We start from the raw sequence: 65,932 nt of genomic DNA, 5'->3' as shown, positions 1-65,932 counted from the left end.
GCCCTTAGGCTTTGGGAGCCCCAGGCTTGGTGCGCCCCAGCTATTAGGCTTTGGAACCCCAGGCCTGGGGCGCCCCACCCCTTAGGCGTAGGGAGCCCCAGGCCTGGTAGGACCCAGCCCTTAGGCTTAAGGAGCCCCAGGTCTAGGGCGCCCCAGCCCTTAGGCTTTGGGAGCCCCAGGCCTGGGTCACTCCAGCCCTTAGGCTTTGGGAGGCCCAGGCCTGGGGCGCCCCAGCCCTTAGGCTTAGGGAGCCCATGGCCTGGGGTGCCCCAGCCCTTAGGCTTTGGGAGCCCCAGGCTTGGTGCGCCCCAGCTATTAGGCTTTGGAAGTACCAGGCCTGGGCGCCCCAGCCCTTAGGTGTAGGGAGCCCCAGGCCTGGTAGGACCCAGCCCTTAGGCTTAGGGAGCCCCAGGCCTAGAGCGCCACAGCCCATAGGCATTGGGAGCCCCAGGCCTGGGTCACTCCAGCCCTTAGGCTTTGGGAGGCCCAGGCCTGGGGAGCCCCAGCCCTTATGCTTAGGGAGCCCCAGGCCTGGGGCGCCCCAGTCATTAGGCTTTGGTACCCCAGGCCTGGGACGCCCCAGCCATTAGGTTTTGGTAGCCCCAGGCCTGGGAGGACCCAGCCCTTAGGCTTTGGGAGCCCCAGGCCTGGGGCGCTCCAGCCCTTAGGCTTAAGGAGGCCCAGGCCTGGGGCCCCTACTCTTGGGCTTTGGGAGCCCCGGGCCTGTGGCACCCCAGTCCTTAGGCTTAGGGAGCCCATGGCCTGGGGCGCCCCAGCCCTAAGGCTTTGGGAGGCACAGGCCTGGGGGCCCCCAGCCCTTAGGCTTTGGGAGACCAAGGGCTGGGGCGCCCCAGCCCTTAGGATTTGGGAGCCCCAGGCCTAGGGGTCCCCAGCCCTTTGGCTTTGGGAGCTCCAGTCCTGGGGCGCGAATACAATTAAGCTTTGGGAGCTCCAGGCCTGTGGTGCATCAGTCCTTAGCATTTGGATGCCCCGGCCTGGGGCGCCCTAGGCCTTAGTGTTTGGGAGCCCCAGCCCTTAGGCTTTTGGAGCCCCAGGCCTATGGCGCCCAAGCCCTTAGGTAAGGGAGACCCAGGCCTGGGAAGTTCCAGCCCTTAGGCTTAGGGAGCCCCAGGCCTGGGGCGCGACAACCCTTATGCTTAGGTAGCCCTAGCCCTGGGGCACCCAGCACTTAGGTTTGGGAGCACAAGTCTTGGGGTGCCCCAGCCCTTCGGCTTTTGGAGCCCCTTGCCTGGGGTGCCCCAGCCCTTCGGCTTAGGGAGCCCCTGGCCAGGGGCGTCCCAGCCTTAGGCTTTGGGAGCCCCAGGCCTGGGCCCCCTTCCCTTTGGCTTTGGGAGACCAAGGCCTGGGGCGCGCCAGCCCTTAGGATTTTGGAGGCCCAGGCCTGGGGCGCCCCAGCCCTTAGGCTTAGGAAGCCCCAGGCCTGGGGCGCACCAACTCTTAGGCTTAGGGAGTCCATGGCCTGGGACGCCCCATCCCTTCGGCTTAGTACGCGCCAGGCCTAGGGCTCCCCAGCCCTTAGGCTTTGGGTGCCTCAGGCCTGGGGCGCCCAGCCCTTAGGCTTTGGTAGCACCAGGCCTGGGACGCCTCAGCCCTTAGACTTAGGGTGCCCCAGGCCTGGGGGGACACAGCCCTTCGGCTTAGGGAGCCCCAGACCTGGGTCGTCCCAGCCCTTAGGCTTAGGGAGCCCCAGGCCTGGGGCGCCCCAGGCCTTAGGCTTAGGAAGCCCATGGCCTGGGACGCCCCAGCACTTCGGCTTAGGGCGCGCGAGGCCTACGGCGCCCTAGCCCTTAGGCTTTGGGATCCCCAGGCCTGGGCCGCCGCAGCCCTAAGGCTTAGGCTGCCCCAGGTCTGGGGTGCCACAGCCCTTAGGCTTAGAGAACCCCAGGACTGGGGGCCCCAGCTCTTAGGCTTAGGGAGCTCCTGGCCTTGGGCGCCCCAGCCCTTAAGCTTTGGGTGCCCCAGGCCTGGGGCCCCCCAGCCCTTTGGCTTTGGGAGACCAAGGTCTGGGACGTGCCAGCCCTTAGGATTTGGGAGACCCTGGCCTGGGGCGCTCCAGCCCTTAGGCTTAGGGAGCCCCAGGCCTGGGGCGCACCAGCCCTTAGGCTTAGGGAGCCCATGGCCTGGGACGCCCCAGCCCTTAGACTTAGGACGCGCCAGGCCTAGGGCTCCCCAGCCCTTAGGCTTTGGGTTCCTCAGGCCTGGGGCGCCCAGCCCTTAGGCTTTGGTAGCCCCAGGCCTGGGGCGCCTCAGCCCTTAGACTTAGGCAGCCCCAGGCCGGGGGGACACAGCCCTTCGGCTTAGGGAGCCCATGGCCTGGGACGCCCCAGCACTTCGGCATAGGGCGCGCCAGACCTGGGGCCCTCCATCCCTTAGGCTTAGGGAGCCCCAGGCCTGGGGCGCCCCAGCCCTTAGGCATTGGGAGCCCCAGGCCTGGGACGCCCCCGCCCTTCGGCTTAGGGCGCGCCAGGCCTAGGGCGCCCCAGCCCTTCGGCTTTGGGAGCCCTAGACCTGTGCCGCCCCAGCCCTTAGGCTTTGGGAGCCCTAGACCTGGGCCGCCCCAGCCCTTAGGCTTTGGGAGCCCCAGGCATGGGGCGCTCCAGGCATTAGGCTTAGGGAGACCCAGGCCTGGGGCGACCCAGCCCTTAGGCTTTGGGAGCCCCAGGCCTGGGGCGCCCCAGCCCTTAGGCTTAGGGAGCCCTAGACCTGGGCCGCCCCAGCCCTTAGGCTTTGGGAGCCCCAGGCATGGGGCGCTCCAGGCATTAGGCTTAGGGAGACCCAGGCCTGGGGCGACCCAGCCCTTAGGCTTTGGGAGCCCCAGGCCTGGGGCGCCCCAGCCCTTAGGCTTAGAGAGCCCAAAGGCTACGACGCCCCAGCCCTTAGGTTTAGGGAGACCCAGGCCTTGGGCGCCCCAGCCCTTAGGCTTTGGGAGCCCCTTAGGCTTAGGGAGCCCCAGGCCTGGGGCGCCCCAGCCCTTAGGCTTAGGGAGCCCAAGGGCTGCGACGCCCCTGCCCTTAGGCTTTGGGAGCCCCAGGCCAGATGCACACCAGCCCTTAGGCCTAGGGAGCCCCAGGCCAGGGGGGACCCAGCCCTTCGGCTTAGGGAGCCCCAGGGCTGCGGCGTCCCAGCCCTTAAGCTTTTGGAGCCCCAGGCCTATGGCGCCCAAGCATTTCTGCTTAGGGAGCCCCAGGCCTGGGGCGCCCCAGACCTTAGGCTTAGGGATCCCTTGCCTGGGGCGCCCCAGCCCTTAGGCTTTTGGAGACCCAGGCCTATGGCGCCCAAGCCCTTAGGCTTAGGGAGACACAGGCCTGGGAAGCTCCAGCCCTTAGGCTTAGGGAGCCGCAGGCCTGGGGCGTCACAGCCCTTAGGCTTAGGTAGCCCTAGCCCTGGGGCACCCAGCACTTAGGCTTTGGGAGCCCCAGGCCTGGGGCGCCTCCGCCCTTAGATTTAGGGAGCTGCAGGCCTGGGGGGACACAGCCCTTCAGCTTAGGGAGCCCCAGGCCTGGGTCGTCCTAGCCCTTAGGCTTAGGGAGCCCCAGGCCTGGGGCGCCCCAGCCCTTAAGCTTAGGGAGCCCATGGCCTGGGACGCCCCAGCACTTCGGCTTAGGTCGCGCCAGGCCTAGGGCGCCCTAGCCCTTAGGATTTGGGACCCCAGGCCTGGGGCGCCGCATCCCTTAGGCTTAGGGTGCCCCAGGTGTTGTGCGTCCCAGCCCTTAGGCTTTGGGAGCCCCAGGCCTGGGTCGCCCCAGCCCTTAGGCTTTTGGAGTCCCAGGCCTATGGCGCCCAAGCCCTTAGGCTTAGGGAGACCCTGGACTGGGAATTCCAGCCCTTAGGCTTAGGGAGCCCCAGGCATGGGGCGCCACAGCCCTTAGGTTTAGAGAACCCCAAAACTGGGTGCCCCAGCTCTTAGGCTTAGGGAGCCTCAGACCTGTGGTGCCCCAGCCTTAGGCTTTGGGAGCCCCAGGCCTGGGGCTCCCCAACCCTTAGGCTTTGGGAGCTCCTGGCCTGGGGCGCCACAGCCCTTAGGCTTAGGGAGCCCCAGGCCTGGGGCGCCACAGCCCTTAGGCTTAGGGAGCCCCAGGCCTGGGCGCCACAGCCCTTAGGCTTTGGGAGCTCCAGGCCTGGGGCGCCCCAGCCTTAAGGCTTAGGAAGCCCCAGTCCTGTGGCCCCCCAGCCCTTAGGCTTAGTTAGCCCCAGGACTGGGTCGCCCCAGGCTTTAGGCTTTTCGAGCTCCAGCCCTGGGGCACCCCTGCCCTTAGGCTTTGGGAGCCCCAGGCCTGGGGCGCCCCAGCCCTTAGTCTTTGGAGCCCCCACCTGGGGCGCCCCAGCCCTTCGGCTTAGGGAGCCCCTGGCCAGGGGCGTCCCAGCCTTATGCTATGGGAACCCCAGGCAGGGGCGCCCCAGCCCTTAGGATTTGGGAGCCCCAGGCCTGGGGCGCTCCAGCCCTTAGGCTTAGGGAGTCCAAGGCCTGGGGCGCACCAGCCCTTAGGCTTAGGGAGTCCATGGCCTGGGACGCCCCAGCACTTCGGCTTAGGGCGCGCCAGGCCTAGGACTCCCCAGCCCTTAGGCTTTGGGTGCCACAGGCCTGGGGCGTCCAGCCCTTAGGTTTTGGGTGCCCCAGGCCTGGGTCGTCCAGCCCTTAGGCTTTGGTAGCCCCAGGCCTGGGGGGACCCAGTCCTTCGGCTTAGGGAGCCCCAGGCCTGCGGCGACCCAGCTCTTAGGCTTAGGGAGCCCATGGCCTGGGACGCCCCAGCACTTCGGCTTAGGGCGCGCCAGGCCTATGGCGCCATAGCCCTTAGGCTTTGGGATCCCCAGGTCTGGGGCGCCCCAGCCCTTAGGCTTTTGGAGCCCCAGGCCTATGGCGCCCAAGCCCTTAGGCTTAGGGAGACCCAGGCCTGGGAAGCTCCAGCCCTTAGGTTTAGGGAGCCCCAGGACTGGGACACCACAGCCCTTAGGCTTTGGGAGCTCAGTCCTGGGGTGCCCCATACCTTAGGCTTAGAGAACCCCAGGCCTGGGACGCCATAGCTCTTAGGCTTAGGGAGCCCCAGACCTGTGGCGCCCCAACCTTAGGCTTTGGGAGCTCCAAGCCTGGGGCGCCCCAGTCCTTAGGCTTTGGGAGCCCCAGGCCTGGGGCGCTCCGGCCCTTTGGCTTAGGTAGCCCGAGCCCTAGGGCACCCAGCACTTAGGCTTTGGGAGACCCAGTCTTGGGGCACCCCAACCCTTAGGCTTAGGGAGCTCCTGGCCTGGGGCGCCACAGCCCTTAGGCTTAGGGAGCCCCAGGCCTGGGGCGCCCCAGCCCTTAGGCTTTGGGAGCTCCAGGCCTGGGGCGCCCCAGCCTTTAGGATTAGAAAGCCCCAGGCCTGTGGTCCCCCAGCCCTTAGGCTTAGTTAGCCCCAGGACTGGGTCGCCTCAGCCTTTAGGCTTTTCGAGCTCCAGCCCTCGGTCGCCCCAGCCTTTAGGCTTTTCGAGCTCCAGCCCTGGGGCACCCCAGCCCTTAGGCTTTGGGAGCCTCAGGCCTGGGGCGCCCCAGCCCTTAGTCTTTGGGAGCCGCTGGCCTGGGGCGCCCCAGCCCTTCGGGTTATGGAGCCCCTGGCCAGGGGCGTCCCAGCCTTAGGCTTTGGGAGCCCCAGGCAGGGGCGCCCCAGCCCTTAGGCTTAGGGAGCTCCTGGCCTGGGGCGCCACAGCCCTTAGGCTTAGGGAGCCCATGGCCTGGAACGCCCCAGCACTTCGGCTTAGGGCGCGCCAGGCCTAGGGCGTCCTAGCCCTTAGGCTTTGGGATCCCCAGGCCTGGAGTGCCCCAGCCCTTAGGCTTAGGGTGCCCCAGGTCTGGTGAGCCCCAGCCTTAGACTTTTGGAGCCCCAGGCCTATGGTGCCCAAGCCCTTAGGCTTAGGGAGACCAAGGCCTGGGAAGCTCCAGCCCTTAGGTTTAGGGAGCCCCAGGCCTGGGGCACCACAGCCCTTAGGCTTTGGGAGCTCAGTCCTGGGGCGTCCCATACGTTAGGCTTAGAGAACCCCAGGCCTGGGGCGCCACAGCACTTAGGCTTAGGGAGCCCCAGACCTGTGGCGCCCCAGACTTAGGCTTTGGGAGCTCCAGGCCTGGGGCGCCTGAGCCCTTAGGATGTGGGAGCCCCAAGCCTGGGGCGCTCCGGCTCTTTCGCTTAGGTAGCCCCAGCCCTGGGGCACCCAGCACTTAGGCTTTGGGAGCCCCAGTCTTGGGGTGCCCCAGGCCTTAGGCTTTTGGAGGCCCGGGTCTGTGGCGCCCAAGCCCTTAGGCGTTGGGACCCCAGCCCTGGGGCACCCAGCACTTAGGCTTTGGGAGCCCCAGTCTTGGGGTGCCCCAGCCTTTAGGTTTTTGGAGCTCCAGCCCTGGGGCACCGCAGCCCTTAGGCTTTGGGAGCCCCAGGCCTAGGGCGCCACAGCCCTTAGCCTTTGGGAGCCCCAGGCATGGTACACCCCAGCCCTTAGGCTTAGGGAGCCCATGACCTGGGGCGCCCCAGCCCTTAGGCTTTGGGTGCCCCATGGCTGGGGCGCCCCAGCCCTTCGGCTTTGGGAGCCCCTGGCCTGGGGCGCCCCAGCCCTTCTGCTTAGGGAGCCCCTGGCCAGGGGCGTCCCAGTTTAGGCTTTGGGAGCCCTAGGCTGGGGCGCCCCAGCCCTTAGGCTTTGGGAGCCCCAGGCCTGGGGCGCCCCAGCCCTTTGGCATTGGGAGACCAAGGCCTGGGGAGCTCCAGCCTTTAGGATTTGGGAGCCCCAGGCCTGGGGAGCTCCAGCCCTTAGGCTTAGGGAGCCTCAGGCCTGGGGCGCACCAGCCTTTAGGCTTAGGGCGCGCCAGGCCTAGGATTCCCCAGCCCTTAGGCTTTGGGTGCCGAAGGCCGGGGGAGCCCAGCCCTTAGGCTTTGGTAGCCCCAGGCCTGGGGCGCCTCAGCTCTAAGGCTTAGGGAGCCCCAGGCCTGGGGTGACCCAGCCCTTCGGCTTACGGAGCCCCAGGCCTGGGGCACCCCTGCCCTTAGGCTTAGGGAACCCATGGCCTGGGACGCCCCAGCACTTCGGCTTAGGGCGCGCCAGGCCTAGGGTGCCCTAGCCCTTAGGCTTTGGGATCCCCAGGCCTGGGTCGCCCAAGTCCTTAGGCTTAGGGAGACCCAGGCCTGGGAAGCTCCAGCCCTTAGGCTTAGGGAGCCCCAGGCCTGGGGCGCCACAGCCCTTAGGCTTTGGGAGCTCCAGTCCTGGGGCGCCCCATCCCTTAGGCTTAGAGAACCCCCGCCCTGGGGCGCCCCAGCTCTTAGGCTTAGGGAGCCTCAGACCTGTGGCGCCCCAACTTTAGGCTTTGGGAGCTCCAGGCCTGGGGCGCTCCAGCCCTTAGGCTTTGGGAGCTCCAGGCCTGGGGCGCCCCAGCCTTTAGGCTTAGGAAGCCCCAGGCCTGTGGCCCCCCAGCCCTTAGGCTTAGTTAGCCCCAGGACTGGGTCGCCCCAGCCTTTAGGCTTTTCGAGCTCCAGCCCTGGGGCACCCCAGCCCTTAGGCTTTGGGAGCCCGAGGCCTGGGGCGCCCCAGCCCTTAGTCTTTGGGAGCCCCTGGCCTGGGGCGCCCCAGCCCTTCGGCTTAGGGAGCCCCTGGCCAGGGGCGTCCCAGCCTTAGGCTTTGGGAGCCCCAGGCAGGGGCGCCCCAGCCCTTAGGATTTGGGAGCCCCATGCCTGGGGCGCTCCAGCCCTTAGGCTTAGGGAGCCCCAGGCCTGTGGCGCACCAGCCCTTAGGCTTAGGGATCCCATGGCCTGGGATGCCCCAGTACTTCGGCTTAGGGCGCGCCAGGCCTAGGACCACCAGCCTTTAGGCTTTGGGTGCCACAGGCCTGGGGCGTAAAGCCCTTAGGCTTTGGGTGCCCCAGGCCTGGGGCGTCCAGACCTTAGGCTTTGGTAGCCCCAGGCCTGGGGGGACCCAGTCCTTCGGCTTAGGGAGCCCCAGGCCTGGGGCGTCCCAGCCCTTAGGCTTAGGGAGCCCCAGGCCTGCGGCGCCCCAGCCCTTAGGCTTAGGGAGCCCATGGCCTGGGACGCCCCAGCACTTCGGCTTAGGGCGCGCCAGGCCTAGGGCGCCCTAGCCCTTAGGATTTTGGATCCCCAGGCCTGGGGTGCCCCAGCCCTTAGGCTTAGTGTGCCCCAGGTCTGGTGCGCCCCAGCCCTTAGGCTTTTGGAGCCCCAGGCCTATGGCGCCCAAGCCCTTGGGCTTAGGGAGACCCAGGCCTGGGAAGCTCCAGTCCTTAGGTTTAGGGAGCCCCAGGCCTTTGGCACCACAGCCATTAGGCTTTGGGAGCTCAGTCCTGGGGCGCCCCATACCTTAGGCTTAGAGAACCCCAGGCCTGGGGCGCCACAGCTCTTAGGCTTAGGGAGCCCCAGACCTGTGTCGCCCCAGCCTTAGGCTTTGGGAGCTCCAAGCCTGGGGCGCCCCAGCCCTTAGGCTTTGGGAGCCCCAGGCCTGGGGCTCTCCGTCCCTTTGGCTCTGGGTGCCCCAGCCCTGGGGCACCCAGCACTTAGGCTTTGGGAGCCGCAGTCTTGGGTGCCCCAGGCCTTAGGCTTTGGGAGGCCCAGGTCTGCGGCGCCAAGCCCTTAGGCGTTGGGACCCCAGCCCTGGGGCACCCAGTACATAGGCTTTGGGAGCCCCAGTCTTGGGGTGCCGCAGCCTTTAGGCTTTTGGAGCTCCAGCCCTGGGGCACCGCAGCCCTTAGGCTTTGGGAGCCCCAGGCCTAGGGTGCCACAGCCCTTAGGCTTTGGGAGCCCCAGGCATGGTACGCCCCAGCCCTTAGGCTTAGGGAGCCCTTGGCCTGGGTCGCCCCAGCCCTTTGGCTTTGGGTGCCCCAGGCCTGGGGCACCCCAGCCCTTCGGCTTTGGGAGCCCCTGGCCTGGGGCACCCCAGCCCTTCGGCTTAGGGATCCCCTGGCCAGGGGCGTCCCAGTTTAGGCTTTGGGAGCCCTAGGCCGGGGCGCCCCAGCCCTTAGGCTTTGGGAGCCCCAGGCCTGGGGCGCCCCAGCCCTTTGGCATTGGGAGACCAAGGCCTGGGGCCCGCCAGCCCTTAGGATTTGGGAGCCCCAGGCCTGGGGAGCTCCAGCCCTTAGGCTTCGGGAGCCCCATGCCTGGGGCGCACCAGCCCTTAGGCTTAGGGCGCGCCAGGCCTAGGACTCCCCAGCCCTTAGGCTTTGGGTGCCCCAGGCCGGGGGAGCCCAGCCCTTAGGCTTTGGTAGCACCAGGGCTGGGGCGCCTCAGCCCTTGGGCTTAGGGAGCCCCAGGCCTTGGGGAACCCAGCCCTTCGGCTTACGGAGCCCAAGGCCTGGGGCGCCCCTGCCCTTAGGCTTAGGGAGCCCATGGCCTGGGATGCCCCAGCACTTCTGCTTAGGGCGCGCCAGGCCTAGGGTGCCCTAGTACTTAGGCTTTGGGATCCCCAGGCCTGGGTCGCCCAAGCACTTAGGCTTAGGGAGACCCAGGCCTGGGAAGCTCCAGCCCTTAGGCTTAGGGAGCCGCAGGCCTGGGGCGCCATAGCCCTTAGGCTTTGGGAGCTCCAGTCCTGGGGCGCCCCATCCCTTAGGCTTAGAGAACCCCCGGCCTGGGGCGCCCCAGCTCTTAGGCTTAGGGAGCCCCAGACCTGTGGCGCCCCAACTTTAGGCTTTGGGAGCTCCAGGCCTGGGGCGCCACAGCCCTTAGGCTTTGGGAGCCCCAGGCCTGGGGCGCTCTAGCCCTTTGGCTTAGGTAGCCCCAGCCATAGGGCACCCAGCACTTAGGCTTTTGGAACCCCACTCTTGGGGTGCCCCAGGCCTTTGGATTTGGGAGGCCCAGGTCTGCGGCGCCCCAGCCCTTAGGCGTTGGGAGCCCCAGGCCTGGGGTGCCCCAGCCCTTAGGCTTAGGGAGCTCCAGGCCTAGGGCACCACAGCCCTTAGGATTAGTGAGTCCCAGGCCTGGGGCGCCCCATCCATTAGGCTTTGGTAGCTCCAGTCCTGGGGCGCCCCATCCCTTAGGCTTAGAGAGCCCCGGCCTGGGGCACCCCAGCTCTTAGGCTTAGGGAGCAAAGACATGTGGCGCCTCAACCCTTAGCCTTAGGTAGCCCCAGGCCTGGGGCGCCACAGCTCTTAGGCTTAGGGAGCCCCAGACCTGTCGCGCCCCAGCCTTAGGCTTTGGGAGCTCCTGGCCTGGGGCGCCTGAGCCCTTAGGATTTGGGAGCCCCAAGCCTTGGGCGCTCCGGCCCTTTGGCTTAGGAAGCCGCAGCCCTGGGGCACCCAGAACTTAGGCTTTGGGAGCCCCAGTCTTGGGGTGCCCCAGGCCTTAGGCTTTAGGAGGCTCAGGTCTGCGGCGCCCAAGCCCTTAGGCGTTGGGACCCCAGCCCTGGGGCACCCAGCACTTACGCTTTGGGAGCCTCAGTCTTAGGGTGCCCCAGCCTTTAGGCTTTTGGAGCTCCAGCCCTGGGGCACCGCAGCCCTTAGGCTTTGGGAGCCCCAGGCCTAGGGCGCCACAGCCCTTAGGCTTTGGAAGCCCCAGGCATGGTACGCCCCAGCCCTTAGGCTTAGGGAGTCCATGGCCTGTGGCGCCCCAGCACTTCGGCTTTGGGAACCCCTGGCCTGGGGCGCCCCAGCCCTTCGGCTTAGGGAGCCCCTGGCAAGGGGCGTCCCAGTTTAGGCTTTGGGAGCCCTAGGCTGGGGCGCCCCAGCCCTTAGGCTTTGGGAGCCCCAGGCCTGGGGTGCCCCAGCCTTTGGCATTGGGAGTCCAAGGCCTGGGGAGCTCCAGCCTTTAGGATTTGGGAGCCCCAGGCCTGGGGAGCTCCAGCCCTTAGGCTTAGGGAGCCCCAGGCCTGGGGCGCACCAGCCCTTAGGCTTAGGGCGCGCCAGGCCTAGGACTCCCCAGCCCTTAGGCTTTGGGTGCCCCAGGTCGGGGGAGCCCAGCCCTTAGGCTTTGGTAGCCCCAGGCCTGGGGCGCCTCAGCTCTTAGGCTTAGGGAGCCCCAGGCCTGGGGGGACCCAGCTCTTAGGCTTAGGGAGTCACAGAACTGTGGCGCCCCAGCCTTAGGCTTTGGGAGCTCCAGGCCTGGGGCGCCCCAGCCCTTAGATTTTGGGAGCCCCAGGCCTGGGGCGCTCCAGCCCTTTGTCTTAGGTAGCCCCAGCCCTGGGGCACCCAGCACTTAGGCTTTGGGAGCCCCAGTCTTGGGGTGCCCCAGGCCTTTGGCTTTGGGAGCCCCAGTCTTGGGGTGCCCCAGTCCTTTGGCTTTGGGAGGCCCAGGTTTGCGGCGCCCCAGCCCTTAGGCGTTGGGAGCCCCAGGCCTGGGGCGCCCATGCCCTTTGGATTAGGGAGCCCCTAACCTGGGGTGCCCCCGCCCTTAGGCTTAAGGAGCCCCCGGCCTTGGGCGTCCAAACCCTTAGGTTTAGGGATCTCCTGGCCTTTGGTCGCCACAGCCCTAAGGCTTAGGGAGCCCCAGGCCTGGGGCGCCCCAGCCTTTAAGCTTAGCGAGCCCCAGGCCTGTGGCCCCCCAGCCGTTAGACTTAGGGAGCCCCAGCACTGAGTCGCCCCAGCCTTTATGCTTTTGGAGCTCCAGCCCTGGGGCACCACAGCCCTTAGGCTTTGGGAGCCCCAGGCCTGGGGCGCCCCAGCCCTTAGGCTTTGGGAGTCCCAGGCATGGTACGCCCCAGCCCTTAGGCTTAGGGAGCCCTTGGCTTGGCACCCCAGCCCTTAGGCTTTGGGAGCCCCATGTCTGGGGCGCCCCAGCCCTTAGGCTTTGGGAGCCCCAGGCCTGTGGCCCCCCAGCCCTTCGGCTTAGGGAGCCCCTGGCCAGGGGTGTCCCAGCCTTAGGCTTTGGGAGCCCCAGACAGGGGTGCCCCAGGCCTTAGGCATTGGGAGCCCCAGGCCCGAGGTGCCCCAGCCCTTTGGCTTTGGGAGACCAAGGCCTGGGGCGCCCCAGCCCTTAGGATTTGAAGCCCCAGGCCTGGGGCGCTCCAGCCCTTAGGCTTAGGGAGCCCCAGGCCTGGGGCACACCAGCCCTTAGGCTTAGAGAACCCCAGGACTGGGGGCCCCAGCTCTTAGGCTTAGGGAGCCCCAGACCTGTGGTGCCCCAGCCTTAGGCTTAGGGAGCCCCAGGCCTGGGGCGCCCCAGCCCTTAGGCTTTGGGAGCTCCAGGCCTGGGGCGCCCCAGCCTTTAGGATTAGAAAGCCCCAGGCCGGTGCCCCCCCAGCCCTTAGGCTTAGTTAGCCCCAGGACTGGGTCGCCTCAGCCTTTAGGCTTTTCGAGCTCTAGCCTTCGGTCGCCCCAGCCTTTAGGCTTTTCGAGCCCCAGCCCTGGGGCACCCCAGCCCTTAGGCTTTGGGAGCCTCAGGCCTGGGGCGCCCCAGCCCTTAGTCTTTGGGAGCCGCTGGCCTGGGGCGCCCCAGCCCTTCGGCTTATGGAGCCCCTGGCCAGGGGCGTCCCAGCCTTAGGCTTTGGGAGCCTCAGGCAGGGGCGCCCCAGCCCTTAGGATTTGGGAGCCCCAGGCCTGGGGCGCTCCAGCCCTTAGGCTTAGGCCTGGGGCGCTCCAGCCCTTAGGTTTAGGGAGTCCATGGCCTGGGACGCCCCAGCACTTCGGCTTAGGGCGCGCCAGGCCTAGGACTCCCCAGCCTTTAGGCTTTGGGTGCCACAGGCCTGGGGCGTCCAGCCCTTAGGCTTTGGGTGCCCCAGGCCTGGGGCGTCCAGCCCTTAGGCTTTGGTAGCCCCAGGCCTGGGGGGACCCAGTCCTTCGGCTTAGGGAGCCCCAGGCCTGGGGCGTCCCAGCCCTTAGGCTTAGGGAGCCCCAGGCCTGCGGCGCCCCAGCCCTTAGGCTTAGGGAGCCCATGGCCTGGAACGCCCCAGCACTTCGGCTTAGAGCGCGCCAGGCCTAGGGCGTCCTAGCCCTTAGGCTTTGGGTTCCCCAGGCCTGGAGTGCCCCAGCCCTTAGGCTTAGGGTGCCCCAGGTCTGGTGAGCCCCAGCCTTAGGCTTTTGGAGCCCCAGGCCTATGGTGCCCAAGCCCTTAGGCTTAGGGAGGCCCAGGCCTGGGAAGCTCCAGCCCTTAGGTTTAGGGAGCCCCAGGCCTGGGGCACCACAGCCCTTAGGCTTTGGGAGCTCAGTCCTGGGGCGTCCCATACGTTAGGCTTAGAGAACCCCAGGCCTGGGTCGCCACAGCTCTTAGGCTTAGGGAGCCCCAGACCTGTGGTGCCCCAGACTTAGGCTTTGGGAGCTCCAGGCCTGGGGCGCCTGAGACCTTAGGATTTGGGAGCCCCAAGCCTGGGGCGCTCCGGCCCTTTGGCTTAGGTAGCCCCAGCCCTGGGGCACCCAGCACTTAGGCTTTAGGAGCCCCAGTCTTGGGGTGCCCCAGGCCTTAGGCTTTAGGAGGCCCAGGTCTGCGGCGCCCAAGCCCTTAGGCGTTGGGGCCCCAGCCCTGGGGCACCCAGCACTTAGGCTTTGGGAGCCCCAGTCTTGGGGTGCCCCAGGCCTTTGGATTTGGGAGGCCCAGGTCTGCGGCGTCCCAGCCCTTAGGCGTTGGGAGTCCCAGGCCTGGGGCGCCCCAGCCCTCAGGTGTTGGGAGCCCCAGGCCTGGGGTGCCCCCGCCCTTAGGCTTAGGGAGCTCCTGGCCTAGGGCACCACAGCCCTTAGGCTTAGGGAGCCCCAGGCCTGGGGCGCTACATCCCTTAGGCTTTGGTAGCTTCAGTCCTGGGGCGCCCTATCCCTTAAGCTTAGAGAACCCCCGGCCTGGGTCACCCCAGCTCTTAGGCTTAGGGAGCCCCAGACCTGTGGCGCCTCAACCCTTAGACTTAGGGAGCCCCAGGCCTGGGGGGACCCAGCCCTTCGGCTTAGGGAGCCCATGGCCTGGGACGCCTCAGCACCTCGGCTTAGGGCGCGCCAGGCCTAGGGCGCCGTAGCCCTTAGGCTTTGTGATCCCCAGGCCTGGGGCGCCCCAGCCCTTAGACTTAGGGTTCCCCAGGTCTGGGGCGCCCCAGCCCTTAGGCTTTTGGAGCCCCATGCCTATGGCGCCCAAGCCCTTAGGCTTAGGGAGACCCAGGCCTGGGATGCTCCAGCCCTTAGGCTTAGGGAGCCCCAGGCCTGGGGCGCCACAGCCCTTAGGCTTTGGGAGCTCCAGTCCTGGGGCGCCCCATCCCTTAGGCTTAGAGAACCCCCGGCCTGGGGCGTCCCAGCTCTTAGGCTTAGGGAGTCACAGAACTGTGGTGCCCCAGCCTTAGGCTTTGGGAGCTCCAGGCCTGGGGCGCCCCAGCCCTTAGATTTTGGGAGCCCCAGGCCTGGGGCGCTCCAGCCCTTTGGCTTAGGTAGCCCCAGCCCTGGGGCACCCAGCACTTAGGCTTTGGGAGCCCCAGTCTTGGGGTGCCCCAGGCCTTTGGCTTTGGGAGCCCCAGTCTTGGGGTGCCCCAGACCTTTGGCTTTGGGAGGCCCAGGTCTGCGGCGCCCCAGCCCTTAGGCGTTGGGAGCCCCAGGCCTGGGGCGCCCATGCCCTTTGGATTAGGGAGCCCCTGGCCTGGGGTGCCCCCGCCCTTAGGCTTAAGGAGCCCCCGGCCTTGGGCGTCCAAACCCTTAGGTTTAGGGATCTCCTGGCCTATGGTCGCCACAGCCCTAAGGCTTAGGGAGCCCCAGGCCTGGGGCGACCCAGCCTTTAAGCTTAGCGAGCCCCAGGCCTGTGGCCCCCCAGCCGTAAGACTTAGGGAGCCCCAGGACTGGGTCGCCCCAGCCTTTAGGCTTTTGGAGCTCCAGCCCTGGGGCACCACAGACCTTAGGCTTTGGGAGCCCCAGGCCTGGGGTGCCCCAGCCCTTAGGCTTTGGGAGTCCCAGGCATGGTACGCCCCAGCCCTTAGGCTTAGGGAGCCCTTGGCTTGGCACCCCAGCCCTTAGGCTTTGGGAGCCCCATGTCTGGGGCGCCCCAACCCTTAGGCTTTGGGAGCCCCAGGCCTGTGGCCCCCCCAGCCCTTCGGCTTAGGGAGCCCCTGACCTGGGGTGTCCCAGCCTTAGGCTTTGGGAGCCCCAGGCAGGGGTGCCCCAGGCCTTAGGCATTGGGAGCCCCAGGCCCGAGGTGCCCCAGCCCTTTGGCTTTGGGAGACCAAGGCCTGGGGCGCCCCAGCCCTTAGGATTTGGGAGCCCCAGGCCTGGGGCGCTCCAGCCCTTAGGCTTAGGGAGCCCCAGGCCTGGGGCGCACCAGCCCTTAGGCTTAGAGAACCCCAGGACTGGGGGCCCCAGCTCTTAGGCTTAGGGAGCCCCAGACCTGTGGTGCCCCAGCCTTAGGCTTAGGGAGCCCCAGGCCTGGGGCGCCCCAGCCCTTAGGCTTTGGGAGCTCCAGGCCTGGGGCGCCCCAGCCTTTAGGATTAGAAAGCCCCAGGCCTGTGGCCCCCCAGCCCTTAGGCTTAGTTAGCCCCAGGACTGGGTCGCCTCAGCCTTTAGGCTTTTCGAGCTCCAGCCCTCGGTCGCTCCAGCCTTTAGGCTTTTCGAGCTCAAGCCCTGGGGCACCCCAGCCCTTAGGCTTTGGGAGCCTCAGGCCTGGGGCGCCCCAGCCCTTGGTCTTTGGGAGCCGCTGGCCTGGGGCGCCCCAGCCCTTCGGCTTATGGAGCCCCTGGCCAGGGGCGTCCCAGCCTTAGGCTTTGGGAGCCTCAGGCAGGGGCGCCCCAGCCCTTAGGATTTGGGAGCCCCAGGCCTGGGGCGCTCCATCCCTTAGGCTTAGGCCTGGGGGGCACCAGCCCTTAGGTTTAGGGAGTCCATGGCCTGGGACGCCACAGCACTTCGGCTTAGGGCGCGCCAGGCCTAGGATTCCCAGCCTTTAGGCTTTGGGTGCCACAGGCCTGGGGCGTCCAGCCCTTAGGCTTTGGGTGCCCCAGGCCTGGGGCGTCCAGCCCTTAGGTTTTGGTAGCCCCAGGCATGGGGGGACCCAGTCCTTCGGCTTAGGGAGCCCCAGGCCTGGGGCGTCCCAGCCCTTAGGCTTAGGGAGCCCCAGGCCTGCGGCGCCCCAGCCCTTAGGCTTAGGGAGCCCATGGCCTGGAACGCCCCAGCACTTCGGCTTAGAGCGCGCCAGGCCTAGGGCGTCCTAGCCCTTAGGCTTTGGGATCCCCAGGCCTGGAGTGCCCCAGCCCTTAGGCTTTGGTAGCTCAGTCCTGGGGCGTCCCATACGTTAGGCTTAGAGATCCCCAGGCCTGGGGCGCCACAGCTCTTAGGCTTAGGGAGCCCCAGACGTGTGGCGCCCCAGACTTAGGCTTTGGGAGCTCCAGGCCTGGGGCGCCTGAGCCCTTAGGATTTGGGAGCCCCAAGCCTGGGGCGCTCCGGCCCTTTGGCTTAGGTAGCCCCAGCCCTGGGGCACCCAGCGCTTAGGCTTTAGGAGCCCCAGTCTTGGGGTGCCCCAGGCCTTAGGCTTTAGGAGGCCCAGGTCTGCGGCGCCCAAGCCCTTAGGCTTTGGGTGCCCCAGGCCGGGGGAGCCCAGCCCTTAGGCTTTGGTAGCCCCAGGCCTGGGGTGCCTCAGCTCTTAGGCTTAGGGAGCCCATGGCCTGGGGGGACCCAGCCCTTCGGCTTACGGAGCCCCAGGCCTGGGGCGCCCCTGCCCTTAGGCTTAGGGAGCCCATGGCCTGGGACGCCCCAGCACTTCGGCTTGGGGCGCGCCAGGCCTAGGGCGCCCTAGCCGATAGGCTTTTGGATCCCCAGGCCTGGGGTGCCCCAGCCCTTAGGCTTAGTGTGCCCCAGGTCTGGTGCGCCCCAGCCCTTAGGCTTTTGGAGCCCCAGGCCAATGGCGCCCAAGCCTTTAGGCTTAGGGAGACCCAGGCCTGGGAAGCTCCAGCCCTTAGGTTTAGGGAGCCCCAGGCCTTTGGCACCACAGCCCTTAGGCTTTGGGAGCTCAGTCCTGGGGCGCTCTAGCCCTTTGGCTTAGGTAGCCCCAGCCATAGGGCACCCAGCACTTAGGCTTTGGGAGCCCCACTCTTGGGGTGCCCCAGCCCTTAGGCGTTGGGGGCCCCAGGCCTGGGGTGCCCCCGCCCTTAGGCTTAGGGAGCTCCTGGCCTAGGGCACCACAGCCCTTAGGCTTAGGGAGGCCCAGGCCTGGGGCGCCCCATCCATTAGGCTTTGGTAGCTCCAGTCCTGGGGCGCCCCATCCCTTAGGCTTAGAGAGTCCCCAGCCTGGGTCGCCCCAGCTCTTAGGCTTAGGGAGCCCCAACCTGTGGCGCCTCAACCCTTAGACTTAGGGGGCCCCAGACCTGGGGGGACCCAGCCCTTCGGCTTAGGGAGCCCCAGACCTGTGGCGTCCCAGCCTTAGGCTTTGGGAGCTCCAGGCCTGGGGCGCCTGAGCCCTTAGGATTTGGGAGCCCCAAGCCTGGGGCGCTCCGGCCCTTTGGCTTAGGTAGCCGTAGCCCTGAGGCACCCAGCACTTAGGCTTTGGGAGCCCCAGTCTTGGGGTGCCCCAGGCCTTAAGCTTTAGGAGGCCCAGGTCTGCGCCGCCCAAGCCCTTAGGCGTTGGGACCCCAGGCCTGGGGCACCCAGCACTTAGGCTTTGGGAGCCCCAGTCTTGGGGTGCCCCAGCATTTAGGCTTTTGGAGCTCCAGCCCTGGGGCACCACAGCCCTTAGGCTTTGGGAGCCCCAGGCATGGTACGCCCCAGCCCTTAGGTTTAGGGAGCCCATGGCCTGGGGCGCCCCAGCCCTTAGGCTTTGGGTGCCATAGGCCTGTGGCGCCCCAGCCCTTTGGCTTTGGGAGCCCCTGGCCTGGGGTGCGCCAGCCCTTCGGCTTAGGGAGCCCCTGGCCAGGGGCGTCCCAGTTTAGGCTTTGGGAGCCCTAGGCTGGGGCGCCCCAGCCCTTAGGCTTTGGGAGCCCCAGGCCTGGGGCGCCCCAGCCCTTTGGCATTGGGGGACCAAGGCCTGGGGAGCTCCAGCCTTTAGGATTTGGGAGCCCCAGGCCTGGGGAGCTCCAGCCCTTAGGCTTAGGGAGCCCCAGGCCTGGGGCGCACCAGCCCTTAGGCTTAGGGCGCGCCAGGCCTAGGACTCCCCAGCCCTTAGGCTTTGGGTGCCCCAGTCGGGGGAGCCCAGCCCTTAGGCTTTGGTAGCCCCAGGCCTGGGGCGCCTCAGCTCTTAGGCTTAGGGAGCCCCTGGCCAGGGGCGTCCCAGCCTTAGGCTTTGGGAGCCCCTGGCCTGGAGCGCCCCAGCCCTTCGGCTTAGGGAGCCCCTGGCCAGGGGCGTCCCAGCCTTAGGCTTTGGGAGCCCCAGGCAGGGGCGCCCCAGCCCTTAGGATTTGGGAGCCCCATGCCTGGGGCGCTCCAGCCCTTAGGCTTAGGGAGCCCCAGGCCTGTGGCGCACCAGCCCTTAGGCTTAGGGAGCCCATGGCTTGGGATTCCCCAGCACTTCGGCTTAGGGTGCGCCAGGCCTTGGACCACCAGCCCTTAGGCTTTGGGTGCCACAGGCCTGGGGCGTAAAGCCCTTAGGCTTTGGGTGCCCCAGGCCTGGGGCGTCCAGACCTTAGGCTTTGGTAGCCCCAGGCCTGGGGGGACCCAGTCTTTTGGCTTAGGGAGCCCCAGGCCTGGGGCGTCCCAGCCCTTAGGCTTAGGGAGCCCCAGGCCTGCGGCGCCCCAACCCTTAGGCTTAGGGAGCCCATGGCCTGGGATGCCCCAGCACTTCGGTTTAGGGCGCGCCAGGCCTAGGGCGCCCTAGCCCTTAGGCTTTGGGATCCCCAGGCCTGGGGTGCCCCAGCCCTTAGGCTTAGTGTGCCCCAGGTCTGGTGCGCCCCAACCCTTAGGCTTTTGGAGCCCCAGGCCTATGGCGCCCAAGCCCTTAGGCTTAGGGAGACCCAGGCCTGGGAAGCTCCAGCCCTTAGTTTTAGGGAGCCCCAGGCCTGGGGCACCACAGCCCTTAGGCTTTGGGAGCTCCGTCCTGGGGCGCGCCATACCTTAGGCTTAGAGAACCCCAGGCCTGGGGCGCCACAGCACTTAGGCTTTGGGAGCCGCAGTCTTGGGATGCCCCAGGCCTTAGGCTTTGGGAGGCCCAGGTCTGCGGCGTCCCAGCCCTTAGGCTTTGGGAGCCCCAGGCCTGGGGCTCTCCGGCCCTTTGGCTCTGGGTGCCCCAGCCCTGGGGCCCCCAGCGCTTAGGCTTTTGGAACCCCAGTCTTGGGGTGCCCCAGCCTTTAGGCTTTTGGAGCTCAAGCCCTGGGGCACCGCAGCCCTTAGGCTTTGGGAGCCCCAGGCCTAGGGCGCCACAGCCCTTAGGCTTTGGGAGCCCCAGGCATGGTACGCCCCAGCCCTTGGGCTTAGGGAGCCCTTGGCCTGGGGCGCCCCAGCCCTTAGGCTTTGGGTGCCCCAGGCCTCGGGCACCCCAGCCCTTCGGCTTTGGGAGCCCCTGGCCTGGGGCGCCCCAGCCCTTCGGTTTAGGGATCCCCTGGCCTGGGGCGTCCCAGTTTAGACTTTGGGAGCCCTAGGCCGGGGCGCCCCAGCCCTTAGGCTTTGGGAGCCCCAGGCCTGGGGCGCCCCTGCCCTTAGGCTTAGGGAGTCCATGGCTTGGGGCGCCCCAGCACTTCGGCTTAGGGCGCGCCAGGCCTAGGGTGCCCTAGCCCTTAGGCTTTGGGATCCCCAGGCCTTGGTCGCCCAAGCCCTTAGGCTTAGGGAGACCCAGGCCTGGGAAGCTCCAGCCCTTAGGTTTAGGGAGCCCCAGGCCTAGGGCGCCACAGCCCTTAGGCTTTGGGAGCTCCTGTCCTGGGGCGCCCCATCCCTTAGGCTTAGAGAACCCCCGGCCTGGGGCGCCCCAGCTCTTAGGCTTAGGGAGCCCCAGACCTGTGGCGCCCCAACCTTAGGCTTTGGGAGCTCCAGGCCTGGGGCGCCCCAGCCCTTAGGCTTTAAGAGCCCCAGGCCTGGGGCGCTGTAGCCCTTTGGCTTAGGTAGCCCCAGCCCAAGGCACCCAGCACTTAGGCTTTGGGAGCCCCACTCTTGGGGTGCCCCAGGCCTTTGGATTTGGGAGGCCCAGGTCTGCGGCGCCCCAGCCCTTAGGCGTTGGGAGCCCCAGGCCTGGGGTGCCCCTGCCCTTAGGCTTAGGGAGCTCCTGGCCTAGGGCACAACAGCCCTTAGGCTAAGGGAGGCCCAGGCCTTGGGCGCCCCATCCATTAGGCTTTGGTAGCTCCAGTCCTGGGGCGCCCCATCCCTTAGGCTTAGAGAGCCCCCGGCCTGGGGCACCCCAGCTCTTAGACTTAGGGAGCCCCAGACCTGTGGCGCCTCAACCCTTAGTCTTAGGGAGCCCCAGGCCTGGGGCGTCCCAGCCCTTAGGCTTAGGGAGCCCCAGGCCTTGGGCGCCCCTGCCCTTAGGCTTAGGGAACCCATGGCCTGGGACGCCTCAGCACTTCGGCTTAGGGCGCGCCAGGCCTAGGGCGCCCTAGCCCTTAGGCTTTGGGATCCCCAGGCCTGGGGCGCCCCTGCCCTTAGGCTTAGGGTGCCCCAGGTCTAGGGCGCCCAAGCCCTTAGGCTTTTAGAGCCCCAGGCCTATGGCGCCCAAGCCCTTAGGCTTTGGGAGACCCAGGCCTGGGAAGCTCCAGCCCTTAGGCTTACGGAGCCCCAGGCCTGGGGCGCCACAGTCCTTAGGCTTTGGGAGCTCCAGTCCTGGGGCGCCCCATCCCTTAGGCTTAGAGAACCCCCGGCCTGGGGCGTCCCAGCTCTTAGGCTTAGGGAGCCCCAGACCTGTGGCGCCCCAGCCTTAGGCTTTGGAGCTCCAGGCCTGGGGCGCTCCAGCCCTTAGATTTTGGGGGCCCCAGACCTGGGGCGCTCCAGCCCTTTGGCTTAGGTAACCCCAGCCCTGGGGCACCCAGCACTTAGGCTTTGGGAGCCCCAGTCTTGGGGTGCCCCAGGCCTTTGGCTTTGGGGGCCCCAGTCATGGGGTGCCCCAGGCCTTTGGCTTTGGGAGGCCCAGGTCTGCGGCGCCCCAGCCCTTAGGCGTTGGGAGCCCCAGGCCTGGGGCGCCCATGCCCTTTGGATTAGGGAGCCCCAGGCCTGGGGTGCCCCCGCCCTTAGGCTTAAGGAGCCCCCGGCCTTGGGCGTCCAAACCCTTAGGCTTAGGGATCTCCTGGCCTATAGTCGCCACAGCCCTAATGCTTAGGGAGCCCCAGGCCTGGGGCGCCCCAGCCCTTAGGCTTTGGGAGCTCCAGTCCTGTGGCGCCCCATCCCTTAGGCTTAGATAACCCCCGGCCTGGGGCGCCCCAGCTCTTAGGCTTAGGGAGCCCCAGACCTGTGGCGTCCCATCCTTAGGCTTTGGGAGCTCCAGGCCTGGGGCGCTCCAGCCCTTAGGCTTTGGGAGCTCCAGGCCTGGGGCGCCCAGCCTTTAGGCTTAGGAAGCCCCAAGCCTGTGGCCCCCCAGCCCTTAGGCTTAGTTAGCCCCAGGACTGGGTCGCCCCCGCCCTTAGGCTTTGGGAGCCCCAGGTTGGGGCGCCCCAGTCCTTAGTCTTTGGGAGCCCCTGGCCTGGAGCGCCCCAGCCCTTCGGCTTAGGGAGCCCCTGGCCAGGGGCGTCCCAGCCTTAGGCTTTGGGAGCCCCAGGCAGGGGCGCCCCAGCCCTTAGGATTTGGGAGCCCCATGCCTGGGGCGCTCCAGCCCTTAGGCTTAGGGAGCCCCAGGCCTGTGGCGCACCAGCCCTTAGGCTTAGGGAGCCCATGGCTTGGGATTCCCCAGCACTTCGGCTTAGGGTGCGCCAGGCCTTGGACCACCAACCCTTAGGCTTTGGGTGCCACAGGCCTGGGGCGTAAAGCCCTTAGGCTTTGGGTGCCCCAGGCCTGGGGCGTCCAGACCTTAGGCTTTGGTAGCCCCAGGCCTGGGGGGACCCAGTCTTTCGGCTTAGGGAGCCCCAGGCCTGGGGCGTCCCAGCCCTTAGGCTTAGGGAGCCCCAGGCCTGCGGCGCCCCAACCCTTAGGCTTAGGGAGCCCATGGCCTGGGACGCCCCAGCACTTCGGTTTAGGGCGCGCCAGGCCTAGGGCGCCCTAGCCCTTAGGCTTTGGGATCCCCAGGCCTGGGGTGCCCCAGCCCTTAGGCTTAGTGTGCCCCAGGTCTGGTGCGCCCAAACCCTTAGGCTTTTGGAGCCCCAGGCCTATGGCGCCCAAGCCCTTAGGCTTAGGGAGACCCAGGCCTGGGAAGCTCCAGCCCTTAGTTTTAGGGAGCCCCAGGCCTGGGGCACCACAGCCCTTAGGCTTTGGGAGCTCCGTCCTGGGGCGCCCCATACCTTAGGCTTAGAGAACCCCAGGCCTGGGGCCCCACAGCACTTAGGCTTTGGGAGCCGCAGTCTTGGGGTGCCCCAGGCCTTAGGCTTTGGGAGGCCCAGGTCTGCAGCGTCCCAGCCCTTAGGCTTTGGGAGCCCCAGGCCTGGGGCTCTCCGGCCCTTTGGCTCTGGGTGCCCCAGCCCTGGGGCCCCCAGCGCTTAGGCTTTTGGAACCCCAGTCTTGGGGTGCCCCAGCCTTTGGGCTTTTGGAGCTCAAGCCCTGGGGCACCGCAGCCCTTAGGCTTTGGGAGCCCCAGGCCTAGGGCGCCACAGCCCTTAGGCTTTGGGAGCCCCAGGCATGGTACGCCCCAGCCCTTAGGCTTAGGGAGCCCTTGGCCTGGGGCGCCCCAGCCCTTAGGCTTTGGGTGCCCCAGGCCTCGGGCACCCCAGCCCTTCGGCTTTGGGAGCCCCTGGCCTGGGGCGCCCCAGCCCTTCGGTTTAGGGATCCCCTGGCCAGGGGCGTCCCAGTTTAGACTTTGGGAGCCCTAGGCCGGGGCGCCCCAGCCCTTAGGCTTTGGGAGCCCCAGGCCTGGGGCGCCCCTGCCCTTAGGCTTAGGGAGCCCATGGCTTGGGACGCCCCAGCACTTCGGCTTAGGGCGCGCCAGGCCTAGGGTGCCCTAGCCCTTAGGCTTTGGGATCCCCAGGCCTGGGTCGCCCAAGCCCTTAGGCTTAGGGAGACCCAGGCCTGGGAAGCTCCAGCCCTTAGGCTTAGGGAGCCCCAGGCCTAGGGCGCCACAGCCCTTAGGCTTTGGGAGCTCCTGTCCTGGGGCGCCCCATCCCTTAGGCTTAGAGAACCCCCGGCCTGGGGCGCCCCAGCTCTTAGGCTTAGGGAGCCCCAGACCTGTGGCGCCCCAACCTTAGGCTTTGGGAGCTCCAGGCCTGGGGCGCCCCAGCCCTTAGGCTTTAAGAGCCCCAGGCCTGGGGCGCTGTAGCACTTTGGCTTAGGTAGCCCCAGCCCAAGGCACCCAGCACTTAGGCTTTGGGAGCCCCACTCTTGGGGTGCCCCAGGCCTTTGGATTTGGGAGGCCCAGGTCTGCGGCGCCCCAGCCCTTAGGCGTTGGGAGCCCCAGGCCTGGGGTGCCCCTGCCCTTAGGCTTAGGGAGCTCCTGGCCTAGGGCACCACAGCCCTTAGGCTAAGGGAGGCCCAGGCCTTGGGCGCCCCATCCATTTGGCTTTGGTAGCTCCAGTCCTGGGGCGCCCCATCCCTTAGGCTTAGAGAGCCCCCGGCCTGGGGCAACCCAGCTCTTAGACTTAGGGAGCCCCAGACCTGTGGCGCCTCAACCCTTAGACTTAGGGAGCCACAGGCCTGGGGCGTCCCAGCCCTTAGGCTTAGGGAGCCCCAGGCCTTGGGCGCCCCTGCCCTTAGGCTTAGGGAACCCATGGCCTGGGACGCCTCAGCACTTCGGCTTAGGGCGCGCCAGGCCTAGGGCGCCCTAGCCCTTAGGCTTTGGGATCCCCAGGCCTGGGGCGCCCCTGCCCTTAGGCTTAGGGTGCCCCAAGTCTAGGGCGCCCAAGCCCTTAGGCTTTTAGAGCCCCAGGCCTATGGCGCCCAAGCCCTTAGGCTTTGGGAGACCCAGGCCTGGGAAGCTCCAGCCCTTAGGCTTACGGAGCCCCAGGCCTGGGGCGCCACAGTCCTTAGGCTTTGGGAGCTCCAGTCCTGGGGCGCCCCATCCCTTAGGCTTAGAGAACCCCCGGCCTGGGGCGTCCCAGCTCTTAGGCTTAGGGAGCCCCAGACCTGTGGCGCCCCAGCCTTAGGCTTTGGAGCTCCAGGCCTGGGGCGCTCCAGCCCTTAGATTTTGGGGGCCCCAGACCTGGGGCGCTCCAGCCCTTTGGCTTAGGTAACCCCAGCCCTGGGGCACCCAGCACTTAGGCTTTGGGAGCCCCAGTCTTGGGGTGCCCCAGGCCTTTGGCTATGGGGGCCCCAGTCATGGGGTGCCCCAGGCCTTTGGCTTTGGGAGGCCCAGGTCTGCGGCGCCCCAGCCCTTAGGCGTTGGGAGCCCCAGGCCTGGGGCGCCCATGCCCTTTGGATTAGGGAGCCCCAGGCCTGGGGTGCCCCCGCCCTTAGGCTTAAGGAGCCCCCGGCCTTGGGCGTCCAAACCCTTAGGCTTAGGGATCTCCTGGCCTATAGTCGCCACAGCCCTAATGCTTAGGGAGCCCCAGGCCTGGGGCGCCCCAGCCCTTAGGCTTTGGGAGCTCCAGGCCTGGGGCGCCCCAGCCTTTAAGCTTAGCGAGCCCCAGGCCTGTGGCCCCCCAGCCCTTAGACTTAGGGAGCCCCAGGACTGGGTCACCCCAGCCTTTAGGCTTTTGGAGCTCCAGCCCTGGGGCACCCCAGCCATTAGGCTTTGGGAGCCCCAGGCCTGGGGCGCCCCAGCCCTTAGGCTTTGGGTGCCCCAGGCATGGTAAGCCCCAGCCCTTAGGCTTAGGGAGCCCTTGCCCTGGGCACCCTAGCCCTTAGGGTTTGGGAGCCCCATGTCTGGGGCGCCCCAGCCCTTCGGTTTAGGGATCCCCTGGCCAGGGGCGTCCCAGTTTAGACTTTGGGAGCCCTAGGCCGGGGCGCCCCAGCCCTTAGGCTTTGGGAGCCCCAGGCCTGGGGCGCCCCTGCCCTTAGGCTTAGGGAGCCCATGGCTTGGGACGCCCCAGCACTTCGGCTTAGGGCGCGCCAGGCCTAGGGTGCCCTAGCCCTTAGGCTTTGGGATCCCCAGGCCTGGGTCGCCCAAGCCCTTAGGCTTAGGGAGACCCAGGCCTGGGAAGCTCCAGCCCTTAGGCTTAGGGAGCCCCAGGCCTAGGGCGCCACAGCCCTTAGGCTTTGGGAGCTCCTGTCCTGGGGCGCCCCATCCCTTAGGCTTAGAGAACCCCCGGCCTGGGGCGCCCCAGCTCTTAGGCTTAGGGAGCCCCAGACCTGTGGCGCCCCAACCTTAGGCTTTGGGAGCTCCAGGCCTGGGGCGCCCCAGCCCTTAGGCTTTAAGAGCCCCAGGCCTGGGGCGCTGTAGCACTTTGGCTTAGGTAGCCCCAGCCCAAGGCACCCAGCACTTAGGCTTTGGGAGCCCCACTCTTGGGGTGCCCCAGGCCTTTGGATTTGGGAGGCCCAGGTCTGCGGCGCCCCAGCCCTTAGGCGTTGGGAGCCCCAGGCCTGGGGTGCCCCTGCCCTTAGGCTTAGGGAGCTCCTGGCCTAGGGCACCACAGCCCTTAGGCTAAGGGAGGCCCAGGCCTTGGGCGCCCCATCCATTTGGCTTTGGTAGCTCCAGTCCTGGGGCGCCCCATCCCTTAGGCTTAGAGAGCCCCCGGCCTGGGGCAACCCAGCTCTTAGACTTAGGGAGCCCCAGACCTGTGGCACCTCAACCCTTAGACTTAGGGAGCCACAGGCCTGGGGCGTCCCAGCCCTTAGGCTTAGGGAGCCCCAGGCCTTGGGCGCCCCTGCCCTTAGGCTTAGGGAACCCATGGCCTGGGACGCCTCAGCACTTCGGCTTAGGGCGCGCCAGGCCTAGGGCGCCCTAGCCCTTAGGCTTTGGGATCCCCAGGCCTGGGGCGCCCCTGCCCTTAGGCTTAGGGTGCCCCAGGTCTAGGGCGCCCAAGCCCTTAGGCTTTTAGAGCCCCAGGCCTATGGCGCCCAAGCCCTTAGGCTTTGGGAGACCCAGGCCTGGGAAGCTCCAGCCCTTAGGCTTACGGAGCCCCAGGCCTGGGGCGCCACAGTCCTTAGGCTTTGGGAGCTCCAGTCCTGGGGCGCCCCATCCCTTAGGCTTAGAGAACCCCCGGCCTGGGGCGTCCCAGCTCTTAGGCTTAGGGAGCCCCAGACCTGTGGCGCCCCAGCCTTAGGCTTTGGAGCTCCAGGCCTGGGGCGCTCCAGCCCTTAGATTTTGGGGGCCCCAGACCTGGGGCGCTCCAGCCCTTTGGCTTAGGTAACCCCAGCCCTGGGGCACCCAGCACTTAGGCTTTGGGAGCCCCAGTCTTGGGGTGCCCCAGGCCTTTGGCTTTGGGGGCCCCAGTCATGGGGTGCCCCAGGCCTTTGGCTTTGGGAGGCCCAGGTCTGCGGCGCCCCAGCCCTTAGGCGTTGGGAGCCCCAGGCCTGGGGCGCCCATGCCCTTTGGATTAGGGAGCCCCAGGCCTGGGGTGCCCCCGCCCTTAGGCTTAAGGAGCCCCCGGCCTTGGGCGTCCAAACCCTTAGGCTTAGGGATCTCCTGGCCTATAGTCGCCACAGCCCTAATGCTTAGGGAGCCCCAGGCCTGGGGCGCCCCAGCCCTTAGGCTTTGGGAGCTCCAGGCCTGGGGCGCCCCAGCCTTTAAGCTTAGCGAGCCCCAGGCCTGTGGCCCCCCAGCCCTTAGACTTAGGGAGCCCCAGGACTGGGTCACCCCAGCCTTTAGGCTTTTGGAGCTCCAGCCCTGGGGCACCCCAGCCATTAGGCTTTGGGAGCCCCAGGCCTGGGGCGCCCCAGCCCTTAGGCTTTGGGTGCCCCAGGCATGGTAAGCCCCAGCCCTTAGGCTTAGGGAGCCCTTGCCCTGGGCACCCTAGCCCTTAGGGTTTGGGAGCCCCATGTCTGGGGCGCCCCAGCCCTTTGGCTTAGGGAGCCCCTGGCCAGGGGTGTCCCAGCCTTAGGCTTTGGGAGCCCAAGGCCGGGGCGCCCCAGGCGATAGGCATTGGGAGCCCCAGGCCCGAGGCGCCCCAGCCCTTTGGCTTTGGGAGACCAAGGCGTGGGGCGCCCCAGCCCTTAGGCTTAGGGAGCCCCAGGCCTGGGGCGCACCAGCCCTTAGGCTTTGGGTGCCCCAGGCCTGGGGCGCCCAGCCTTTAGGCTTTGGTATCCCCAAGCCTGGGGCGCCTCAGCCCTTAGACTTAGGGAGCCCCAGGCCTGGGGGGACCCAGCCTTTCGGCTTAGGGAGCCCCAGGCCTGAGGCGCCCCAGCCCTTAGGCTTAGGGAGCCCATGGCATGGGACGCCCCAGCACTTCGGCTAAGGGCGAGCCAGGCCTAGGACTCCCCAGCCCTTAGGCTTTGGGAGCCCCAGGCCTTGGGAGCCCCAGCCCTTAGGCTTTGGGAGACCCAGGCCTGATGCGCCCCAGCCCTTAGGCTTAGGGAGCCCAAGGCCTGGGGCGCCCCAGCCCTTAGGCTTAGGGATCCCTGGCCTGGGACACCACAGCCCTTAGGCTTAGGGAGCCCCAGGCCTGGGGCACCCCACTCCTTAGGCTTTGGGAGCCCCAGGCTTGGGGCGCCCCAGCCTTTAAGCTTGGGAGCCCCAGGCCTGTGGCCACCCAGCCCTTATGCTTAGGGAGCCCCAGGCCTGGGTTGCTCCAGCCTTTAGGCTTTGGAGCTCCAGCCCTGGGGCACCCCATCCCTTAGGCTTTGGGAGCCCCAGGCCTGGGTCGCCCCAGCTTTAAGGCTTTGGAGCTCCAGCCCTGGGGCACCCCATCCCTTAGACTTAGGGAGCCCCAGGCCTGGTAAGCCCCAGCTCTTAGGCTTAGGGAGCCCTTGCCCTGGGCACCCCAGCCCTTAGGCTTTGGGAGGCCCATGTCTGGGGCGCCCCAGCCCTTAGGCTTTGGGAGCCCCAGGCCTGTGGTCCCCCAGCCCTTCGGCTTAGGGAGCCCCTGGCCAGGGGTGTCCCAGCCTTAGGCTTTGGGAGCCCCAGGCCGGGGTGCCCCAGGCCTTAGGCATTGGGAGCCCCAGGCCCGCGGTGCCCCAGCCCTTTGGCTTTGGGAGACGAAGGCCTGGGGCGCCCCAGCCCTTAGGATTTGGGAGCCCCAGGCCTGGGGCGCTCCAGCCCTTAGGCTTAGGGAGCCCCAGGCCTGGGGCGCACCAGCCCTTAGGCTTTGGGTGCCCCAGGCCTGGGGCGCCCAGCCTTTAGGCTTTGGTATCCCCAAGCCTGTGGCGCCTCAGCCCTTAGATTTAGGGAGCCCCAGGCCTGGGGGGACCCAGCCTTTCGGCTTAGGGAGCCCCAGGCCTGGGGCGTCCCAGCCATTAGGCTTAGGGAGCCCCAGGCCTGGGGCGCCCAGCCTTTAGGCTTAGGAAGCCCCAAGCCTGTGGCCCCCCAGCCCTTAGGCTTAGTTAGCCCCAGGACTGGGTCGCCCCCGCCCTTAGGCTTTGGGAGCCCCAGGTTGGGGCGCCCCAGTCCTTAGTCTTTGGGAGCCCCTGGCCTGGAGCGCCCCAGCCCTTCGGCTTAGGGAGCCCCTGGCCAGGGGCGTCCCAGCCTTAGGCTTTGGGAGCCCCAGGCAGGGGCGCCCCAGCCCTTAGGATTTGGGAGCCCCATGCCTGGGGCGCTCCAGCCCTTAGGCTTAGGGAGCCCCAGGCCTGTGGCGCACCAGCCCTTAGGCTTAGGGAGCCCATGGCTTGGGATTCCCCAGCACTTCGGCTTAGGGTGCGCCAGGCCTTGGACCACCAACCCTTAGGCTTTGGGTGCCACAGGCCTGGGGCGTAAAGCCCTTAGGCTTTGGGTGCCCCAGGCCTGGGGCGTCCAGACCTTAGGCTTTGGTAGCCCCAGGCCTGGGGGGACCCAGTCTTTCGGCTTAGGGAGCCCCAGGCCTGGGGCGTCCCAGCCCTTAGGCTTAGGGAGCCCCAGGCCTGCGGCGCCCCAACCCTTAGGCTTAGGGAGCCCATGGCCTGGGACGCCCCAGCACTTCGGTTTAGGGCGCGCCAGGCCTAGGGCGCCCTAGCCCTTAGGCTTTGGGATCCCCAGGCCTGGGGTGCCCCAGCCCTTAGGCTTAGTGTGCCCCAGGTCTGGTGCGCCCAAGCCCTTAGGCTTTTGGAGCCCCACGCCTATGGCGCCCAAGCCCTTAGGCTTAGGGAGACCCAGGCCTGGGAAGCTCCAGCCCTTAGTTTTAGGGAGCCCCAGGCCTGGGGCACCACAGCCCTTAGGCTTTGGGAGCTCCGTCCTGGGGCGCCCCATACCTTAGGCTTAGAGAACCCCAGGCCTGGGGCCCCACAGCACTTAGGCTTTGGGAGCCGCAGTCTTGGGGTGCCCCAGGCCTTAGGCTTTGGGAGGCCCAGGTCTGCAGCGTCCCAGCCCTTAGGCTTTGGGAGCCCCAGGCCTGGGGCTCTCCGGCCCTTTGGCTCTGGGTGCCCCAGCCCTGGGGCCCCCAGCGCTTAGGCTTTTGGAACCCCAGTCTTGGGGTGCCCCAGCCTTTAGGCTTTTGGAGCTCAAGCCCTGGGGCACCGCAGCCCTCAGGCTTTGGGAGCCCCAGGCCTAGGGCGCCACAGCCCTTAGGCTTTGGGAGCCCCAGGCATGGTACGCCCCAGCCCTTAGGCTTAGGGAGCCCTTGGCCTGGGGCGCCCCAGCCCTTAGGCTTTGGGTGCCCCAGGCCTCGGGCACCCCAGCCCTTCGGCTTTGGGAGCCCCTGGCCTGGGGCGCCCCAGCCCTTCGGTTTTGGGGTCCCCTGGCCAGGGGCGTCCCAGTTTAGACTTTGGGAGCCCTAGGCCGGGGCGCCCCAGCCCTTAGGCTTTGGGAGCCCCAGGCCTGGGGCGCCCCTGCCCTTAGGCTTAGGGAGCCCATGGCTTGGGACGCCCCAGCACTTCGGCTTAGGGCGCGCCAGGCCTAGGGTGCCCTAGCCCTTAGGCTTTGGGATCCCCAGGCCTGGGTCGCCCAAGCCCTTAGGCTTAGGGAGACCCAGGCCTGGGAAGCTCCAGCCCTTAGGCTTAGGGAGCCCCAGGCCTAGGGCGCCACAGCCCTTAGGCTTTGGGAGCTCCTGTCCTGGGGCGCCCCATCCCTTAGGCTTAGAGAACCCCCGGCCTGGGGCGCCCCAGCTCTTAGGCTTAGGGAGCCCCAGACCTGTGGCGCCCCAACCTTAGGCTTTGGGAGCTCCAGGCCTGGGGCGCCCCAGCCCTTAGGCTTTAAGAGCCCCAGGCCTGGGGCGCTGTAGCACTTTGGCTTAGGTAGCCCCAGCCCAAGGCACCCAGCACTTAGGCTTTGGGAGCCCCACTCTTGGGGTGCCCCAGGCCTTTGGATTTGGGAGGCCCAGGTCTGCGGCGCCCCAGCCCTTAGGCGTTGGGAGCCCCAGGCCTGGGGTGCCCCTGCCCTTAGGCTTAGGGAGCTCCTGGCCTAGGGCACCACAGCCCTTAGGCTAAGGGAGGCCCAGGCCTTGGGCGCCCCATCCATTTGGCTTTGGTAGCTCCAGTCCTGGGGCGCCCCATCCCTTAGGCTTAGAGAGCCCCCGGCCTGGGGCACCCCAGCTCTTAGACTTAGGGAGCCCCAGACCTGTGGCGCCTCAACCCTTAGACTTAGGGAGCCCCAGGCCTGGGGCGTCCCAGCCCTTAGGCATAGGGAGCCCCAAGGCTTGGGCGCCCCTGCCCTTAGGCTTAGGGAACCCATGGCCTGGGACGCCTCAGCACTTCGGCTTAGGGCGCGCCAGGCCTAGGGCGCCCTAGCCCTTAGGCTTTGGGATCCCCAGGCCTGGGGCGCCCCTGCCCTTAGGCTTAGGGTGCCCCAGGTCTAGGGCGCCCAAGCCCTTAGGCTTTTAGAGCCCCAGGCCTATGGCGCCCAAGCCCTTAGGCTTTGGGAGACCCAGGCCTGGGAAGCTCCAGCCCTTAGGCTTACGGAGCCCCAGGCCTGGGGCGCCACAGTCCTTAGGCTTTGGGAGCTCCAGTCCTGGGGCGCCCCATCCCTTAGGCTTAGAGAACCCCCGGCCTGGGGCGTCCCAGCTCTTAGGCTTAGGGAGCCCCAGACCTGTGGCGCCCCAGCCTTAGGCTTTGGAGCTCCAGGCCTGGGGCGCTCCAGCCCTTAGATTTTGGGGGCCCCAGACCTGGGGCGCTCCAGCCCTTTGGCTTAGGTAACCCCAGCCCTGGGGCACCCAGCACTTAGGCTTTGGGAGCCCCAGTCTTGGGGTGCCCCAGGCCTTTGGCTTTGGGAGCCCCAGTCATGGGGTGCCCCAGGCCTTTGGCTTTGGGAGGCCCAGGTCTGCGGCGCCCCAGCCCTTAGGCGTTGGGAGCCCCAGGCCTGGGGCGCCCATGCCCTTTGGATTAGGGAGCCCCAGGCCTGGGGTGCCCCCGCCCTTAGGCTTAAGGAGCCCCCGGCCTTGGGCGTCCAAACCCTTAGGCTTAGGGATCTCCTGGCCTATAGTCGCCACAGCCCTAATGCTTAGGGAGCCCCAGGCCTGGGGCGCCCCAGCCCTTAGGCTTTGGGAGCTCCAGTCCTGTGGCGCCCCATCCCTTAGGCTTAGATAACCCCCGGCCTGGGGCGCCCCAGCACTTAGGCTTTAGGAGCCCCAGTCTTGGGGTGCCCCAGCCCTTAGGCTTAGGGAGCCCCAGGCCTGTGGCACCCCAGCCCTTAGGCTTAGGGAGCCCCAGGCCTGGGGCGCCCCAGCCCTTAGGCTTTGGGAGCCCCAGGCCTGGGGCGCTCCAGCCCTTAGGCTTAAGGAGGCCCAGGCCTGGGGCGCCCCTACTCTTAGGCTTTGGGAGCCCCAGGCCTGGGGCGCCCCAGCCCTAAGGCTTAGGGAGCCCATGGCCTGGCGCACCGCAGCCCTTAGGCTTAGGGAGCCCAATGCTTGGGGCGCCCCAGCCCTTAGGCTTTGGGAGCCCCAGGCTTGGTGCGCCCCAGCTATTAGGCTTTGGTAGCATCAGGCCTGGGGCGCCCCAGCCCTTAGGCTTAGGGAGCCCCTGGCCTAGGGCGCCCCAGCCCTTAGGCTTTGGGAGCCCCAGGCCTTAGGCTTTGGGAGCCCCAGGCCTGGGGTGCCCCAGCCCTTAGGCTTTGGGAGCAAAAGGCCAGGGGCGCCCCAGCTCTTAGGCTTTGGGAGCCCCAGACCTGGGGCGATCCAGCCTTTAGGCTTAGGGAGGCCAAGGCCTGGGGCGCGCCAACCCTTAGGTTTTGGGAGCCCCAGGCCTGGGGCGCCCCAGCCCTTAGGTTTTGGGAGCCCCAGTCCTGGGGCGCCCCAGCCCTTAGGCTCAGGGAGCTCAAGGGCTGCGAATCCCCAGCCCTTAGGCTTTGGGAGCCCCAGGCCTGATGCGCCCCAGCCCTTAGGCTTAGGGAGCCCCAGTCCTGGGACACCCCAGCCCTTAGGCTTAGGGAGCCAATGGCCTGAGGTGCCACAGCCCTTCCGCTTTGGAAGACCCAGGCTTGGTGCGCCCCAGCTCTTAGGCTTTGGTAGCCCCAGGCCTGGGGCGCCCCAGCCCATAGTCTTAGGGAGACCCAGGCCTGGGGGGACCCAGCCCTTAGGCTTTGGCAGCCCCAGTCCTGGGGCGCTCCAGCCCTTAGGCTTAAGGAGACCCAGGCCTGGGGCCCCTACTCTTAGGCTTTGGGAGCCCCAGCCCTTCGGCTGAGGGCGCGCCAGGCCTAGGGCGCCCCAGCCCTTAGGCTTTGGAAGCCCCAGAGCTGGGGCGACCCTGCCCTTAGGCTTAGGGAGCCCCAGGCCAGGGGCGCCCCAGCCCTTAGGCTTTGGCAGCCCCAGGCCTGGGGCGCTCCAGCACTTAGGCTTAAGGAGGCCAGGCCTGGGGCCCATACTCTTAGGCTTTGGGAGCCCTAGGCCTGAGGCGCCCCAGCCCTTAGGCTTAGGGAGCCCAATGCTTGGGGCGCCCCAGCCCTTAGGCTTTGGGAGCCCCAGGCTTGGTGCGCCCCAGCTATTAGGCTTTGGTAGCATCAGGCCTGGGGCGCCCCAGCCCTTAGGCTTAGGGAGCCCCTGGCTTAGGGCGCCCCAGCCCTTAGGCTTTGGGAGCCCCAGGCCTGGGTCACTCCAGCCCTTAGGCTTTGGGATGCCCAGACCTGGGGCGCCCCAACCCTTAGGCTTAGGGAGCCCCAGGCCTGGGGCGCCCCAGCCCTTATGCTTTGGGAGCCTCAGGCCTGGTGCGCACCAGCCATTAGGCTTTGGTAGCCCCAGGCCTGGGAGGACCCAGCCCTTAGGCTTTGGGAGCCCCAGGCCTGGGGCGCTCCAGCTCTTAGGCTTAAAGAGGCCCTGGCCTGGGGCCCCTACTCTTAGGCTTTGGGAGCCCCCGCCTTGGGCGCCCCAGCCTTTAGGCTTAGGGAGCCCATGGCCTGGGGCGCCCCACCCCTTAGGCTTTGGAAACCCCAGGCTTGGTGCACCCCAGCTATTAGGCATTGATAGCCCCAGGCCTGGGGCGCCCCAGCCCTTAGGCTTAGGGAGCCCCAGACCTGGGAGGACCTAGCCCTTAGGCTTAGGGAGCCCCAGGCCTGGGGTGCCCCAGCCATTAGGCTTTGGGAGCAAAAGGCCAGGGGCGCCCCAGCTCTTAGGCTTTGGGAGCCCCAGGCCTGGGGCGATCGAGCCTTTAGGCTTAGGGAGGCCAAGGCCTGGGGCGCGCCAACCCTTAGGTTTTGGGAGCCCCAGGCCTGGGGCGCCCCAGCCCTTAGGTTTTGGGAGCCCCAGGCCTGGGGCGCCCCAGCCCTTAGGCTCAGGGAGCTCAAGGGCTGCGAAGCCCCAGCCCTTAGGCTTTGGGAGCCCCAGGCCTGATGCGCCCCAGCCCTTAGGCTTAGGGAGCCCCAGGCTTGGGGCACCACAGCCCTTAGGCTTTGGGCGCACCAGGCCTAGGGGGCCCCAGCCCTTCAGCTTAAGGAGCCCCAGGCCTTCGGATTAGGGAGCCCAAGGCCTGCGACGCCCCAGCCCTTAGGCTTAGGGAGCCCCATTCCTGGGACACCCCAGCCCTTAGGCTTAGGGAGCCAATGGCCTGAGGTGCCACAGCCCTTCCACTTTGGACGACCCAGGCTTGGTGCGCCCCAGCTCTTAGGCTTTGGTAGCCCCAGGCCTGGGGCGCCCCAGCCCATAGTCTTAGGGAGACCCAGGCCTGGGGGGACCCAGCCCTTAGGCTTTGGCAGCCCCAGTCCTGGGGCGCTCCAGCCCTTAGGCTTAAGGAGACCCAGGCCTGGGGAACCTACTCTTAGGCTTTGGGAGCCCCAGCCCTTCGGCTTAGGGTGCGCCAGGCCTAGGGCGCCCCAGCCCTTAGGCTTCGGAAGCCCCAGAGCTGGGGCGACCCAGCCCTTAGGCTTAGGGAGCCCCAGGCCTGGGTCGCCCCTGCCCTTAGGCTTTGGCAGCCCCAGGCCTGGGGCGCTCCAGCCCTTAGGCTTAAGGAGGCCAGGCCTGGGGCCCATACTCTTAGGCTTTGGGAGCCCTAGGCTGAGGCGCCCCAGCCCTTAGGCTTAGGGAGCCCATTGCCTTGGGCACCCCAGCCCTTCGGCTTTGGGAGGCCCAGGCTTGGTGCGCCCCAGCTATTAAGCATTGGTAGCCCCAGGCCTGGGGCGCCCCAGTCCTTAGGCTTAGGGAGCCCCAGGCCTGGGAGGACCAAGCCCTTAGGCTTAGGGAGCCCCGGGCCTGGGGCGCTCCAACCCTTAGACTTAGGGAGCCCCAGGCCAGGGATGCCCCAGCCTTTCGGCTTAGGGCGCGTCAGGTCTAGGGCGCCCCAGCCCTTAGGCTTTGGGTGCCCCAAACCTGGGGTGCCCCAGCCCTTAGGCTTAGGGAGCCCCATGCCTGGGGCGCCCTAGCCCTTAGGCTTTAGGAACCCCAGGTCTGGGGCGCTCCAGCCTTTGGATTAAGGAGGCCCAGGCCTGGGGCGCCCCTACTCTTAGGCTTTGGGAGCCCCAGGCCTGGGGCGCCCCAGCCCTTAGGCTTAGGGTGCCCATGGCTTGGGGCGCCCCAGCCCTTAGGCTAAGGGAGCCCATGGCCTTGGGCGCCCCAGCACTTAGGCTTTGGGAGCCCCAGTCTTGGTGCGCCCCACCCCTTAGGCGTAGGGAGCCCCAGGCCTGGGAGGACCCAGCCCTTAGGCTTAGGGAGCCCCAGGCCTAGGACGCCCCAGCCCTTAGGCTTTGGGAGCCCCAGGCCTGTGTCACTACAGCCCTTAGGCTTTGGGAGGCCCAGGCCTGGGGCGCACCAGCCCTTAGGCTTAGGGACCCCCAGGCCTGGGGAGCACAAGTTCTTAGGCTTAGGGAGCCCAAGGACTGCGAAGCCCAAGCCCTTAGGCATTGGTAGCCCCAGGCCTGGGGCGCCCCAGCAATTAGGCTTAGGGTGCCCCAGCCCTGGGTGGACCCAGTCTTCGGCTTATGGAGCCCCAGGCCTGGGGCGTCCCAGCCCATAAGCTTAGGGAGCCCCAGGCCTGGGATGACCCAGCCCTCGGATTAGGGCGCGCCAGGCCTAGGGCGCCCCAGCCCTTAGGCTTTGGGAGCCCCAGACCTGGGGCGCCCCAGCCCTTAGGCTTAGGGAGCCCCAGGCCTGTGGCGCCCCAGCCCTTAGGCTTAGGGAGCCCCAGGCCTGGGGCGCCCCAGCCCTTAGGCTTTGGGAGCCAAAGGCCTGGGGCGCTCCAGCCCTTAGGCTTAAGGAGGCCCAAGCCTGGGGCGCCCCTACTCTTAGGCTTTGGGAGCCCCAGGCCTGGGGCGCCCCAGCCCTAAGGCTTAGGGAGCCCATGGCCTGGCGCGCCGCAGCCCTTAGGCTTAGGGAGCCCAATGCTTGGGGCGCCCCAGCCCTTAGGCTTTGGGAGCCCCAGGCTTGGTGCGCCCCAGCTATTAGGCTTTGGTAGCATCAGGCCTGGGGCGCCCCAGCCCTTAGGCTTAGGGAGCCCCTGGCCTAGGGCGCCCCAGCCCTTAGGCTTTGGGAGCCCCAGGCCTGGGTCACTCCAGCCCTTAGGCTTTGGGATGCCCAGACCTGGGGCGCCCCAACCCTTAGGCTTAGGGAGCCCCAGGCCTGGGGCGCCCCAGCCCTTATGCTTTGGGAGCCTCAGGCCTGGGGCGCCCCAGCAATAAGGCTTTGGTACCCCAGGCCTGGTGCGCACCAGCCATTAGGCTTTGGTAGCCCCAGGCCTGGGAGGACCCAGCCCTTAGGCTTTGGGAGCCCCAGGCCTGGGGCGCTCCTGCCCTTAGGCTTAAAGAGGCCCTGGCCTGGGGCCCCTACTCTTAGGCTTTGGGAGCCCCCGCCTTGGGCGCCCCAGCCTTCAGGCTTAGGGAGCCCATGGCCTGGGGCGCCCCACCCTTAGGCTTTGGGAACCCCAGGCTTGGTGCATCCCAGCTATTAGGCATTGATAGCCCCAGGCCTGGGAGGACCTAGCCCTTAGGCTTAGGGAGCCCCAGGCCTGGGGCGCCCCAGCCCTTAGGGTTTGGGAGACCCAGGCCTGGGGCGCTCCAGCCCTTAGGCTTTGGGAGCCCCAGGCCTGGGCCGCCCCAGTTCTTAGGCTTAGGGAGCCCAAGGGCTGCGAAGCCCCAGGCCTTAGGCTGTGGTAGCCCCAGGCCTGAGGCGCTCCAGCCCTTAGGCTTAAGGAGGCCCAGGCCTGGGGCCCCTACTCTTAGGCTTTGGGAGCCCCAGGCCTGGGGCGCCCCATCCCTTAGGCTTAGGGAGCCCATGGCCTGTGGCGCCCCAGCCATTAGGTTTTGGGAGCCCCAGGCATGGTGCGCCCCAGCTATTAGGCATTGGTAACCCCAGGCCTGGTGCGCACCAGCTCTTAGTCTTAGGGTGCCCCAGACCTGGGGGGACCCAGTCTTCAGCTTAGGGAGCCCCAGGCCTGGGGCGTCCCAGCCCTTAGGCTTAGGGAGCCCCAGGCCTGGGATGCCCCAGCTATTCGGCTTAGGGCGCGCCAGGCCGAGAGCGCCACAGCCCTTAGGCTTTGGGAGCCCCAGACCTGGGGCGCCCCAGCCCTTAGGCTTATCGAGCCCCAGGCCTGGTGCGCCCCAGCCATTAGGCTTTGGGAGCCCCAAGTCTGGGGCGCTCCAGCCCTTAGGATTAAGGAGGCCCAGGCCTGGGGCGCCCTTACTCTTAGGCTTTGGGAGCCCGTGGCCTGGGGCGACCCAGCCATTAGGCTTTGGGAGCCCCAGGCTTGGTGCGCCCCAGCTATTAGGCATTGGTAACCCCAGGCCTGGGGCGCCCCAGCCCTTAGTCTTAGGGTTCCCCAGACCTGGGAGGACCCAGTCTTCGGCTTAGGGAGCCCCAGGCCTGGGGCGTCCCAGCCCTTAGGCTTAGGGAGCCCCAGGCCTGGGATGCCCCAGCCATTCGGCTTAGGGCGCGCCAGGCCGAGGGCGCCACAGCCCTTAGGCTTAGGGAGCCCCAGGCCTGGTGCGCCCAACCCTTAGGCTTTGGGAGCCCCAAGCCTGGGGTGCTCCAGCCCTTAGGATTAAGGAGGCCCAGGCCTGGGGCGCCCCTAGTCTTAGGCTTTGGGAGCCCCAGGCCTGGGGCGCACCAGCCCTTAGGCTTCGGGAGACCATGGCCTGGGGCGCCACAGCCCTTAGGGTTAGGGAGCCCATGGCCTGGGGCGCCCCAGCCCTTAGGCTTTGGGAGCCCCAGGCTGGTGTGCCCCAGCTATTAGGCTTTGGAAGCCCCAGGCCTGGGGCGCCCCAGCCCTTAGGCGTAGGGAGCCCCAGACCTGGGAGGACCCAGCCCTTAGGCATAGGGAGCCCCAGGCCTAGTGCGCCCCAGCCCTTAGGCTTTGGGAGCCTCAGGCCTGGGTCACTTCAGCCCTTAGGCTTTGGGAGACCAAGGCCTGGGGCGCCCCAGCCCTTAGGCTTCGGGAGCCCCAGGCCTGGGGCGCCCCAGCCATTAGGCTTTGGTACCCCAGGCCTGGGGCGCCCCAGCCATTAGGCTTTGGGAGCCCCAGGCCTGGGGCGCTCCAGCCCTTAGGCTTAAGGAGGCCCAGGCCTGGGGCCCCTACACTTAGGCTTTGGGAGACCCAGGTCTGGGGTGCCCCATCCCTTAGGCTTTGGGAACCCCAGGCTTGGTGCACCCCAGCTATTAGGCATTGGTAGCCCCAGACCTGGGGCGCCCCAGCCCTTAGACTTAGGGAGCCCCAGGCCTGGGAGGACCAAGCCCTTAGGCTTAGGCAGCCCCAGGCCTGGGGCGCCCCAGCCCTTAGGCTTAGGGAGCCCCAAGCCTGGGACGCCTCAGCAATTAGGCTTAGGGAGCCCATGGCCTGGGGCGCCAAAGCCCTTCGGGTTTGGGAGACCCAGGATTGGTGCGCACCAGCTCTTAGGCTTTGGTAGCCCCGGCCTGGGGCGCCCAGCCCTTAGGCTTAGGGAGCCCCAGGCCTGGGGGGACCCAGTCTTCGGATTAGGGAGCCCCAGGCCTGGGGCGTCCCAGCCCTTAGACTTAGGGAGCCCCAGGCCTGGGGCGCCCCAGCCCTTAGGCTTAGGGTGCCCCAGGCCTCGGGGGACCCAGTCTTCGGCTTAGGGAGCCCCAGGCCTGGGGCGTCCCAGCCCTTAGGCTTGGGAGCCCCAGGCTTGGTGCGCCCCAGCTATTAGGCTTTGGTAGCCCCAGGTCTGGGGCGCCCCAGCCCTTAGGCTTTGGGAGCCCCAGGCCTGGGTCACTCCAGCCCTTAGGCTTTGGGAGGCCCAGGCCTGGGGCGCACCAGCCCTTAGGCTTAGGGAGCCCATGGCCTGGCGCGCCCCAGCCCTTAGGCTTAGGGAGCCCCAGGCCTGGGGCGCCCCAGCCCTCAGGCTTTGGGAACCCCAGGCCTGGGGCGCTCCAGCCCTTAGGCTTAGAGAGGCCCAGGCCAGGGGCGCCGCTACCCTTAGGCTTAGGGAGCTCCAGACCTGGGGCGCACCAGCACTTAGGTTTAGGGATCCCTGGACTGGGGAGCCACAGCCCTTAGAATTTGGGAGCCCCAGACCTTGGGCGCTCCAGCCCTTAGGTTTAGGTAGTCCCAGGCCTGGGGCGCCCCAGCCCTTTGGCTTTTGGAGCCCCAGGCCTAGGGCGCCCAAGCCCTTAAGCTTTGGGAGCCTCAGGCCTGGGGCGCAGCAGCTTTTCGGCTTAGTGCGCGCCAGGCCTAGGGCGCCGCAGCCCTTAGGCTTTGGGAGCTCCAGTCCTGGGGCGCCCCATCCTTTAGACTTAGGGAGCCCCAGGCCTGGGGCGCCACAGCCCTTATGCTTTGGGCGCGCCAGGTCTAGAGGGTCACAACGCTTTGGCTTAGGGAGCCCCAGGCCTGGGGCGCACCAGCCCTTAGGTTTAGGGATCCCTGGAGTGGCGCGCCACAGCCCTTAGAATTTGGGAGCCCCAGGCCTGGGGCGCCCCAGCCCTTAGGTTTAGGTATTCCCAGGACTGGGGAGCCCCAGCCCTTAGGCTTTTGGAGCCCCAGGCCTAGGGCTCCCAAGCCCTTAATTTTTGGGAGCCTCAGGCCTGGGGCGCAGCAGCTTTTCGGCTTAGTGCGCGCCAGGCCTAGGGCGCCGCATCCCTTAGGCTTTGGGAGCTCCAGTCTTGGGGCGCCCCATCCTTTAGAATTTGGGAGCCCCAGGCCTGAGTTGCGAATGCCCTTAGGCTTTGGGAGCTCCAGGCCTGTGGCGCACCAGTCCTTAGCATTTGGAGCCCCAGGCCTGGGGCGCCCCAGCCCTTAGGTTTTGGGAGCCAATGTCCTGGGGCTCCACAGCCCTTCTGCTTTGGGAGACCCAGGATTGGTGCGCCCCAGCTCTTAGGCTTTGGTAGCCTCAGGCCTGGGGCGCCCCAGCCCTTAGGCTTAGGGAGACCCAGGCCTGGGGCGCCTCAGCCCTTAGGCTTAGAGTGCCCATGGCCTGGGACGCCCCAGCTCTTTGGCTTAGGGCGCGCCAGGCCTAGGGCACCCCATCCCTTAGGCTTTGGAAGCCCCAACCTGGCGCGCCCCAGCCCTTAGGTTTAGGGATCCCTGGACTGGGGCGCCCCAGCACTTAGGCTTTGGGAGCTCCAGTCCTGGGGCGCACCATCCCTTAGACTTTGGGAGCCCCAGGCCTGGGTTGCGAATGCCCTTAGGCTTTGGGAGCTGCAGGCCAGTGGCGCACCAGTCCTTAGGCATTGGGAGCCCCAGGCCTGAGGCGCCCCAGCCCTTAGGCTCTGGGAGCCCCAGGCCTGGGGCACGCCAGAACTTAGGATTTGGGAGCCCCAGGACTTTGGCGGCCCAGCCCTTAGGCTTTGGGAGCCCCAGGCCTGGGGCGCCGCAGCCCTTAGGTTTTGGGAGCCACAGGGCTGGGGCGACCCAGCCCTTAGGCTTTGGGAGCCCCAGGCTTGGGGCGCCCCAGCCCTTCGGCTTAGGGCGCTCCAGGCCTAGGGCGCCCCAGCCCTTAGTCTTTGGGAGCCCCAGGCCTGAGGCGCCCCAGCCCTTAGGCTTTGGGAGCAAAAGGCCTGGGGCACCCCAGCTCTTAGGCTTTGGGAGTCCCAGGCCTGGGGCGAACCAGCCTTTAGGCTTAGGGAGGCCCAGGCCTGGGGTTCGCCAACCCTTAGGCTTTGGGAGCCCCAGGCCTGGGGCGCCCCAGCCATTAGGCTTAGGGAGCTCAAGGGCTGCGAAGCCCCAGCCTTTAGGCTTTGGGAGCCTCAGGCCTGATGTGCCCCAGCCCTTAGGCTTAGGGAGCCCCAGGCTGGGGCACCACAGCCCTTAGGCTTTGGGGGCACCAGGCCTAGGGTGCCCCAGCCCTTCAGCTAAGGGAGCCCCAGGCCTTCGGCTTAGGGAGCCCAAGGCCTGGGACGCCCCAGCCCTTAGGCTTAGGGAGCCCCAGGCCTGAGTTGCGAATGCCCTTAGGCTTTGGGAGCCTCAGGCCTGGGGCGCCGCAGCCCTTCCGCTCAGTGCGCGCCAGGCATAGGGCGCCGCAGCCCTTAGGCTTTGGGAGCCCCAGGCCTGGGGCGCCCCAACCCTTAGGCTTTGGGAGCAAAAGGCCTGGGGCGCCCCAGCTCTTAGGTTTAGGTATTCCCAGGACTGGGGAGCCCCAGCCCTTAGGCTTTTCGAGCCCCAGGCCTAGGGCTCCCAAGCCCTTAATCTTTGGGAGCCTCAGGCCTGGGGCGCAGCAGCTTTTCGGCTTAGTGCGCGCCAGGCCTAGGGCGCCGCATCCCTTAGGCTTTGGGAGCTCCAGTCTTGGGGCGCCCCATCCTTTAGAATTTGGGAGCCCCAGGCCTGAGTTGCGAATGCCCTTAGGCTTTGGGAGCTCCAGGCCTGTGGCGCAACAGTCCTTAGCATTTGGAGCCCCAGGCCTGGGGCGCCCCAGCCCTTAGGTTTTGGGAGCCACAGGGGTGGGGCGCCCCAGCCCTTAGGCTTTGGGAGCCCCAGGCCTTGTGTGCCCCAGCCCTTCGGCTTAGGGCGCGCCAGGCCTAGGGCGCCCCAGCCCTTAGGCTTTGGGAGCCCCACGCGTGGGGCGCCCCAGCCTTTAGGCTTTGGGAGCCAAAGGCCTGGGTCGCCCCAGCCCTTAGGCTTTGGGAGCCCCAGGCCTGGGGCGATCCATCCTTTAGGCTTAGGGAGGCCCAGGCCTGGGGCGCGCCAACCCTTAGGTTTTGGGAGCCACAGGGCTGGGGCGCCCCAGCCCTTAGGCTTTGGGAGCCCCAGGCCTGGGTGCCCCAGCCCTTCCACTTAGGGCGCGCCAGGCCTAGGGCGCCCCAGCCCTTAGGCTTTGGGAGCCTCACGCGTGGGGCACCCCAGCCCTTAGACTTTGGGAGCCAAAGGCCTGGGGCGCCCCAGCCTTTAGGCTTTGGGAGCCCCAGGCCTGGGGCGATCCAGCCTGTAGGCTTAGGGAGGCCCAGGCCTGGGGCGCGCCAACCCTTACGTTTTGGGAGCCCCAGGCCTGGGGCGCCCCAGTCCTTAGGCTTAGGGAACTCAAGGGCTGTGAAGCCCCAGCCCTTAGGCTTTGGGAGACCCAGGCCTGATGCGCCCCAGCCCTTAGGCTTAGGGAGCCCCAGGCCTGGCGCGCCACAGCCCTTAGGCTTTGGGCTTACCAGGCCTAGGGGTCCCCAGCCCTTCAGCTTAGGGAGCCCCAGGCCTTCGGCTTAGGGAACCCAAGGCCTGGGACGCCCCAGCCTTAGGCTTAGGGAGCCCCAGGCCTGGGACACCCCAGCCCTTAGGCTTAGGGAGCCAATGTCCTGGGGCTCCACAGCCCTTCTGCTTTGGGAGACCCAGGATTGGTGCGCCCCAGCTCTTAGGCTTTGGTAGCCTCAGGCCTGGGGCGCCCCAGCCCTTAGGCTTAGGGAGACCCAGGCCTGGGGCGCCTCAGCCCTTAGGCTTAGAGTGCCCATGGCCTGGGACGCCCCAGCTCTTTGGCTTAGGGCGCGCCAGGCCTAGGGCACCCCATCCCTTAGGCTTTGGAAGCCCCAGACCTGGGGCGCCCCAGCCCTTAGGTTTAGGGATCCCTGGACTGGGGCGCCCCAGCACTTAGGCTTTGGGAGCTCCAGTCCTGGGGCGCACCATCCCTTACACTTTGGGAGCCCCAGGCCTGGGTTGCGAAAGCCCTTAGGCTTTGGGAGCTCCAGGCCAGTGGCGCACCAGTCCTTAGCATTTTGAGGACCAGGCCTGGGGCTCCCCAGCCCTTAGGCTTTGGGAGCCCCAGGCCTGGGGCGCCCCAGCCCTTAGGCATTGGGAGCCCCAGGCCTGAGGCTCCCCAGCCCTTAGGCTCTGGGAGCCCCAGGCCTGGGGCACGCCAGCACTTAGGATTTGGGAGCCCCAGGATTTTGGCGGCCCAGCCCTTAGGCTTTGGGAGCCCCAGGCCTGGGGCGCCGCAGCCCTTAGGTTTTGGGAGCCACAGGGCTGGGGCGACCCAGCCCTTAGGCTTTGGGAACCCCAGGCCTGGGGCGCCCCAGCCCTTCGGCTTAGGGCGCGCCAGGCCTAGGGCGCCCCAGCCCTTAGTCTTTGGGAGCCCCAGGCCTGGGGCGCCCCAGCCCTTAGGCTTTGGGAGCAAAGGCCTGGGGCGCCCCAGCTCTTAGGCTTTGGGAGCCCCAGGCCTGGGGCGAACCAGCCTTTAGGCTTAGGGAGGTCCAGGCCTGGGGTTCGCCAACCCTTAGGCTTTGGGAGCCCCAGGCCTGGGGCGCCCCAGCCCTTAGGCTTAGGGAGCTCAAGGGCTGCGAAGCCCCAGCCTTTAGGCTTTGGGAGCCTCAGGCCTGATGTGCCCCAGCCCTTAGGCTTAGGGAGCCCCAGGCTGGGGCACCACAGCCCTTAGGCTTTGGGGGCACCAGGCCTAGGGGGCCCCAGCCCTTCAGCTTAGGGAGCCCCAGGCCTTCGGCTTAGGGAGCCCAAGGCCTGGGACGCCCCAGCCCTTAGGCTTAGGGAGCCCCAGGCCTGAGTTGCGAATGCCCTTAGGCTTTGGGAGCCTCAGGCCTGGGGCGCCGCAGCCCTTCGGCTCAGTGCGCGCCAGGCATAGGGCGCCGCAGCCCTTAGGCTTTGGGAGCCCCAGGCCTGGGGCGCCCCAGCCCTTAGGCTTTGGGAGCAAAAGGCCTGGGGCGCCCCAGCTCTTAGGCTTTGGGAGCTCCAGGCCTGTGGCGCACCAGTCCATAGCATTTGGAGGCCCAGGCCTGGGGAGCCCCAGACCTTAGGCTTAGGGAGCCCCAGGCCTGGGGCGCCCCAGCCCTTAGGCATTGGGAGCCCCAGGCCTGAGGCGCCCCAGTCCTTAGGCTTTAGGAGCCCCAGACCTGGGGCACGCCAGCTCTTAGGCTTTAGGATCCCCAGGACTTAGGCGACCCAGCCCTTAGGCTTTGGGAGCCCCAGGCCTGGGGAGCCGCAGCCCTTAGGTTTTGGGAGTCACAGGGCTGGGGCGCCCGAGCCCTTAGGCTTTGGGAGCCCCAGGCCTGGGGCACGCCAGCCCTTAGGCTTTGGGAGCCCCAGGCCTGGGGTGCCGCAGCCCTTAGGCTTAGGGAGCTCAAGGGCTGCGAAGACCCAGCCCTTAGGCTTAGGGAGCCCCAGGACTCGGGGGACCCAGTCTTCGGCTTAGGTAGCCCCAGGCCTGGGGCGTCCCAGCCCTTAGGCTTAGGGAGACCCAGGCCTGGGGCGCCTCAGCCCTTAGGCCTAGAGTGCCCTTGGCCTGGGATGCCCCAGCCCTTGGCTTAGGGCGCGCCAGGCCTAGGGCGCCCCAGCCCTTAGGCTTTGGAAGCCCCAGACCTGGGGCGCCCCAGCCCTTAGGCTTAGGGAGCCCCAGGCCTAGGGGGTCACAGCGCTTTGGCTTAGGGAGCCCCAGGCCTGGGGCGCACCAGCCCTTAGGTTTAGGGATACCTGGACTGGGGCGCCCCAGCCCTTAGGATTTGGGAGCTCCAGTCCTGGTGCGCACCATCCCTTAGACTTTGAGAGCCCCAGGCCTGGGTTGCGAATGCCCTTAGGCATTGGGAGCCCCAGGCCTGAGGCGCGCCAGCCCTTAGCTCTGGAAGCCCCAGGCCTGGGGCACGCCAGCGCTTAGGCTTTGGGAGCCCCAGGACTTTGGCGGCCCAGCCCTTAGGCTTTTGGAGCCCCAGGCAGGGGGCGCCGCAGCCCTTAGGTTTTGGTAGCCACAGGGCTGGGGCGCCCCAGCCCTTAGGCTTAGGGAGGCCCAGGCCTGCGGCGCCGCTACCCTTAGACTTAGGGAGCTCCAGGCCTGGGAGGACCCAGCCCTTAGGCTTAGGGAGTCCCAGGTCTGGGGCGCCACAGCCCTTATGCTTTGGGCGCCCTAGGCCTAGGGGGTCACAGCGCTTCGGCTTAGGGAGCCCCAGGCCTGGGGCGCACCAGCCCTTAGGTTTAGGGATCCCTGGACTGGGGCGCCACAGCCCTTAGAATTTGGGAGCCCCAGGCCTGGGGCGCCCCAGCCCTTAGGTTTAGGTAGTCCCAGGCCTGGGGCGCCCCAGCCCTTAGGCTTTGGGAGCCCCAGGCCTGGGGCGCCCCAGCCCTTCGACTTAGGGCGCGCCAGGCCTAAGGCGCCCCAGCCCTTAGGCTTTGGGAGCCCCATGCGTGGGGCGCCCCAACCCTTAGACTTTGGGAGCCAAAGGCCTGGGGCGCCCAAGCCCTTAGGCTTTGGGAGCCCCAGGCCTGGGGCGATCCAGCCTTTAGGCTTAGGGAAACCCATGGCCTAGGGCGCGCCAACCCTTACGTTTTGGGAGCCCCAGGCCTGGGGCGCCCCAGTCCTTAGGCTTAGGGAACTCAAGGGCTGTGAAGCCCCAGCCCTTAGGCTTTGGGAGACCCAGGCCTGATGCGCCCCAGCCCTTAGGCTTAGGGAGCCCCAGGCCTGGCGCGCCACAGCCCTTAGGCTTTGGGCTTACCAGGCCTAGGGGTCCCCAGCCCTTCAGCTTAGGGAGCCCCAGGCCTTCGGCTTAGGGAACCCAAGGCCTGGGACGCCCCAGCCTTAGGCTTAGGGAGCCCCAGGCCTGGGACACCCCAGCCCTTAGGCTTAGGGAGCCAATGTCCTGGGGCTCCACAGCCCTTCTGCTTTGGGAGACCCAGGATTGGTGCGCCCCAGCTCTTAGGCTTTGGTAGCCTCAGGCCTGGGGCGCCCCAGCCCTTAGGCTTAGGGAGACCCAAGCCTGGGGCGCCTCAGCCCTTAGGCTTAGAGTGCCCATGGCCTGGGACGCCCCAGCTCTTTTGCTTAGGGCGCGCCAGGCCTAGGGCACCCCATCCCTTAGGCTTTGGAAGCCCCAGACCTGGGGCGCCCCAGCCCTTAGGTTTAGGGATCCCTGGACTGGGGCGCCCCAGCACTTAGGCTTTGGGAGCTCCAGTCCTGGGGCGCACCATCCCTTACACTTTGGGAGCCCCAGGCCTGGGTTGCGAATGCCCTTAGGCTTTGGGAGCTCCAGGCCAGTGGCGCACCAGTCCTTAGCATTTTGAGGACCAGGCCTGGGGCTCCCCAGCCCTTAGGCTTTGGGAGCCCCAGGCCTGGGGCGCCCCAGCCCTTAGGCTTTGGGAGCCCCAGGCCTGGGTGCCCCAGCCCTTCCACTTAGGGCGCGCCAGGCCTAGGGCGCCCCAGCCCTTAGGCTTTGGGAGCCTCACGCGTGGGGCACCCCAGCCCTTAGACTTTGGGAGCCAAAGGCCTGGGGCGCCCCAGCCTTTAGGCTTTGGGAGCCCCAGGCCTGGGGCGATCCAGCCTGTAGGCTTAGGGAGGCCCAGGCCTGGGGCGCGCCAACCCTTACGTTTTGGGAGCCCCAGGCCTGGGGCGCCCCAGTCCTTAGGCTTAGGGAACTCAAGGGCTGTGAAGCCCCAGCCCTTAGGCTTTGGGAGACCCAGGCCTGATGCGCCCCAGCCCTTAGGCTTAGGGAGCCCCAGGCCTGGCGCGCCACAGCCCTTAGGCTTTGGGCTTACCAGGCCTAGGGGTCCCCAGCCCTTCAGCTTAGGGAGCCCCAGGCCTTCGGCTTAGGGAACCCAAGGCCTGGGACGCCCCAGCCTTAGGCTTAGGGAGCCCCAGGCCTGGGACACCCCAGCCCTTAGGCTTAGGGAGCCAATGTCCTGGGGCTCCACAGCCCTTCTGCTTTGGGAGACCCAGGATTGGTGCGCCCCAGCTCTTAGGCTTTGGTAGCCTCAGGCCTGGGGCGCCCCAGCCCTTAGGCTTAGGGAGACCCAGGCCTGGGGCGCCTCAGCCCTTAGGCTTAGAGTGCCCATGGCCTGGGACGCCCCAGCTCTTTGGCTTAGGGCGCGCCAGGCCTAGGGCACCCCATCCCTTAGGCTTTGGAAGCCCCAGACCTGGGGCGCCCCAGCCCTTAGGTTTAGGGATCCCTGGACTGGGGCGCCCCAGCACTTAGGCTTTGGGAGCTCCAGTCCTGGGGCGCACCATCCCTTACACTTTGGGAGCCCCAGGCCTGGGTTGCGAAAGCCCTTAGGCTTTGGGAGCTCCAGGCCAGTGGCGCACCAGTCCTTAGCATTTTGAGGACCAGGCCTGGGGCTCCCCAGCCCTTAGGCTTTGGGAGCCCCAGGCCTGGGGCGCCCCAGCCCTTAGGCATTGGGAGCCCCAGGCCTGAGGCTCCCCAGCCCTTAGGCTCTGGGAGCCCCAGGCCTGGGGCACGCCAGCACTTAGGATTTGGGAGCCCCAGGATTTTGGCGGCCCAGCCCTTAGGCTTTGGGAGCCCCAGGCCTGGGGCGCCGCAGCCCTTAGGTTTTGGGAGCCACAGGGCTGGGGCGACCCAGCCCTTAGGCTTTGGGAACCCCAGGCCTGGGGCGCCCCAGCCCTTCGGCTTAGGGCGCGCCAGGCCTAGGGCGCCCCAGCCCTTAGTCTTTGGGAGCCCCAGGCCTGGGGCGCCCCAGCCCTTAGGCTTTGGGAGCAAAGGCCTGGGGCGCCCCAGCTCTTAGGCTTTGGGAGCCCCAGGCCTGGGGCGAACCAGCCTTTAGGCTTAGGGAGGTCCAGGCCTGGGGTTCGCCAACCCTTAGGCTTTGGGAGCCCCAGGCCTGGGGCGCCCCAGCCCTTAGGCTTAGGGAGCTCAAGGGCTGCGAAGCCCCAGCCTTTAGGCTTTGGGAGCCTCAGGCCTGATGTGCCCCAGCCCTTAGGCTTAGGGAGCCCCAGGCTGGGGCACCACAGCCCTTAGGCTTTGGGGGCACCAGGCCTAGGGGGCCCCAGCCCTTCAGCTTAGGGAGCCCCAGGCCTTCGGCTTAGGGAGCCCAAGGCCTGGGACGCCCCAGCCCTTAGGCTTAGGGAGCCCCAGGCCTGAGTTGCGAATGCCCTTAGGCTTTGGGAGCCTCAGGCCTGGGGCGCCGCAGCCCTTCGGCTCAGTGCGCGCCAGGCATAGGGCGCCGCAGCCCTTAGGCTTTGGGAGCCCCAGGCCTGGGGCGCCCCAGCCCTTAGGCTTTGGGAGCAAAAGGCCTGGGGCGCCCCAGCTCTTAGGCTTTGGGAGCTCCAGGCCTGTGGCGCACCAGTCCATAGCATTTGGAGGCCCAGGCCTGGGGAGCCCCAGACCTTAGGCTTAGGGAGCCCCAGGCCTGGGGCGCCCCAGCCCTTAGGCATTGGGAGCCCCAGGCCTGAGGCGCCCCAGTCCTTAGGCTTTAGGAGCCCCAGACCTGGGGCACGCCAGCTCTTAGGCTTTAGGATCCCCAGGACTTAGGCGACCCAGCCCTTAGGCTTTGGGAGCCCCAGGCCTGGGGAGCCGCAGCCCTTAGGTTTTGGGAGTCACAGGGCTGGGGCGCCCGAGCCCTTAGGCTTTGGGAGCCCCAGGCCTGGGGCACGCCAGCCCTTAGGCTTTGGGAGCCCCAGGCCTGGGGTGCCGCAGCCCTTAGGCTTAGGGAGCTCAAGGGCTGCGAAGACCCAGCCCTTAGGCTTAGGGAGCCCCAGGACTCGGGGGACCCAGTCTTCGGCTTAGGTAGCCCCAGGCCTGGGGCGTCCCAGCCCTTAGGCTTAGGGAGACCCAGGCCTGGGGCGCCTCAGCCCTTAGGCCTAGAGTGCCCTTGGCCTGGGATGCCCCAGCCCTTGGCTTAGGGCGCGCCAGGCCTAGGGCGCCCCAGCCCTTAGGCTTTGGAAGCCCCAGACCTGGGGCGCCCCAGCCCTTAGGCTTAGGGAGCCCCAGGCCTAGGGGGTCACAGCGCTTTGGCTTAGGGAGCCCCAGGCCTGGGGCGCACCAGCCCTTAGGTTTAGGGATACCTGGACTGGGGCGCCCCAGCCCTTAGGATTTGGGAGCTCCAGTCCTGGTGCGCACCATCCCTTAGACTTTGAGAGCCCCAGGCCTGGGTTGCGAATGCCCTTAGGCATTGGGAGCCCCAGGCCTGAGGCGCGCCAGCCCTTAGCTCTGGAAGCCCCAGGCCTGGGGCACGCCAGCGCTTAGGCTTTGGGAGCCCCAGGACTTTGGCGGCCCAGCCCTTAGGCTTTTGGAGCCCCAGGCAGGGGGCGCCGCAGCCCTTAGGTTTTGGTAGCCACAGGGCTGGGGCGCCCCAGCCCTTAGGCTTAGGGAGGCCCAGGCCTGCGGCGCCGCTACCCTTAGACTTAGGGAGCTCCAGGCCTGGGAGGACCCAGCCCTTAGGCTTAGGGAGTCCCAGGTCTGGGGCGCCACAGCCCTTATGCTTTGGGCGCCCTAGGCCTAGGGGGTCACAGCGCTTCGGCTTAGGGAGCCCCAGGCCTGGGGCGCACCAGCCCTTAGGTTTAGGGATCCCTGGACTGGGGCGCCACAGCCCTTAGAATTTGGGAGCCCCAGGCCTGGGGCGCCCCAGCCCTTAGGTTTAGGTAGTCCCAGGCCTGGGGCGCCCCAGCCCTTAGGCTTTGGGAGCCCCAGGCCTGGGGCGCCCCAGCCCTTCGACTTAGGGCGCGCCAGGCCTAAGGCGCCCCAGCCCTTAGGCTTTGGGAGCCCCATGCGTGGGGCGCCCCAACCCTTAGACTTTGGGAGCCAAAGGCCTGGGGCGCCCAAGCCCTTAGGCTTTGGGAGCCCCAGGCCTGGGGCGATCCAGCCTTTAGGCTTAGGGAAACCCATGGCCTAGGGCGCGCCAACCCTTACGTTTTGGGAGCCCCAGGCCTGGGGCGCCCCAGTCCTTAGGCTTAGGGAACTCAAGGGCTGTGAAGCCCCAGCCCTTAGGCTTTGGGAGACCCAGGCCTGATGCGCCCCAGCCCTTAGGCTTAGGGAGCCCCAGGCCTGGCGCGCCACAGCCCTTAGGCTTTGGGCTTACCAGGCCTAGGGGTCCCCAGCCCTTCAGCTTAGGGAGCCCCAGGCCTTCGGCTTAGGGAACCCAAGGCCTGGGACGCCCCAGCCTTAGGCTTAGGGAGCCCCAGGCCTGGGACACCCCAGCCCTTAGGCTTAGGGAGCCAATGTCCTGGGGCTCCACAGCCCTTCTGCTTTGGGAGACCCAGGATTGGTGCGCCCCAGCTCTTAGGCTTTGGTAGCCTCAGGCCTGGGGCGCCCCAGCCCTTAGGCTTAGGGAGACCCAAGCCTGGGGCGCCTCAGCCCTTAGGCTTAGAGTGCCCATGGCCTGGGACGCCCCAGCTCTTTTGCTTAGGGCGCGCCAGGCCTAGGGCACCCCATCCCTTAGGCTTTGGAAGCCCCAGACCTGGGGCGCCCCAGCCCTTAGGTTTAGGGATCCCTGGACTGGGGCGCCCCAGCACTTAGGCTTTGGGAGCTCCAGTCCTGGGGCGCACCATCCCTTACACTTTGGGAGCCCCAGGCCTGGGTTGCGAATGCCCTTAGGCTTTGGGAGCTCCAGGCCAGTGGCGCACCAGTCCTTAGCATTTTGAGGACCAGGCCTGGGGCTCCCCAGCCCTTAGGCTTTGGGAGCCCCAGGCCTGGGGCGCCCCAGCCCTTAGGCATTGGGAGCCCCAGGCCTGAGGCGCCCCAGCCCTTAGGCTCTGGGAGCCCCAGGCCTGGGGCACGCCAGCACTTAGGATTTGGGAGCCCCAGGATTTTGGCGGCCCAGCCCTTAGGCTTTGGGAGCCCCAGGCCTGGGGCGCCGCAGCCCTTAGGTTTTGGGAGCCACAGGGCTGGGGCGACCCAGCCCTTAGGCTTTGGGAGCCCCAGGCCTGGGGCGCCCCAGCCCTTCGGCTTAGGGCGCGCTAGGCCTAGGGCGCCCCAGCCCTTAGTCTTTGGGAGCCCCAGGCCTGGGGCGCCCCAGCCCTTAGGCTTTGGGAGCAAAGGCCTGGGGCGCCCCAGCTCTTAGGCTTTGGGAGCCCCAGGCCTGGGGCGAACCAGCCTTTAGGCTTAGGGAGTTCCAGGCCTGGGGTTCGCCAACCCTTAGGCTTTGGGAGCCCCAGGCCTGGGGCGCCCCAGCCCTTAGGCTTAGGGAGCTCAAGGGCTGCGAAGCCCCAGCCTTTAGGCTTTGGGAGCCTCAGGCCTGATGTGCCCCAGCCCTTAGGCTTAGGGAGCCCCAGGCTGGGGCACCACAGCCCTTAGGCTTTGGGGGCACCAGGCCTAGGGGGCCCCAGCCCTTCAGCTTAGGGAGCCCCAGGCCTTCGGCTTAGGGAGCCCAAGGCCTGGGACGCCCCAGCCCTTAGGCTTAGGGAGCCCCAGGCCTGAGTTGCGAATGCCCTTAGGCTTTGGGAGCCTCAGGCCTGGGGCGCCGCAGCCCTTCGGCTCAGTGCGCGCCAGGCATAGGGCGCCGCAGCCCTTAGGCTTTGGGAGCCCCAGGCCTGGGGCGCCCCAGCCCTTAGGCTTTGGGAGCAAAAGGCCTGGGGCGCCCCAGCTCTTAGGCTTTGGGAGCTCCAGGCCTGTGGCGCACCAGTCCATAGCATTTGGAGGCCCAGGCCTGGGGAGCCCCAGACCTTAGGCTTAGGGAGCCCCAGGCCTGGGGCGCCCCAGCCCTTAGGCATTGGGAGCCCCAGGCCTGAGGCGCCCCAGTCCTTAGGCTTTGGGAGCCCCAGGCCTGGGGCACGCCAGCTCTTAGGCTTTAGGATCCCCAGGACTTAGGCGACCCAGCCCTTAGGCTTTGGGAGCCCCAGGCCTGGGGAGCCGCAGCCCTTAGGTTTTGGGAGTCACAGGGCTGGGGCGCCCGAGCCCTTAGGCTTTGGGAGCCCCAGGCCTGGGGCACGCCAGCCCTTAGGCTTTGGGAGCCCCAGGCCTGGGGCGCCGCAGCCCTTAGGCTTAGGGAGCTCAAGGGCTGCGAAGACCCAGCCCTTAGGCTTAGGGAGCCCCAGGACTCGGGGGACCCAGTCTTCGGCTTAGGTAGCCCCAGGCCTGGGGCGTCCCAGCCCTTAGGCTTAGGGAGACCCAGGCCTGGGGCGCCTCAGCCCTTAGGCCTAGAGTGCCCTTGGCCTGGGATGCCCCAGCCCTTGGCTTAGGGCGCGCCAGGCCTAGGGCGCCCCAGCCCTTAGGCTTTGGAAGCCCCAGACCTGGGGCGCCCCAGCCCTTAGGCTTAGGGAGCCCCAGGCCTAGGGGGTCACAGCGCTTTGGCTTAGGGAGCCCCAGGCCTGGGGCGCACCAGCCCTTAGGTTTAGGGATACCTGGACTGGGGCGCCCCAGCCCTTAGGCTTTGGGAGCTCCAGTCCTGGTGCGCACCATCCCTTAGACTTTGAGAGCCCCAGGCCTGGGTTGCGAATGCCCTTAGGCATTGGGAGCCCCAGGCCTGAGGCGCGCCAGCCCTTAGCTCTGGAAGCCCCAGGCCTGGGGCACGCCAGCGCTTAGGCTTTGGGAGCCCCAGGACTTTGGCGGCCCAGCCCTTAGGCTTTTGGAGCCCCAGGCAGGGGGCGCCGCAGCCCTTAGGTTTTGGTAGCCACAGGGCTGGGGCGCCCCAGCCCTTAGGCTTAGGGAGGCCCAGGCCTGCGGCGCCGCTACCCTTAGACTTAGGGAGCTCCAGGCCTGGGAGGACCCAGCCCTTAGGCTTAGGGAGTCCCAGGTCTGGGGCGCCACAGCCCTTATGCTTTGGGCGCCCCAGGCCTAGGGGGTCACAGCGCTTCGGCTTAGGGAGCCCCAGGCCTGGGGCGCACCAGCCCTTAGGTTTAGGGATCCCTGGACTGGGGCGCCACAGCCCTTAGAATTTGGGAGCCCCAGGCCTGGGGCGCCCCAGCCCTTAGGTTTAGGTAGTCCCAGGCCTGGGGCGCCCCAGCCCTTAGGCTTTGGGAGCCCCAGGCCTGGGGCGCCCCAGCCCTTCGACTTAGGGCGCGCCAGGCCTAAGGCGCCCCAGCCCTTAGGCTTTGGGAGCCCCACGCGTGGGGCGCCCCAACCCTTAGACTTTGGGAGCCAAAGGCCTGGGGCGCCCAAGCCCTTAGGCTTTGGGAGCCCCAGGCCTGGGGCGATCCAGCCTTTAGGCTTAGGGAAACCCATGGCCTGGGGCGCGCCACCCTTAGGCTTTGGGAGCCCCAGGCCTGGGGCGCCCCAGCCCTTAGGCTTAGGGAGCTCAAGGGCTGCGAAGCCCCAGCCCTTAGGCTTTGGGAGCCCCAGGCCTGATGCGCCCCAGCCCTTAGGTTTAGGTAGTCCCAGTCCTGGGGCGCCCCATCCCTTAGACTTTGGGAGCCCCAGGCCTGGGTTGCGAATGCCCTTAGCCTTTGGGAGCTCCAGGCCTGTGGCGCACCAGTCCTTAGCATTTTGAGGACCAGGCCTGGGGCACCCCAGCCCTTAGGCTTTGGGAACCCCAGACTTGGGGCGCCCCAGCCTTTAGGCATTGGGAGCCCAAGGCCTGAGGCGCCCCAGCCCTTAGGCTCTTGGAGCCCCAGGCCTGGGGCACGCCAGCCCTTAGGCTTTGGGAGCCCCAGGACTTTGGCGGCCCAGCCCTTAGGCTTTGGGAGCCCCACGCCTGGGGCGCCACAGCCCTTAGGCTTTGGGAGCACCAGGCCTAGGGGGCCCCAGCCCTTCGGCTTAGGGAGCCTCATTCTTGGGATTCCCAGCCCTTCGTCTTTGAGGGCCCCAGGCCTGCTGCGTCCCAGCCGTTTGGCTTAGGGAGCCCCAGGCCTGGGACGCCCCAGCCCTTAGGCTTAGGGAGCCCCAAGCCTGGGACACCCCAGCAATTAGGCTTAGGGAGCCCTTGGCCTGGGGCGCCAAAGCCCTTCGGCTTTGGGAGACTCAGGCTTGGTGCGCCCCAGCTCTTAGGCTTTGGTAGCCCCGGCCTGGGGCGCCCAGCCCTTAGGCTTAGGGAGCCCCAGGCCTGGGGGGACCCAGTCTTCGGCTTAGGGAGCCCCAGGCCTGGGGCGTCCCAGCCCTTAGGCTTTGGGAGCCCCAGGCTTGGTGCACCCAAGCTATTAGGCTTTGGTAACCCCAGGTCTGGGGCGCCCCAGCCCTTAAGCGTAGGGAGCCCCAGGCCTGGGAGCACCCAGCCCTTAGGATTAGGGAGCCCCAGGCCTAGGGCGCCCCAGCCCTTAGGCTTTGGGAGCCCCAGGCCTGGGTCACTCCAGCCCTTAGGTTTTGGGAGGCCCAAGCCTGGGTCGCCCCAGCCCTTAGGCTTAGGGAGCCCATGGCCTGGGGCGCCCCAGCCCTTAGGCTTAAGGAGCCCCAGGCATGGGGCGCCCCAGCCTTTAGGCTTTGGGAACCCCAGGCCTGAGGCGCTCCAGCCCTAAGGCTTAGGGAGGCCCAGTCCTGGGGCGCCGCTACCCTTAGGCTTAGGGAGCTCCAGGCCTGGGAGGACCCAGCCCTTAGGCTTAGGGAGTCCCAGGTCTGGGGCGCCACAGCCCTTATGCTTTGGGCGCCCCAGGCCTAGGGGGTCACAGCGCTTCGGCTTAGGGAGCCCCAGGCCTGGGGCGCACCAGCCCTTAGGTTTAGGGATCCCTGGACTGGGGCGCCACAGCCTTCGAATTTGGGAGCCTCAGGCCTGGGGCGCCTCAGAACTTAGGTTTAGGTAGTCCCAGGCCTGGGGCGCCCCAGCTCTTAGACTTTGGGAGCCCCAAGCCTGGGTCGCCCCAGCCCTTCGACTTAGGGCGCGCCAGGCCTAGGGCGCCCCAGCCCTTAGGCTTTGGGAGCCCCACGCGTGGGGCGCCCCAGCCCTTAGATTTTGGGAGCCAAACGCCTGGGGCGCCCCAGCCCTTAGGCTTTGGGAGCCCCAGGCCTGGGGCGATCCAGCCTTTAGGCTTAGGGAGGCCCAGGCCAGGGGTGCGCCAACCCTTAGGTTTTGGGAGCCCCAGGCCGGGGCGCCCCAGCCCTTAGGCTTAGGGAGCTCAAGGGCTGCGAAGCCCCAGCCCTTAGGCTTTGGGAGCCCCAGGCCTTATGCGCCCCAGCCCTTAGGTTTAGGTGGTCCCAGTCCTGGGGCGCCCCATCCCTTAGACTTTGGGAGCCCCAGGCCTGTGGCGCACCAGTCCTTAGCATTTTGAGGACCAGGCCTGGGGCTCCCCAGCCTTTATGCTTTGGGAGCCCCAGGCTTGGGGCTCCCCAGCCCTTAGGCATTGGGAGCCCAAGGCCTGAGGCGCCCCAGCCCTTAGGCTCTTGGAGCCCCAGGCCTGGGGCACGCCGGCCCTTAGGCTTTGGGAGCCCCAGGACTTTGGTGGCCCAGCCCTTAGGCTTTGGGAGCCCCAGGCCTGGGGCGCCACAGCCCTTAGGTTTTGGGAGCCACAGGGCTGGGACGCCCCAGCCCTTAGGCTTTGGGAGCCCCAGGCCTGGGGTGCCCCAGCTCTTCGGCTTAGGGCGCGCCAGGCCTAGGGCGCCCCAGCCCTTAGGCTTTGGGAGCCCCAGGCCTGGGGTGCACCAGCCCTTAGGCTTTGGGAGCAAAAGGCCTGGGGCGCCCCAGCTCTTAGGCTTTGGGAGCCCCAGCCCTGGGGCGATCCAGCCTTTAGGCTTAGGGAGGCCAAGGCCTGGGGCGCGCCAACCCTTAGGTTTTGGGAGCCCCAGGCCTGGGGCGCCCCAGCCCTTAGGTTTTGGGAGCCCCAGGCCTGGGGCGCCCCAGCCCTTAGGCTCAGGGAGCTCAAGGGCTGCGAAGCCCCAGCCCTTAGGCTTTGGGAGCCCCAGGCCTGATGCGCCCCAGCCCTTAGGCTTAGGGAGCCCCAGGCTTGGGGCACCACAGCCCTTAGGCTTTGGGCGCACCAGGCCTAGGGGGCCCCAACCCTTCAGCTTAAGGAGCCCCAGGCCTTCGGATTAGGGAGCCCAAGGCCTGCGACGCCCCAGCCCTTAGGCTTAGGGAGCCCCAGTCCTGGGACACCCCAGCCCTTAGGCTTAGGGAGCCAATGGCCTGAGGTGCCACAGCCCTTCCGCTTTGGAAGACCCGGGCTTGGTGCGCCCCAGCTCTTAGGCTTTGGTAGCCCCAGGCCTGGGGCGCCCCAGCCCATAGGCTTAGGGAGCCCCAGCCCTGGGGGGACCCAGCCCTTAGGCTTTGGCAGCCCCAGGCTGGGGCGCTCCAGCCCTTAGGCTTAAGGAGACCCAGGCCTGGGGCCCCTACTCTTAGGCTTTGGGAGCCCCAGCCCTTCGGCTTAGGGCGCGCCAGGCCTAGGGCGCCCCAGCCCTTAGGCTTTGGAAGCCCCAGAGCTGGGGCGACCCAGCCCTTAGGCTTAGGGAGCCCCAGGCCTGGGGCGCCCCAGCCCTTAGGCTTTGGCAGCCCCAAGCCTGGGGCGCTCCAGCCCTTAGGCTTAAGGAGGCCAGGCCTGGGGCCCATACTCTTAGGCTTTGGGAGCCCTAGGCCTGAGGCGCCCCAGCCCTTAGGCTTAGGGAGCCCATTGCCTTGGGCACCCCAGCACTTCGGCTTTGGGAGGCCCAGGCTTGGTGCGCCCCAGCTATTAGGCATTGGTAGCCCCAGGCCTGGGGCGCCCCAGTCCTTAGGCTTAGGGAGCCCCAGGCCTGGGAGGACCAAGCCCTTAGGCTTAGGGAGCCCCAGGCCTGGGGCGCCCCAACCCTTAGGCTTAGGGAGCCCCAGGCCAGGGATGCCCCAGCCTTTCGGCTTAGGGCGCGCCAGGTCTAAGGCGCCCCAGCCCTTAGGCTTTGGGTGCCCCAAACCTGGGGTGCCCCAGCCCTTAGGCTTAGGGAGCCCCATGCCTGTGGCGCCCTAGCCTTTAGGCTTTAGGAACCCCAGGTCTGGGGCGCTCCAGCCTTTGGATTAAGGAGGCCCAGGCCTGGGGCGCCCCTACTCTTAGGCTTTGGGAGCCCCAGGCCTGGGGCGCCCCAGCCCTTAGGCTTAGGGTGCCCATGGCTTGGGGCGCCCCAGCCCTTAGGCTTAGGGAGCCCATGGCCTTGGGCGCCAAAGCACTTAGGCTTTGGGAGCCCCAGTCTTGGTGCGCCCCAGCTATTAGGCTTTGGTAGCCCCAGGCTTGGGGCGCCCCAGCCCTTAGGCGTAGGGAGCCCCAGGCCTGGGAGGACCCAGCCCTTAGGCTTAGGGAGCCCCAGGCCTAGCGCGCCCCAGCCCTTAGGCTTTGGGATCCCCAGGCCTGTGTCACTACAGCCCTTAGGCTTTGGGAGGCCCAGGCCTGGGGCGCACCAGCCCTTAGGCTTAGGGAGCCCCAGGCCTAGGGAGCACAAGTTCTTAGGCTTAGGGAGCCCAAGGACTGCGAAGCCCCAGCCCTTAGGCATTGGTAGCCCCAGGCCTGGGGCGCCCCAGCACTTATGCTTAGGGTGCCCCAGGCCTGGGTGGACCCTGTCTTCGGCTTAGGGAGCCCCAGGCCTGGGGCGTCCCAGCCCTTAAGCTTAGGGAGCCCCAGGCCTGGGATGCCCCAGTCCTCGACTTAGGGCACGCCAGGCCTAGGGCGCCCCAGCCCTTAGGCTTTGGGAGCCCCAGACCTGGGGCGCCCCAGCCCTTAGGCTTAGGGAGCCCCAGGCCTGTGGCGCCCCAGCCCTTAGGCTTAGGGAGCCCCAGGCCTGGGGCGCCCCAGCCCTTAGGCTTTGGGAGCCCCAGGCCTGGGGCGCTCCAGCCCTTAGGCTTAAGGAGGCCCAGGCCTGGGGCGCCCCTACTCTTAGGCTTTGGGAGCCCCAGGCCTGGGGCGCCCCAGCCCATAGGCTTAGGGAGCCCCAGCCCTGGGGGGACCCAGCCCTTAGGCTTTGGAAGCCCCAGGCCTGGGGCGCTCCAGCCCTTAGGCTTAAGGAGACCCAGGCCTGGGGCCCCTACTCTTAGGCTTTGGGAGCCCCAGCCCTTCGGCTTAGGGCGCGCCAGGCCTAGGGCGCCCCAGCCCTTAGGCTTTGGAAGCCCCAGAGCTGGGGCGACCCAGCCCTTAGGCTTAGGGAGCCCCAGGCCTGGGGCGCCCCAGCCCTTAGGCTTTGGCAGCCCCAAGCCTGGGGCGCTCCAGCCCTTAGGCTTAAGGAGGCCAGGCCTGGGGCCCATACTCTTAGGCTTTGGGAGCCCTAGGCCTGAGGCGCCCCAGCCCTTAGGCTTAGGGAGCCCATTGCCTTGGGCACCCCAGCCCTTCGGCTTTGGGAGGCCCAGGCTTGGTGCGCCCCAGCTATTAGGCATTGGTAGCCCCAGGCCTGGGGCGCCCCAGTCCTTAGGCTTAGGGAGCCCCAGGCCTGGGAGGACCAAGCCCTTAGGCTTAGGGAGCCCCAGGCCTGGGGCGCCCCAACCCTTAGGCTTAGGGAGCCCCAGGCCAGGGATGCCCCAGCCTTTCGGCTTAGGGCGCGCCAGGTCTAAGGCGCCCCAGGCCTTAGGCTTTGGGTGCCCCAAACCTGGGGTGCCCCAGCCCTTAGGCTTAGGGAGCCCCATGCCTGTGGCGCCCTAGCCTTTAGGCTTTAGGAACCCCAGGTCTGGGGCGCTCCAGCCTTTGGATTAAGGAGGCCCAGGCCTGGGGCGCCCCTACTCTTAGGCTTTGGGAGCCCCAGGCCTGGGGCGCCCCAGCCCTTAGGCTTAGGGTGCCCATGGCTTGGGGCGCCCCAGCCCTTAGGCTTAGGGAGCCCATGGCCTTGGGCGCCAAAGCACTTAGGCTTTGGGAGCCCCAGTCTTGGTGCGCCCCAGCTATTAGGCTTTGGTAGCCCCAGGCTTGGGGCGCCCCAGCCCTTAGGCATAGGGAGCCCCAGGCCTGGGAGGACCCAGCCCTTAGGCTTAGGGAGCCCCAGGCCTAGCGCTCCCCAGCCCTTAGGCTTTGGGATCCCCAGGACTGTGTCACTACAGCCCTTAGGCTTTGGGAGGCCCAGGCCTGGGGCGCACCAGCCCTTAGGCTTAGGGAGCCCCAGGCCTAGGGAGCACAAGTTCTTAGGCTTAGGGAGCCCAAGGACTGCGAAGCCCCAGCCCTTAGGCATTGGTAGCCCCAGGCCTGGGGCGCCCCAGCACTTATGCTTAGGGTGCCCCAGGCCTGGGTGGACCCAGTCTTCGGCTTAGGGAGCCCCAGGCCTGGGGCGTCCCAGCCCTTAAGCTTAGGGAGCCCCAGGCCTGGGATGCCCCAGCCCTCGGCTTAGGGCGCGCCAGGCCTAGGGCGCCCCAGCCCTTAGGCTTTGGGAGCCCCAGACCTGGGGCGCCCCAGCCCTTAGGCTTAGGGAGCCCCAGGCCTGTGGCGCCCCAGCCCTTAGGCTTAGGGAGCCCCAGGCCTGGGGCGCCCCAGCCCTTAGGCTTTGGGAGCCCCAGGCCTGGGGCGCTCCAGCCCTTAGGCTTAAGGAGGCCCAGGCCTGGGGCAACCCTACTCTTAGGCTTTGGGAGCCCCAGGCCTGGGGCGCCCCAGCCCTAAGGCTTAGGGAGCCCATGGCCTGGCGCACCGCAGCCCTTAGGCTTAGGGAGCCCAATGCTTGGGGCGCCCCAGCCCTTAGGCTTTGGGAGCCCCAGGCTTGGTGCGCCCCAGCTATTAGGCTTTGGTAGCATCAGGCCTGGGGCGCCCCAGCCCTTAGGCTTAGGGAGCCCCTGGCCTAGGGCGCCCCAGCCCTTAGGCTTTGGGAGCCCCAGGCCTTAGGCTTTGGGAGCCCCAGGCCTGGGGTGCCCCAGCCCTTAGGCTTTGGGAGCAAAAGGCCAGGGGCGCCCCAGCTCTTAGGCTTTGGGAGCCCCAGGCCTGGGGCGATCCAGCCTTTAGGCTTAGGGAGGCCAAGGCCTGGGGCGCGCCAACCCTTAGGTTTTGGGAGCCCCAGGCCTGGGGCGCCCCAGCCCTTAGGTTTTGGGAGCCCCAGTCCTGGGGCGCCCCAGCCCTTAGGCTCAGGGAGCTCAAGGGCTGCGAATCCCCAGCCCTTAGGCTTTGGGAGCCCCAGGCCTGATGCGCCCCAGCCCTTAGGCTTAGGGAGCCCCAGGCTTGGGGCACCACAGCCCTTAGGCTTCGGGCGCACCAGGCCTAGGGGGCCCCAGCCCTTCAGCTTAAGGGGCCCCAGGCCTTCGGATTAGGGAGCCCAAGGCCTGCGATGCCCCAGCCCTTAGGCTTAGGGAGCCCGAGTCCTGGGACACCCCAGCCCTTAGGCTTAGGGAGCCAATGGCCTGAGGTGCCACAGCCCTTCCGCTTTGGAAGACCCAGGCTTGGTGCGCCCCAGCTCTTAGGCTTTGGTAGCCCCAGGCCTGGGGCGCCCCAGCCCATAGTCTTAGGGAGACCCAGGCCTGGGGGGACCCAGCCCTTAGGCTTTGGCAGCCCCAGTCCTGGGGCGCTCCAGCCCTTAGGCTTAAGGAGACCCAGGCCTGGGGCCCCTACTCTTAGGCTTTGGGAGCCCCAGCCCTTCGGCTTAGGGCGCGCCAGGCCTAGGGCGCCAAAGCCCTTAGGCTTTGGAAGCCCCAGAGCTGGGGCGACCCTGCCCTTAGGCTTAGGGAGCCCCAGGCCTGGGGCGCCCCAGCCCTTAGGCTTTGGCAGCCCCAGGCCTGGAGCGCTCCAGCCCTTAGGCTTAAGGAGGCCAGGCCTGGGGCCCATACTCTTAGGCTTTGGGAGCCCTAGGCCTGAGGCGCCCCAGCCCTTAGGCTTAGGGAGCCCAATGCTTGGGGCGCCCCAGCCCTTAGGCTTTGGGAGCCCCAGGCTTGGTGCGCCCCAGCTATTAGGCTTTGGTAGCATCAGGCCTGGGGCGCCCCAGCCCTTAGGCTTAGGGAGCCCCTGCCTTAGGGCGCCCCAGCCCTTAGGCTTTGGGAGCCCCAGGCCTGGGTCACTCCAGCCCTTAGGCTTTGGGATGCCCAGACCTGGGGCGCCCCAACCCTTAGGCTTAGGGAGCCCCAGGCCTGGGGCGCCCCAGCCCTTATGCTTTGGGAGCCTCAGGCCTGGTGCGCACCAGCCATTAGGCTTTGGTAGCCCCAGGCCTGGGAGGACCCAGCCCTTAGGCTTTGGGAGCCCCAGGCCTGGGGCGTTCCAGCTCTTAGGCTTAAAGAGGCCCTGGCCTGGGGCCCCTACTCTTAGGCTTTGGGAGCCCCCGCCTTGGGCGCCCCAGCCTTTAGGCTTAGGGAGCCCATGGCCTGGGGCGCCCCACCCCTTAGGCTTTGGGAACCCCAGGCTTGGTGCACCCCAGCTATTAGGCATTGATAGCCCCAGGCCTGGGGCGCCCCAGCCCTTAGGCTTAGGGAGCCCCAGACCTGGGAGGACCTAGCCCTTAGGCTTAGGGAGCCCCAGGCCTGGGGTGCCCCAGCCATTAGGCTTTGGGAGCAAAAGGCCAGGGGCGCCCCAGCTCTTAGGCTTTGGGAGCCCCAGGCCTGGGGCGATCGAGCCTTTAGGCTTAGGGAGGCCAAGGCCTGGGGCGCGCCAACCCTTAGGTTTTGGGAGCCCCAGGCCTGGGGCGCCCCAGCCCTTAGGTTTTGGGAGCCCCAGGCCTGGGGCGCCCCAGCCCTTAGGCTCAGGGAGCTCAAGGGCTGCGAAGCCCCAGCCCTTAGGCTTTGGGAGCCCCAGGCCTGATGCGCCCCAGCCCTTAGGCTTAGGGAGCCCCAGGCTTGGGGCACCACAGCCCTTAGGCTTTGGGCGCACCAGGCCTAGGGGGCCCCAGCCCTTCAGCTTAAGGAGCCCCAGGCCTTCGGATTAGGGAGCCCAAGGCCTGCGACGCCCCAGCCCTTAGGCTTAGGGAGCCCCAGTCCTGGGACACCCCAGCCCTTAGGCTTAGGGAGCCAATGGCCTGAGGTGCCACAGCCCTTCCGCTTTGGAAGACCCAGGCTTGGTGCGCCCCAGCTCTTAGGCTTTGGTAGCCCCAGGCCTGGGGCGCCCCAGCCCATAGTCTTAGGGAGACCCAGGCCTGGGGGGACCCAGCCCTTAGGCTTTGGCAGCCCCAGTCCTGGGGCGCTCCAGCCCTTAGGCTTAAGGAGACCCAGGCCTGGGGCCCCTACTCTTAGGCTTTGGGAGCCCCAGCCCTTCGGCTTAGGGTGCGCCAGGCCTAGGGCGCCCCAGCCCTTAGGCTTCGGAAGCCCCAGAGCTGGGGCGACCCAGCCCTTAGGCTTAGGGAGCCCCAGGCCTGGGTCGCCCCTGCCCTTAGGCTTTGGCAGCCCCAGGCCTGGGGCGCTCCAGCCCTTAGGCTTAAGGAGGCCAGGCCTGGGGCCCATACTCTTAGGCTTTGGGAGCCCTAGGCCTGAGGCGCCCCAGCCCTTAGGCTTAGGGAGCCCATTGCCTTGGGCACCCCAGCCCTTCGGCTTTGGGAGGCCCAGGCTTGGTGCGCCCCAGCTATTAAGCATTGGTAGCCCCAGGCCTGGGGCGCCCCAGTCCTTAGGCTTAGGGAGCCCCAGGCCTGGGAGGACCAAGCCCTTAGGCTTAGGGAGCCCCGGGCCTGGGGCGCTCCAACCCTTAGGCTTAGGGAGCCCCAGGCCAGGGATGCCCCAGCCTTTCGGCTTAGGGCGCGTCAGGTCTAGGGCGCCCCAGCCCTTAGGCTTTGGGTGCCCCAAACCTGGGGTGCCCCAGCCCTTAGGCTTAGGGAGCCCCATGCCTGGGGCGCCCTAGCCCTTAGGCTTTAGGAACCCCAGGTCTGGGGCGCTCCAGCCTTTGGATTAAGGAGGCCCAGGCCTGGGGCACCCCTACTCTTAGGCTTTGGGAGCCCCAGGCCTGGGGCGCCCCAGCCCTTAGGCTTAGGGTGCCCATGGCTTGGGGCGCCCCAGCCCTTAGGCTAAGGGAGCCCATGGCCTTGGGCGCCCCAGCACTTAGGCTTTGGGATCCCCAGTCTTGGTGCGCCCCATCCCTTAGGCGTAGGGAGCCCCAGGCCTGGGAGGACCCAGCCCTTAGGCTTAGGGAGCCCCAGGCCTAGGACGCCCCAGCCCTTAGGCTTTGGGAGCCCCAGGCCTGTGTCACTACAGCCCTTAGGCTTTGGGAGTCCCAGGCCTGGGGCGCACCAGCCCTTAGGCTTAGGGACCCCCAGGCCTGGGGAGCACAAGTTCTTAGGCTTAGGGAGCCCAAGGACTGCGAAGCCCAAGCCCTTAGGCATTGGTAGCCCCAGGCCTGGGGCGCCCCAGCAATTAGGCTTAGGGTGCCCCAGCCCTGGGTGGACCCAGTCTTCGGCTTAGGGAGCCCCAGGCCTGGGGCGTCCCAGCCCTTAAGCTTAGGGAGCCCCAGGCCTGGGATGACCCAGCCCTCGGATTAGGGCGCGCCAGGCCTAGGGCGCCCCAGCCCTTAGGCTTTGGGAGCCCCAGACCTGGGGTGCCCCAGCCCTTAGTCTTAGGGAGCCCCAGGCCTGTGGCGCCCCAGCCCTTAGGCTTAGGGAGCCCCAGGCCTGGGGCGCCCCAGCCCTTAGGCTTTGGGAGCCACAGGCCTGGGGCGCTCCAGCCCTTAGGCTTAAGGAGGCCCAAGCCTGGGGCGCCCCTACTCTTAGGCTTTGGGAGCCCCAGGCCTGGGGCGCCCCAGCCCTAAGGCTTAGGGAGCCCAATGCTTGGGGCGCCCCAGCCCTTAGGCTTTGGGAGCCCCAGGCTTGGTGCGCCCCAGCTATTAGGCTTTGGTAGCATCAGGCCTGGGGCGCCCCAGCCCTTAGGCTTAGGGAGCCCCTGGCCTAGGGCGCCCCAGCCCTTAGGCTTAGGGAGCCCCTGGCCTAGGGCGCCCCAGCCCTTAGGCTTTGGGAGCCCCAGGCCTGGGTCACTCCAGCCCTTAGGCTTTGGGATGCCCAGACCTGGGGCGCCCCAACCCTTAGGCTTAGGGAGCCCCAGGCCTGGGGCGCCCCAGCCCTTATGCTTTGGGAGCCTCAGGCCTGGGGCGCCCCAGCAATAAGGCTTTGGTACCCCAGGCCTGGTGCGCACCAGCCATTAGGCTTTGGTAGCCCCAGGCCTGGGAGGACCCAGCCCTTAGGCTTTGGGAGCCCCAGGCCTGGGGCGCTCCAGCCCTTAGGCTTAAAGAGGCCCTGGCCTGGGGCCCCTACTCTTAGGCTTTGGGAGCCCCCGCCTGGGGCGCCCCAGCCTTCAGGCTTAGGGAGCCCATGGCCTGGGGCGCCCCACCCCTTAGGCTTTGGGAACCCCAGGCTTGGTGCATCCCAGCTATTAGGCATTGATAGCCCCAGGCCTGGGAGGACCTAGCCCTTAGGCTTAGGGAGCCCCAGGCCTGGGGCGCCCCAGCCCTTAGGGTTTGGGAGACCCAGGCCTGGGGCGCTCCAGCCCTTAGGCTTTGGGAGCCCCAGGCCTGGGCCGCCCCAGTTCTTAGGCTTAGGGAGCCCAAGGGCTGCGAAGCCCCAGGCCTTAGGCTGTGGTAGCCCCAGGCCTGAGGCGCTCCAGCCCTTAGGCTTAAGGAGGCCCAGGCCTGGGGCCCCTACTCTTAGGCTTTGGGAGCCCCAGGCCTGGGGCGCCCCATCCCTTAGGCTTAGGGAGCCCATGGCCTGGGGCGCCCCAGCCATTAGGTTTTGGGAGCCCCAGGCATGGTGCGCCCCAGCTATTAGGCATTGGTAACCCCAGGCCTGGTGCGCACCAGCTCTTAGTCTTAGGGTGCCCCAGACCTGGGGGGACCCAGTCTTCAGCTTAGGGAGCCCCAGGCCTGGGGCGTCCCAGCCCTTAGGCTTAGGGAGCCCCAGGCCTGGGATGCCCCAGCTATTCGGCTTAGGGCGCGCCAGGCCGAGAGCGCCACAGCCCTTAGGCTTTGGGAGCCCCAGACCTGGGGCGCCCCAGCCCTTAGGCTTATCGAGCCCCAGGCCTGGTGCGCCCCAGCCATTAGGCTTTGGGAGCCCCAAGTCTGGGGCGCTCCAGCCCTTAGGATTAAGGAGGCCCAGGCCTGGGGCGCCCTTACTCTTAGGCTTTGGGAGCCCGTGGCCTGGGGCGACCCAGCCATTAGGCTTTGGGAGCCCCAGGCTTGGTGCGCCCCAGCTATTAGGCATTGGTAACCCCAGGCCTGGGGCGCCCCAGCCCTTAGTCTTAGGGTGCCCCAGACCTGGGGGGACCCAGTCTTCGGCTTAGGGAGCCCCAGGCCTGGGGCGTCCCAGCCCTTAGGCTTAGGGAGCCCCAGGCCTGGGATGCCCAAGCCATTCGGCTTAGGGCGCGCCAGGCCGAGGGCGCCACAGCCCTTAGGCTTAGGGAGCCCCAGGCCTGGTGCGCCCAACCCTTAGGCTTTGGGAGCCCCAAGCCTGGGGTGCTCCAGCCCTTAGGATTAAGGAGGCCCAGGCCTGGGGCGCCCCTACTCTTAGGCTTTGGGAGCCCCAGGCCTGGGGCGCACCAGCCCTTAGGCTTCGGGAGACCATGGCCTGGGGCGCCACAGCCCTTAGGGTTAGGGAGCCCATGGCCAGGGGCGCCCCAGCCCTTAGGCTTTGGGAGCCCCAGGCTGGTGTGCCCCAGCTATTAGGCTTTGGAAGCCCCAGGCCTGGGGCGCCCCAGCCCTTAGGCGTAGGGAGCCCCAGGCCTGGGAGGACCCAGCCCTTAGGCATAGGGAGCCCCAGGCCTAGTGCGCCCCAGCCCTTAGGCTTTGGGAGCCTCAGGCCTGGGTCACTTCAGCCCTTAGGCTTTGGGAGACCAAGGCCTGGGGCGCCCCAGCCCTTAGGCTTCGGGAGCCCCAGGACTGGGGCGCCCCAGCCATTAGGCTTTGGTACCCCAGGCCTGGGGCGCCCCAGCCATTAGGCTTTGGGAGCCCCAGGCCTGGGGCGCTCCAGCCCTTAGGCTTAAGGAGGCCCAGGCCTGGGGCCCCTACTCTTAGGCTTTGGGAGACCCAGGTCTGGGGTGCCCCATCCCTTAGGCTTTGGGAACCCCAGGCTTGGTGCACCCCAGCTATTAGGCATTGGTAGCCCCAGGCCTGGGGCGCCCCAGCCCTTAGGCTTAGGGAGCCCCAGGCCTGGGAGGACCAAGCCCTTAGGCTTAGGCAGCCCCAGGCCTGGGGCGCCCCAGCCCTTATTCTTTGGGAGCCCCAGGCCTGGGGCGCTCCAGCCCTTAGGCTTAGGGAGGCCCAGGCCTGGGGTGCCCCTACCCTTAGGCTTTGGGAGCCCCAGGCCTGGGGCGCCCCAGTTCTTAGGCTTAGGGAGCCCAAGGGCTGCGAAGCTCCAGGCCTTAGGCTGTGGGAGCCCCAGGCCTGGGGCGCTCCAGCCCTTAGGCTTAAGGAGGCCCAGGCCTGGGGCCCCTACTCTTAGGCTTTTGAGTCCCAGGCCTCGGGCGCCCCAGCCCTTAGGCTTAGGGAGCCGATGGCCTGGGGCGCGCCAGCCCTTAGGCTTTGGGAGCCCCAGGCTTGGTGCGCCCCAGCAATTAGGCATTGGTAACCACAGGCCTGGGGCGCCCCAGCCCTTAGACTTAGGGTGCCCCAGACTTGGGGGGACCCAGTCTTCAGCTTAGGGAGCCCAGGCCTGGGAATTCACCGCCCTTAGGCTTAGGGAGCCCCAGGCTTGCGATGCCCCAGCCCTTAGGCTTAGGGTGCCCCAGACCTAGGGGGACCCAGTTTTCGGCTTAGGGAGCCCCTGGCCTGGGGCGTCCCAGCCCTTAGGCTTTGGGAGCCCCAGATCTGGGGCGCCCCAGCCCTTAGGCTTAGGGAACCCCAGGCCTGGGGCGCCCCAGCCCTTAGGTTTTGGGAGCCCCAGGCCTGGGGCGCTCCAGCCCTTAGGCTTAAGGAGGTCCATGCCTGGGGCGCCCCTACTCTTAGGCTTTGGCAGCCCCAGGCCTGGGGCGCCCCAGCCCTTAGGCTTAGGGAGCCCATGGCCT

The sequence above is a fragment of the Tenrec ecaudatus genome, chromosome 11 (genome assembly GCF_050624435.1).
Source record: "Tenrec ecaudatus isolate mTenEca1 chromosome 11, mTenEca1.hap1, whole genome shotgun sequence".
Taxonomy (NCBI): Eukaryota; Metazoa; Chordata; class Mammalia; order Afrosoricida; family Tenrecidae; genus Tenrec; species Tenrec ecaudatus.
Note: the sequence above shows the minus strand (reverse complement) of the source record.